This window comes from Magnolia sinica, chromosome 6 (genome assembly GCF_029962835.1).
Source record: "Magnolia sinica isolate HGM2019 chromosome 6, MsV1, whole genome shotgun sequence".
NCBI classification, from domain to species: Eukaryota; Viridiplantae; Streptophyta; class Magnoliopsida; order Magnoliales; family Magnoliaceae; genus Magnolia; species Magnolia sinica.
Genome location: NC_080578.1, coordinates 4,305,588 through 4,377,676, shown reverse-complemented (window position 1 = coordinate 4,377,676; position 72,089 = coordinate 4,305,588). Strand labels below are relative to the sequence as shown.

At 42.3% G+C, this 72,089-nt stretch overlaps 2 protein-coding genes across 3 annotated transcripts; both read right to left on the bottom strand.

The window, feature by feature from the left end:
- Positions 1-39,260: 39,260 nt before the first annotated feature.
- On the bottom strand, positions 39,261-49,855 carry LOC131248003 (benzyl alcohol O-benzoyltransferase-like). Its single transcript, XM_058248032.1, has 3 exons — positions 49,385-49,855; positions 47,114-47,739; positions 39,261-39,696 (listed from the first exon to the last, which is right to left on the bottom strand). Exons 1-3 carry the CDS (start codon positions 49,823-49,825, stop codon positions 39,390-39,392), a joined length of 1,374 nt encoding a protein of 457 aa, XP_058104015.1. The 5' UTR covers positions 49,826-49,855; the 3' UTR covers positions 39,261-39,389.
- A 15,321-nt stretch (positions 49,856-65,176) lies between these two features.
- Positions 65,177-67,048, bottom strand: LOC131248001 (uncharacterized). Of its 2 annotated transcripts, XR_009172115.1 has the most exons (4): positions 66,715-67,048; positions 66,582-66,626; positions 66,219-66,498; positions 65,177-65,563 (listed from the first exon to the last, which is right to left on the bottom strand). XR_009172115.1 is itself a non-coding variant. In XM_058248030.1 (3 exons), the coding sequence occupies exons 1-3, from the start codon at positions 66,947-66,949 to the stop codon at positions 66,347-66,349; spliced, it is 432 nt and encodes a 143-aa protein (XP_058104013.1). In that variant the 5' UTR covers positions 66,950-67,048; the 3' UTR covers positions 65,601-66,346. The 2 variants fall into 2 exon arrangements, 1 of the variants encoding a protein (XP_058104013.1); XM_058248030.1 differs by lacking the exon at positions 65,177-65,563 and having other exon boundaries at positions 65,601-66,498.
- Positions 67,049-72,089: the final 5,041 nt, after the last annotated feature.

The window sequence follows — 72,089 nt, the reverse complement described above, 5'->3', positions numbered from 1 at the left end:
CAGGAAGAGGTATTGATGGAAATAAAAAACGAAGGCTTTGTTAACTGGCCCAGTAAGCTCAGGAGTAATCCTAATCGGCGGGACAAGGATAAATACTGCCATTATCACCGTGATCACGGGCATAACACAAGTGATTGCCGTCACCTAAAAGAAGAGATCGAACGACTCATAAAAGACGGCCGACTCAGAGAACATATGGTAAGAGCTGGGGCAGCTGAGGCACGCCCGACCGAGAGTCAGCCTATGGAAGAAATCCGGACGATTATCGGCGGTCCACAAGGTGGGGGCGACTCAAACAATGCACGAAGGAATCATGCAAGAAAACTTAGTCAGCCTCAGTCCGAGCTCATGATTATAGATCGGCCACCAAAGGAAAAAAAAAGGAAAGATATTGCATATCGTTCACTGAGGAAGACGCCCGAGGTATCCATCACCCTCACGATGATGCGTTGATCGTCACCCTGGCGATCGCTAACCGAAAAGTGTTCCGAATACTCGTCGATACGGGATCATCTGCAGACGTGTTGTTTACTCGGGCGTTCGACAAAATGGGGATCGAACGATCCACGTTACGCCCAGTTCGGACCCCGTTGATCGGTTTTTCCGGAGGACAAGTACTGCCCGAAGGGACTGTCTCATTACCACTCACCGCTGGTAGTGCCCCACATCAGACGACGATGATGGTTGACTTCCTGGTCGTCGATCAACCCTCAGTATACAACGCAATACTCGGCCGACCTTCATTGAGTCTCCTCCAGGCCGTGGTATCCACATACCATCTTTCAATGAAATTCCCGACCGAGTCGGGAGTCGGAATTGTCAAAGGAGACCAGCAAGATGCGAGGCGATGTTACATGATAGCTGTAAAAGGAGCCGCCGACAAAAGTCCGACCAACATATTAACGATCGAATCATTGGACCCTCGGGGCGAGAATTATGAACGAGGACAGCCGGTCGAAGATCTTGTCTCGGTCCCCTTGGTCGAGACGGATGGATCCAAGACGGTACGAATTGGCTCGTCTCTGCAGTCCCCTTTGAAAGAAAAGCTGATAGCCCTGCTCCGTAGGTACGCCGACGTATTTGCCTGGAGTCATGAAGATATGCCCGGAATCGACCCCTCTGTGGTGACTCACCGACTCAACGTCGATCCGTCGTATCGACCGATCCGACAGAAGCGACGACCGCTCGGCCCTGAACGATACGCCATCATTGAAAAAGAAGTCAACAAACTCCTCCAGGCTAATTTCATAGAAGAAATACACTATCCAGAGTGGGTCGCGAATGTCGTGCTTGTAAAGAAATCCAACGGGAAGTGGCGAGTCTGTATTGACTATACCGACTTAAATAAAGCCTGCCCCAAGGATAGCTTTCCTCTACTTAGATAGTAGATAGTACAGCCGGACATGAGCTCCTTAGCTTCATGGATGCATATTCAGGGTATAATCAAATTGTAATGCATCAAACAGATAAATCAAAAACTACCTTTGTCACCGACAAAGGCCTTTATTGTTACCGAGTGATGCCATTTGGTTTGAAGAATGCCGGCGCAACTTATCAAAGGTTAGTTAACAAAATCTTTGCTCGGCTTATAGGCCAAACCATGGAAGTATACATCGACGACATGCTCGTCAAAAGCATACACGCGGCAGATCATGTGAATGATTTGGAAGAAATGTTTCTAATCCTACAGAGTTTCGGATGAAGCTAAATCCGAGTAAATGTGCTTTTGGGTTGCTCCGGAAGATTCCTCGGTTTCTTAGTCATCAATGAGGAATAGAGGCAAACCCCGAGAAGATAAAGGCTTTGATTGATATGGAATCCCCAAAACCATTAAGGACATCCAAAGGTTGGCCGGACGAGTCGCAGCACTTAAGTTCCTGTCCAGAGCCACGGATAAATGTCTCCCTTTCTTCAAACAATTGAAAGGAAGGCAAACGATGGGTTGGACGGAAGAATGTGAAGCGGCGTTCCAACAGTTAAAATCATATCTCGGTTCTCCACCTCTCTTAACAAAACCCGAGTCAGGGGAGTCCCTACTCCTTTACCTAGCAGTATCCGAGGCAGCAGTCAGCTCGGCTTTGATACGAGAATTCGGAGGAAAGCAACTGCCGGTGTATTACGTCAGCAAAGCGTTACTGCCAGCAGAAACGAGATACCCAAGCTTGGAAAAAGTCGCCTTGGCTTTAATAACTTCCTCTCGCCGACTCAGGCCGTATTTCCATGCCCATACCATCATCGTGATGACCGATCTTCCGCTTCGCCAGGTATTGCAGAAACCAGAGGCTTCTGGCCGACTCACTAAATGGGCTATCGAGCTGAGTGAGTTTGATATTCAATACAGACCAAAGGCAGCAATCAAAGGGCAAGCCGTAGCTGATTTTATCGCTGAGGGGACGCCTCCGACCGAACTCTCAATAAACGATACGCCGAAGGACGGTGCAGTTCCGACATCAACCGCTCCCCCTTGCCCTATTCCATGGAAACTGTATGTCGACGGTTCTTCCAACTCGAAGGCCAGTGGGGCTGGGGTTGTGCTGGAAACTCCCGATAATACCTATATACAGTATGCCTTACGACTTGGATTCCAAGCGTCGAACAATACGGCAGAATACGAAGCATTGTTACTCGGCCTCCGACTCGCCGCTAGTATGGGAGTTACGCACCTAAGCGTTTTCAGCGACTCTCAGTTGGTTGTTAATCAAGTTACCGGTGTATACCAAACACGGAAAGACCAATTAAGAGCATACATGGAGAAAGCGAAAGAACTTGTCAATGGATTTCAGCTCTGTCGTGTCACTCGGATCCCTCGTACAGAAAACAGCAAAGCCGATTTATTAGCAAAGCTCACCTCCGCCGATGAAGATGATATACCCAGGTCCGTCCCTATCGAATACGTCGACAAGCCGAGTGTAAATGAACCAATTGGCGAGGCCGTCAACACAATCGACTCGGGACCATCCTGGATCGATCCAATCCGCCACTACCTTGACAAGGGAGAGCTGCCTAAAGATCGTGCCGAGGCTCGACGAGTTAAGATCCGAGCCTCTCGTTACACCATACTCAACGGAACCCTTTATAAGAAAGGCTACTACGCTCCGTTGCTGCGGTGCCTCAAACCCAGTGAGGCGAACTATGTATTACGTGAAATCCATGAAGGAATCTGCGGAAACCACTCTGGAGGGCGATCTCTCGCCTACAAGGTCCTACGACAGGGATATTACTGGCCCACTATCCAACATGACGCTCGCAAGCTCGTTCAAAAATGCGACAAATGTCAACGGTTCGCGGCAATTCCGAGGCAAGCACCCGAGGCACTGACACCGATGACTGGTCCCTGGCCTTTCGCACAGTGGGGCGTCGACATTATAGGACCGCTCCCTATGGGAAAAGGTCAGACCAAGTTTGCTGTGGTAGCAGTGGACTATTTCACGAAGTGGGCCGAGGCAGAACCATTAGCTAAAATAACCGAGCGGAAGATCACCGAGTTTGTATGGAAAAACATTATCTGCCGATTCGGAGTACCCCGTACCATTGTTACAGACAATGGAAGGCAATTTGATAATAGGAGCTTTCGCGAGATGTGCGACAACCTCGGAATCAGAAACGTTTATTCTTCACCTCATCATCCTCAAACCAACGGACAAGTTGAGGCGGTTAACAAGATTATCAAGCAACATCTTCGGACCAAGCTTGGCCAGCCAAAGGAGCATGGGCCGAAGAGTTCCCGAAAATTCTTTGGGCTTACCGAACTACAACCCGAACGGCCACAGGAGACTAGCTTATGGCTCGGAAGCCGTCACTCCCATTGAAATCGGATTACCTTCGGCTCGAATCACCTCATTCAATGCAGAAGAGAATGAAGAACTCCTTGCACTCGGACTCGACCTTCTGGACGAACAAAGGGAAGTGGCGCGGCTGCGCACGGAGGCGCGGCAACGACAAGTGGCTCGGTTCTACAATACCCGAGTTAAGATTAGAAGGTTTCGAATGGGAGATATGGTTCTCCGGAAAGTATTTTCCAACACCAAGGAATTTGGGTCGGGTACGCTGGGACCCAATTGGGAAGGACCCTATATCGTCTCGGGCACCATCCGACCAGAAACATCGGCTAGAAGACCTAAACGGACAACCATTGCCTCACCCTTGGAACGCTGAACACCTCAAGGTCTACTATCCTTAGCTCGGTACTCAATGTTTAAAGACTCTGAACTAAGAAAGATTAAAGCCAAGTCAAATGAATAAAGCTAAGCATTTTTCTTTCATTCATCAAAACACATACAAATACAATGTGTGAATACATCAAAGTGAATAGAAAGAAAAAATCAAAGGGCCCTGGTAACTGTCCTCATGCACCGGCCTCGTCCCCAGCAGCAGTGTCTTCAGCAGCGGCGTCCGGGTTCTCGGATTCCGAGGCTGCTCCACCCTCGATTTCTGAAAGGTCAAGGTCAGGAAAAGATTTCTTTATATCCTTGACGCATTCCAGATATCCGCTTTGGAACAAGCGGTCCCTCTCGTCCTCGAACTCCGCCGACTCAAGGAAAGCTTGGACGGCTTGGTCCCTGGCCTTCTCAGCCTCCCAAATCTTCTCGTCGGCCTCTGAATATGCTCCAGAGCCTCAAGCTTAGCCCGAGCTAAGTCATCTGCCACGAAGCATGAACCGCGAGAACTCGCCGGTTCTCTTCTTCAGCTTCGGAGAGCAGAGCTAGTACCCGAGCAACCTCTGCTTTCGCTTCATCCAAGGCTCTTACGGAGGAAGCCGCCTGCTCCCGCATCTTCGGCGGCCTTCCGGCAAGGGCCGCCCGCCCTGTCGGGGACGCCGACCCGGATTTCGGCCTCCTCGCGTCCCCCTTCGGCCTCCGTGTAGCCGATGAGTCGAGGATAGCTCCTTGCCGGCCTTAATAGCAAGGAGCGAGTTCAAAAAGCACCCTTTCTGCATGGCCGACGGTTTGCGATGACGGAGCGTTGTAGAGCCTCACGAACTCTCTTTCGCCCCGTGGGCTAAGGCCCAAGGAACCATCCCCGATACCACTGGCTGCACGGCCCTTTCTGGTTCGTCTCCTCCCCTCGGAGGATGCGGTCCTCGTCTCACCTTCCCCTATGGAAGACGCGGCTAGTCTCTTCCTTCTGTCTCGGAACATCCGTCTCAACGTGTACCGAGTCGGGTGCCGCCGGAGGTTCCGACCGCGTCCGCCTCTTCCGCCCTTTCTTCCGGGTCGGGGAATTACAACGACGGAAGGGGCAGAAGAGCTCACTGGCTCTTTCTCCTTCCGCACCACCCTTTGTCTCTTCGGCGGCAGCTCCGACAGAAGAACCGATCGCGGAGGAGCCTTCAACTTCGTGAACCGCCCTAAGGGGAGGACGAGCTCCGGTCATCTGAAGGAGCCGGTTCGTGAACAATCCTGAGATTGGGACGGGCCTTGGGCAGATCTATATAAAAAAAAACGAAGTAAGTTAGGGAAAATTCGGAAAATCAGGAAGATACATTTTCAATTACCTGTGACTTCCAAGTCTAGACCTGCAAGATGAAGGCGTTATGTAAAAGCACCTTCCAAGACCTATCTCCGGATCCAACGTCCTCAACTCTTTGATCCGAGCCGAGGCAGGGGTGCCGAGCTTCGGCCGCTTCTTCATATCTACCAGACACAAGCCCGTCAGACTCGGAATATTACAAAAAATGAAAAAGGGCGAGAGAGAGAAGACCCAAGTCACCTCTCTGGAATGTCCGAGGAACACGAGCCTCGCAAGACCCGGACTCATCCGTCTCCCCGCGACCACATGCCCAAAACCAACGCCTCTCCAATGTTTGTTGGAAGTGGGAGGGTCGGTTATAGGGAACCGCCTCCGCCCCGCCAAGCGCAAGACGTAGAAGCCGGGTAGTTGGATTCACTCGCACTTGCAGTGTGGAGAAATTGTCCGACGATGGCGGTGGCTGTTCCATCTCAGCCCACAACACCGCACACCCGAATAAGTTCCTCCACCCATTTGGGACTATCTGCCCCGGGGCAATCTGAATGCGAGACAAAACTCCCCGGACGATGGCCTGAAGGGGCAGACGCAAGCCGCATTGCATTGACACTTGGTAAATCGCGACCGCCCCAGCAGGAGGGTGATCCGGCAAGTCATTCGGACGGGGGAGATAGGTGATGACCGACTCGGGGATGTGATACCCGATTCGGATTCTGTCTAAGTCCGCCTCAGTTAAAACTGAGGGAACCGGACCGCTTAAATCTTCCCCCGATCCTTCTCCTTCGGACTCGGCGTGCGCCGATTCATCGACAGGAACTGGATCAGAGGTTCCCTCGGCAATCAACATTTCATCCTCTTCCTCCTCATCTTCCTCCATGCCCCTTGGAAAGTTAGGCCTTCCCGGGCGGGTTAATAAAGACGACCCACCACGAGAAGGAACAACGGAAGCAGGGCGCTCCGCCGGAGCTTCAGTGACTCTCTCAGATAGAAAAGCAGCGTTGGCATCCACTGCTATCTCCGTCAGTAAGGAAGGCGATTCCGCAACATTCCAAAAACGTTGCGCTTCGCCTTCGTCTCCGGAAGCTCCCCCCTGGGGACTTCGAGAACCCCTATCCGCCATTATTATCTAATAAAGAGGAAGGAGAAACTCACCGGAGGGAGTAAGGAAAACGGAAATGGCGGAAGGAAGCGCTGATGGTTAAGAGAGAGGAAAGGAAGAAGATGAAAGATTGAGAAGGCTCCAAAGGGAATGAAAAGTAGGAATGGCAATAGAAGTTCAAAATGCGGGACCCCCACAAATTTATAAGATTGCCATACGGCGAAAGTAATTAATGGGGAAATGATTCGACGCCTGCATCGATTCCCCCACTCGACACGTGGCGCTCGTCGACTGACGACAATAATGCCCTTGCTACGTGTCCAACCCTCATTGGCGGGATGAGCGATTTGACGGCTGACGGCGCATGCGATGTCAGGAACCGAACTGCCTCCCGTCAAAGGCGACACGGAACGCATTAAATGACTACTTACTGTCTCGGACTGGGTTGTGAACCGACTCAAAACGCGCTACTCCTAAGTGTCACATGAAACACACGGAGTAGGGGGGCTTACTGTTGGGGACAAAAAATACAAGTCCGCAGACTCGGACTTAATGCCTCGGGTCACCAAAGGATGTGTCAAATCCGAGGCATGATTCGCTAAACCGAGACAAAGGTTGAGTCGGTTCGGACGACTCATCAGCATTCCGGGCATGCGTCGGGCGGACCACCTTACCAGATCGACCATCGCAAGATCAAGCCTCATCCCGGATATCTTGGGATAAGATCTCCGACCCCGAAGCTCACGGGATCGGATGAAGGCTCCAGATGGGCACGATCCAATCTCCGTGATACTTGGAGAAGATCCCGCGCACAATATCAGGAAGAGAATCCTCGTGCGATTAAATGCCCCAGCAGCTATAAAAGAGGGACCCCTGTCACCTTGAGAGGTACGAAAAGAATTCTCTCTAAAAACTCCTCAATACACTTAGACCCAGAATCCAGGCCTGACTTTGGCATCGGAGGGTCCCCTGCTCAAGCCAGGGTCTCCTTTGTCCTCTCTCTGTGGCACACAAGAAACACATATCAATATTATTTTTTGTCTTTATGCCCAATATGAGACTTAATAACAAATGGTCATAGTGGATCTTATAAAAACATTATGGTGGGCCTTAGTTCAATCAGTCAATTCCTTTCAAGCCTATTGTTGGAGCTCCTAGTTCGAACCTAGACTCATAAATATCCCGCTGAGCTAAATCCCAACTAGGTTACAAGATAAAACGATAAAGTTTCACTAGACAAAGTGACAGGGTTACTGGACAAGGTGATAAGATTCCATTAGACAAAGTGACAGGATTCTGCAAGACAAACTGACGAGGTTGCTGGATAAAATGATGGGGTTTCATTAAATAAAGTGATGATGTTACACTAGACGAAGTGATAGGATTATGGGATATAGTGATAGAGTTCTACTAGACAAAGGGACGGAGTTTCCAGATAAAATAATGTGGTTCCATTAGACAAAATGATGGAGTCTTACTTGACAAAGTGACATGATTTATTTGACAAAGCGACATGATTCATTAGACAAAGTAATGGAGTTGTTGGACAGTTACAAGATTATACTAGACAAAGTGATGAAATTGTGAGATAAAGTGGCGTGGTTGTGTTAAACAAAGTGATGGGGGAGGTTGTAGAAAATGGTGGGCCCCATGGTGATCAGTAGACCCATCCGATCCATCCAGAAGCATTAGATCTAAAGATGGGACCATACTGTTGTCAGACTTTTAAAGTCTTCAATCGTTTGGGGCTGCTTAACCGGTCGAGAGGCTGGCTCGACTAGTCGAGGGTCCACTCGACCGGTCGAGCACCACTCGACTCAAAGTCCAGCGTGCTATTTATTTGGGTGTCCGGGGCACTTAACCGGTCGAGGGGATGGCTTGACCGGTCGAGGGAGTACCCAGATTCTTGCACGGATTTAGTGCGGACTGCGTAAAATTAAAGCAGTTTTGCAAGGGTGCGTGTAACGCCCTAGAAATCGGGGGCTGTGCATACACTTGGCTCCCGAGTTCCCGGAGTCACTTATAACCGATTTTCATTACTATGCATTTAATTCAATTTAAATGCGTAGCCTGAAATTTCTTGGAACATGAAGCACAACCACACAAATCTACTGAAATGAAAAGATCAAATATATACAGGTCCAAAAGAATGTAAATGGGTCGCACAAGGCGTCGCCCAACAAAATCAGAAGAAAAGAATGCCATGTCCCAAAGAATATAAAGCTGAGCCCACGACTCAGCGATCTAAGCTCCACCCGTTAAGCCGATGGAGAGCCGCCCATCAACGGAAAGTAGGACGGCTCATCCTCTTCGTCTAAGCTCGCGTCGACAGGCTCTTCGAACTCATCGTCACGTGCAGTTATGGAAGAGTCTGGTTGGTGTTTTAAAACACCGTCCCAGAGTGGGAGTGAGTGATCAACTCGGTGGGTGCTATTAGTCTTAAGTTGCAACAAGCATCAGTTCTAGTAAGAATTTAATGAAAAACAATCATTCACAAATACCTAACTAATCTTATTAATGCACATGCATAGTAGATGATATGATGTATGCCCTCACCACAACTCTCCCTCGAGCGACTCCGTCTAACGATCGCATATGTCAACACTCCCTCAGAGCGACCTCGACTGCCGAGTCGCCAACCTAGCTAATGCCGTGCAATGATGATGTTAACCGGGTTCTTAGTTAAGTCCATTCATCCAGCAGATTTGGGAATCTGATACACCCCACGTATCAAATGCCCTGAACTAGTTGCGAGGCCAAGACCCCCCAACGTGTGAGGCCAAGACCCCGCGATCCTTGATCCCGTCGGGTTCCCCGTCCCCGACTTCAAGCACACGGGGAGTGCTGAGAGAAAGGGATCGCTCGCGGTCACTACGGGGAGGCGCGTCACCCCAGCGTAGGCCGACAGCTCGGACACAGTGTCCCATTCCACCATGCCCGGCTCACGAGACTGTGGATCAATATTCCATCCGGTATCGATGGGCTACAACGGTGGTAGGGTGTTCCAGATTCCATACATAAGTGATCAAACATGGTTAACAAACAGGGTTGGACAGTAAATAGGCCAAACCGCACGAGTCAGGCGAGCATGCGATGAACGACATCGGGTACAAGGGACCCATGTAGTCGAACTACTGCCGCCCGTACACATTCGACCAAATCCTTGGGTTTAGCCTCAAGGCGGTTCTACCAACGGAACCACCTTCGTTCTCCTCATGTTCCCGACCAACCAAGGGTCCAATGTTAATTCATAATATACTAACCATCAATATTACCAACTAGCACAATAGTATCATGTTTGCATACATCACAACATACGGTTCAATTATTCCTAACAAGCATGCTACAACAATATGAACAAGGTGCATGTGAGTGGTGTAGGTTAGGGAGGAAGTTAAGCACTTCCTACACCTCAAGGGATCAAATACACAAGAGTAGTGAATCATGCACACCATGAAGCAACACATGTGAGAAAAAAAAATCAAACAAACATGAGCATGTAATCATCCATATACTAGATTATGAGAGGTAAGATTTAACATCAAGGTGAACTAAACATGTTATTCCATACAATCTCAACAACATACCATTCCTAAGTTCCTTTAGATTCTTTCATACAACATATCAAGCAAACAAAAATCATTAAACTCCTACTAAAATTGATGCTAGGCTACCTAAGGATAATAGTTCGCACCTATGGTTCGTTGGAGACTTGGAAAACGACCTAGGAATGATGGTTTTTGGGGTCGGACAGCCGGATTCCCTAAAACAATCATTTACAAGTTAGAAAGCCATGAAATCCCTTCTCATCACAAGGGTTTTAAGGAAAAAGAGATAAGGGGTCTTACCTAGACGATCAACGGAACGATTCTTGTGGTTGGGGTGTAGGGATTTCCTTGGAGAAGGGGTAGAGAGTTGCAAGGTTGAGCTTCCTTAGGCCCCACCACCAACAATACCCTCCTTCACTCTCTTCTTCCTCTCTCATTCTCTTCCTTCTCTTCTCCCCTTACTCTCTTCTCTCTCTTTTAGGGCAAAATCGTATGGGGAGAGGGGGTGCCTAAATGAGGCCCTTTTATAATGCCAGATTTAGTGAAAATGGCCCCAAGTGTTGGGTTTTTACTACACTAGACCTATGGGAGGGTCTTTCTAAGCTCTAGGGCCCACTGTGGGGTGTACAAGTCAATATACACCGAGGATAGTTAGCCCTAATGATGATCTACGCATAGATATGATCGGCTTGACATTTGGATGCACCGATCGACAGATATGATGAGAAGTCTATTCAACGGTCGCTGATGGTCGATCGAGGCCACGACTATACGGATACGAGTAGGAAAATATCCTCACTCCATGTGTGAAGTTTGGTCGTAAACCAACGGTCTGAAATTCTCAACTTTACATAAGAGTGGATGACCCAATTCACTTAAGTTCCAGCTCCTTTCTTTGGGGTATTTGCGCTTCTCATGTACTCGTCCTTTAGCTCAAGTTGAGCGGTTCTGTGCAGTACCCAGGTCCGGCTCTCGCGATAGACGTCAAGCCCAGTAAGACGGACATTACTCTATAATTTTGTAACTAGTGGCCCACCAACGAGCGGTCTAGAACTTATTCGAAAAATTGGGACATTTTTTGAATGAATTAGGTATTGAGATTTCTCGTGGGCGATAATTAGGGTTTGGATTAACTATGTTGATAGTGTGACCTATTTATAATTAGTTATGATAACTCTAAGCCGTCGGTTTTAGGCTAAAAGAGTAACGGGGTTGATTTGATCTATTATTCAAGATCCGGGCCTTATCTGACTCTTCCCTAGGTAGATCTTTAATTTAGTCATGCTTTCCTTAATTAATTAGCGAAAGATCGGTTAGATTGGGCCCTCTGGCCTTAAGTTTCAATGAATTCCCACAATGGCCCTCTAAGACTCCTCATTGTCTTTGGGGCGGACCCAACACCCCCCTGGCTACCAACTTTGGTGTGTAGGTACCTTATGGCCCAATGAGGGACCACATAAAATTTGAAAACAAATGGATGAACGGATATGGGGTCTGAGTAAACGATTCCAAGCTTTAAATGGCCCTGTGAGGTCCATTTTGGTGATGAGAGCGGTTCTGGTGGCCCTCTGGCCATGAAAATTATAGGATAAATGCTCCATGGCCCGATGAAGGGCCATGCAAAATTTGGAGACGATCGAATATGGGGTTTGGTCGTACGGGTCCGATTTGTGATCAACGGTCATCGTGCCACGATCGGGTCCCAGATTTTGTGGACGGGCGTAAAAAAATATATTAGACCCTCATCATAAATTATGAAGAAATCCGATAGCTGAAATGTCTTACATTTCGATTTTATTTACAAGTGCCAGATTCCAATTCTGCATTGGTGGGACGCATTTGACAAGTGCTATATTGCACTCCTGGGTGTCCACTGGGTCCGTGGTCCGCGATGGACCACAAGCCCAGTAAGATCTTCAGTTTTCTAAATTTTTAGATTTTTCTGACCCTCATCGGTCGCTGGGTGGCCCACACGGGTTGTCGTTAAGTGTAAACGGGTCATCTGACTTGACTTCAGTTAGATCTTTGGGTCCAATGTGAGTGAATCATGGGGCTAAACTTGATGTTCAAATGATCGGGCAGATTCGTTGGCTTCTCACGGTTGATTAAACGGACTTGTGTGGTTCTTTACTGGTTCCACCCGTGTTTAAACTATCATTGAGTGCTAATGGTCATTAAGTGATGTTATAAGTTAATTAATAAAAAAAATTCAAGGATTTTTGGAAATCCAAAACAGTGAAAATCCAGGATGTTACAGTGCGAAAGGATAGTTGCTTAAACTATAAATAGGGGTCCCTATGGCTTTTCTAGATAATTCTAAGGCTTCCTAAAGGTATTTTAAAGGGTTCTATGGTTATCAAAGGGTGTAGCAAGGGTGAGATTCAAGGTTGTTCGAATCGGGTAAGTCCTCTCTCTTTGTAATTGATGCTTTCATAGTGAAATTCTGTCGCTTTGTGCTGTGGTTTTTTCCCGTAAGGGTTTTCCACGTTAAATCTGTGTGTTCTCTTGTGTTTGCTTGGTGCCATTGTATTGCTATCCTAGATCTAGATCTGTGTGATTCCGCAGGCCAAAATCCCAACAAGTGGTATCAGAGAAATCGTTGGGGCACAGATCCGAATCTGAAGGATTAGTAATAATGGCAAGTACTAGGTATGATATTGAGAAATACTCAGGAAAAAATAATTTTGAGTTATGGAAGATCAAGATGATGAGTTCCTTAATCAAGCAAGGCAAAGATGGTGCTCTTGAGGAGTGAAAGTCTACTATGATTGATGATGAATGAAATAGTCTTGATAAGAAGGCTTTATCATCGATTCATTTATGTCTCACGGATGAGGTTCTCTACAATGTCATGAGGGAGAAAACTACGGCTAAGTTATGAGCGAAGTTAGAAGATGTCTATGCGAAAAAATTCTCTAAAAATCGCCTACACTTGAAGCGGCAGTGGTATAACTTCAAGATGGCAGAGGGTGGAGATCTGGAGGCTCACATCAGCAACTTTAATAAATTGGTTTGTAAATTGCTGGATATGGAGAAAGTGATGAAAGATGAGGAACAAGCATGTATGTTGCTGAATTCTCTTCCGGCATCTTATGAGTCATTCAAGAACACAATGTGCTCCACGAATAAAACCCTGAGTATCGACACCGTTATCTTAGCCCTTCAAAGGAAGGCTATGAGAAAGCTTAATGTCGACACGTGGATATCTCCTAATGCACTAGTTATAAGGGGTAGGAATTCTGAATAAGGTACAGGTCCTTCAGGTTCTAGATCCAAATCCAAGGGTAAGGGCAAAGAAAAGGTAAAGTACTGGAACTGTAAGAAGGACATGTGAAGAAAGATTGTGAAAATTCTAAATCAAAGAGAGAAGATTTTGAGGCTTCGTATAGGGAGGCCAATGCTGTCACATCAAATGGATCGAGTAGATGTGATGGTGATGTTTTGTCTGTGTCTTCGCTCAGACAGCCATACGATGATCGTAAGGACGAGTGGATGTTAGACACAGGGGCATCTTTTCACATGACTCCTCATCCGAGTTAGTTTACCAGCTACAGTGAGTGCGATGGTGGACAGGTATTTATGGGCAATGACCTTGCCTGTAATGTTGTGGCTATTGGGGTGAAGCGTACCCTGACTGATGTGAGGCACGTTCCTGATTTGAAGCAAAATCTGATTTCTTTTGATATACTTGAGGTAAAAAGATGCAAGTACATAGGTATTAATGGTGTTCTTAAAGTATCTGAGGGGCACGGGTAATCATGAAAGCGCAAAGACTCGGTAACATGTATAGGTTAATCGGGAGCACTTCAAAAGGTGGAGCTGCACTGGATGTAGCGGATTCCACCTTTACACGTGTGTGGTATGCTGGGCATGGTCACATGAGCGAAAATGGCAAGAAGGCTGAGACGCGCGGACAGGGATACGGAGCAGGTGGAGCAACCACCTGTGTGAAGAATCACGGGGCATAATCGTAGGGTACCGGTGAGGTACATGGATGACTCCAATATCGCAGGGGATTCATTTTCTATTCAGATGGCTCTAGGTGAGCCTAGTGCTGAAAAATGAAAGGTGACTATGGGCGATGTGATGGATTCGTTGTACCAGACCGACATATGGGAGCTGGTGGAGTTTTCAGTGAGCTGTAAAGCGGTTGGATGCAGGTGGATCTTCAAGAGGATGCATCATAGATATAGGGTGAGGTTGGTAGCAAAGGGTTATGCTCAGAGAGAAGTGGTTGGCTTCTCAGAGATATTCGCGCCAACGGTATAGCAGGTGTCTATTAGATCCGTGATTGGTGTTGGTTGGCCACTTTGATCTTGAGCTGGAAGGATGGATGTAGAGTCTACACTTCTGTACGGGAAATTAAAAGAGCAGATCTACATGAAGCAACTAGAGCGGTTCAAAGTTAAAGGGGCTGAGAAAAGACTTTGTAGGAGGTCGTGGTATGACTTATTGCCTAGGCAGTGATTTGATTCATTCATGGTGAGTTAGGAATTGATGGCATGTAGATCGCCAATTATGACATGTCTGAAATCAACGTACTGAAGAATTGGTTAAGTGGGACATTCAGGATGAAGGATCGGATGGCCTGCAAAGATGGTTCTTGGCATTAAGACTGGAAAAGGAGTAGGCTTTGGTTATGTAACGTCTCGAAAAAGTCCGTACAAAGACCTGAGTATCACTTTAAGCAAAAATCGCTAACGATCAAATTATGTAAAAATTAAACGAGAATTAACTAAGTACTAAACTAAATTAATTAGTAGATTAGCTTAAACTGATTTCTATACGAACTGCAAGACCCAAACCCAGTAAAATCACTAACTCTACATTACCTAGAAACGTAGGCTCAATCCCAAAACCCAGTTGCTCTCAGGAGCACACTGAAACTCCATATCGGACCAGGACCGCGCGTCGAAAGTCTGATTACCGCGAAACTATACAATTATGACTGCCTTACTGGGCTTGACAACCATCGTAGGAATCAAGTCTAAATAGTATCAAGAAATGCATAATTTGAGCCCGGAGTGAAGTGTGTGGGAAACGTGAATATTTTTAGTAAGTGAACTTAAACTTAAGTGAATTGGGCCGTTCGCTTGCAGGCCGAATTTAAGGTTTCAGACCATCAAATTCTGACCCAACTACACCCTTGGATCAGAGAAATTTTTCAACACATGTTAGTGCACTTATAGCCCTGATTGAGTGACGATGGCTGTTGAATTAAAACTGGTCCTCCACGGTTAATATACAAATTCGATCGGACCGAAACTTTAACCTGGCATAGATCCATTGTCAGGAAACTTTCTCCAGGCGTATGTAGGAAAGGGACCTCCAAATGAGCTCCGTTGCCCCAAAACAGCTACTCTTTGGCTATAACCTAAGTATACCATGGCCTTGGGGCCATTTGGACCACTTCTAGGCCTATATAAGGGCCTTAACCCACCACTATCTCATTCCATACGAAATTCCTAAACCTAGGAGAGAGAAGAGAGAAAAGAGAAGGAAAGAGTGAGGAGAAGAGAGAGAGAGAGAGTGAGAGATAGTTGATGAGATTCGTTCCAACCGCTCCACATGCCGAATCATCCCTCCTGTATCGCTACACCGTCAAATTCAAATCCATTTTTGGGTAAGAAATCCTCACCCTAATCTGTTTTAGGAATCCGAATAGAGGAATCGGTGAAATAGTTAACCTATTTCATGATTTAAGTAGTCGTTGTGCCGTAGGCAAAGGCGTAGTGTACAAACCGGGTTCGTAATTGGCGTATCGGTGAAAGGTGCGGACTATAAACATTTAGGTTATGGTTTTCAAGGCTTTCAATGTTGGTAATGGTTTATGTCTGACTTGATTGTTGTATGATCGTAGTTACAGTGTATTCGATAAACTTTACACGTGTGTGAATTATGTGAATATAAAATGCATTCCATGTGTTCGTTGAAATATTTGAATGAAGGTGAAATTGTGATTTATGTTTACCATGATTATTAACCTAGAATACATGTGTGTTATGTGTATGACAGCTCCTTGGTGAAAGGATTTACCAAAATATGTACTATAACTAATTTAATTTGTGTATATAGTATTATGTATTCTAAGTGTTTGATAAAATATATGAATGAGATTGGGTGGATGGAATGTACCTATTAAGTGTACTAAGACTGGATTCTTAGTCTCCTTAGTCATATGAGTAGTTTTCTCATATAATATAAATTGCTACTATGCGATTTATGGCTGAAATGCACATGTATAACTATATGTTTGATATGTTCGATAAAATGCTTAATGGGAATCATGCTTGAATTGTTCGTCAAATGCTGTTATGATTAACATATGTGACTGCCTATTACATCTGAGTATGATTGGGACTACACGTGGTCTAGGCAATCGGTAATGGTTCTCGATAAAGTGGCAGAACCAGTCTCGCCACATTGAATATGTTCGATGAATTCGGGTCGCACGACGATTGTCGACAGTGGTTAGGCCACGTGGAGTGCTTATGCGCTCCATGTCAACTATTTTAACGTGCACTCGTACCATTCGAGCTTGTCAAGTAACTTGATTGACTTAATGTATGTTCCCCATGTATGGACGCAACTGCTTGAATCTAAGGTACCACTTACCACTGAAAAGCCCATTTAACCTTGGTACCACGATCCGCTAAGACTCATGAGCTAGGCATGGTGGTATGGGACATCATAGTCAAGCTGTCGACCTATGCTGGGGTGACGAGCCTCCCCGTAGTGTCCATTGAGCAACCCAAACTCGTGAGCCGAATACGGTGGTATGAGACACTATATTCGAGTTGTCGGCCTATGCTAAGGTGACAAGCCTTTCCCGTAATGACCTCGAGTATAAACTAGGCCTACGCCGAGGTGACGAGCCTCCCGTAGCGACTTGAACTTGCTTGTCTACTATTTTTTTAAATCAGGGGTGACGTTGCCCTATAACTTGCCTATCATATGCGATTAATTAGGATTGACGACCCTAAATGGATCATTGTTTGGGTAAATGATATAAAAAGAGGTACCTTAGCTTTCCGAATTAGATGTATAAATAAACCAAATTAAGTATTGGCTAACACGATCATGCACCGCATTGCATGTGCTTTGGTAAGGAAGTGCACATGTCCAGAGTGGTGCATGCCACGATCGTGAGATGATGTCGCTGAGGGAGTGTAGGCGAGGGCATGCATCATTACCGTATATCATTCCTGCATTAACAAGAGTATTTAGGACATGATTGTTGTACTGTTTTATCATTGCTGCTTGATTGAATTGATAACATGTTAACCTTTGCCTTATAGCTCCACTGAGTTGATCACTCACTCCTACTCTAGAATGGTGTTTTAGAACACAAACTAGACTCTGTTGTAGCTTCAGGTGATGGCGATGCTTACAAGGAGGAGCCTAACTTTTATGATGACGAAGAGGAGTTCTTGTATATGGAACTCTCGGGCGGGTCTATGTAGACCTGGAGTTGCACCGACGGGGTTACAGGGATACAAACTAGATGTCATTACATTGTATCATTTTGTAAATTTTGGAACTACACATGTAATTATTTAACCTGGTGACATGTTCATACTCTGAGAACTTACAATCACTTACATGCTTTATATATCTATCACAGTCTTTCACTTGCGTAATCAACTTGTTTCTGGAGTATGATATGCTACTTTAGGGTAATCTCATTCATGTTTAATGCACTAATACGGACAACATTCAATCATCACTATCTATGTTGCATAAGTGATGCATCGGAACTCGGGAGTTAAGCCTGCACTCGACCCTCGATTTTCGGGGTGTTACAGGTTATCTCAGGCATAATACCTTAGGTAGGTATTGATCAAAGAGGTGACAGACCATGTAAAGCCGAAGAGCATTTCCTACGCCTCTCCTCAAGTTTTCCTTAAGATGTGTCCCAAAACAGATGAGGAAAAGCAGGATATCTCATGAGCCTTATTCGAATGCGATTGGCAGTGTATGCCATGGTCTAGATTAGACCGGTTATTTCACAGGCTATCAATGTTGTGAGCAAATACCCCAGTAAATAATATTGGGTAGCGGTGAGATGGTAAGAAGACTACATCTTTCCTTTTGAGAAGACAGGAGCAAATGTGGTTGGGCACGTGGATTCTGATCTGGTAGACATGCTCACCTAGAACGTTCCTGAAGAGAAGTTCAAGTTCTATGCAACTTCTCCGGGCTTGGCGATGGCGGAAAAGAAGGACAGAGTATGCACAAGAAGTTATGATACAGAGATAAGAGAAGAGGGCAACAAGATACACGATTGAAGATTAAAGGCTTGGTGGAGATTGTTGTCAGACTTTTAAAGTCTTTAATGGTTTGGGGCTACTCGACCGGTCGAGGGTCTACTCAACCGATCGAGCACCACTCGACTCAAAGTCCAGCGTGCTACTTATTTGGGTGTCTGGGGCACTCGACCGGTCGAGGGGGTCCCTCAATCGGTCCTCGGCTGGACTAGTCGAAGTTAAGCAGATTCTTGCACGGATTTGGTGCGGACTGCGTAAATTTGAGGCGGTTTTGTAAGGGTGCAAAAGGGAAGTTGTCTAAACTATAAATAGGGGTCCCTTGGGCTTTTCTAGGTAATTCTAAGGCTTCCTAAAGGTATTCTAAAGGGTTTTAAGGTTATCAAAGGGTGTAGCAAGGGTGAGATTCAAGGTTGTTCGAATCGAGTAAGTCCTCTCTCTTTGTAATTGATGCTTTCATATGGAATTTTGTTGCTTTGTGCCGTGGTTTTTTCCGAAAGGGTTTTTCACATTAAATCTTGTTCTCTTGTGTATGCTTGGTGCTATCGGATTGCTATCCTAGATCTAGATCTGTGTGATTACGCAGCACAAATCCCCAACACATATATAAAAAGTCATCATAGTTGGCGATTTCATTTTCTTCATTCGAGCGAAAGACCCATCATGATGAATTGGGCCCCATTGCTCAACTTGAAGCATTCATCTGGTAAACCCCACTACAAGGAGTCTATCCCAAACACTGGATTAACCCCATGCAGGTGGAATATTAGCTTACTCCCCCTAACGCAAGACATAAGAAACTCAAGACCATTAAACTAATCCCCTAATTAGTTACAATTATAGCTTTGAGAAGGAGTCTGAGAGCTATCAAAACTCTTTTTTCTATTTTTTCCATTTTAGGAAATCATCTCCTCCTCTACGCAAGTTAGGTTAGTATGATTGTGAGCTTTGATTTGGAATCAGTGTCCTAACGTTTGAATCGACTCAAATTCAAGCATTGCTTGGGTCGAGTTAACTCATTCCCAACAACTGTATAAGTTGTCTGAGTAACCTCCAATTTCCTATTGGATAGGAGAGCTGAATTCAACTTATGAATTATTAACAATCATCGATCCAAGCCCTATTTGCTAATTGTGCTCCATTTCGCCAAGAAACGATCGCAATCAATGCTGGTATTTTTTTTTATAAAGATTTTCAAAAGGATCCAATCCATCGAATCATAAATCGAAGGTCGTGATCGATGTTGGTTTTTATTGAAAGATCCAGTCCATGGGATTGAGAGTTGACGGTCGCAATCGATGTTGATGTTTTTTGAGATTTTGGAAAAGATTCAGTCCATCGGATCGTAATAATTGGTTAGTGGCAACTCTGGTTAAATATAACATCTTTTTTACTCATAAACAAAAGCCCTTAAGTGAGGCAACTAGTGGAAAGAAGAGAGTCGCTCTCCCATCCCCTCAGGAATTCCGCCCTCCAGTGTACACAGTATTGGTACAATTTTTTGGCGACATGCCTTTTAAAAAAAAAAAAAAATCCAAGTGGTTGGAGTGGATTTCATATATAGAAGTTTCATAGAACCTCATCACTTTACTTAGGAGAACCCCATCACTTTATCTAATAGAACTTCGTCAATTTGTTTAATGGAACTATATCACTTTTTCCAGTAATCTCATACTTTGTGTAATGGAATCCCATTACTTCGTCTAATAACCCTGTCATTTTGTCCGGCAACTCTGCCACTTTATCTTGTGGAACTCTGTCAGTTTATTCCATAACCCCATCACTTTACCCAATAAAACTCCGTCAAATTGTTTGGTAAAACCTCATCATTTTATCTAATAAAACCCCATCTCCTTGGTTAGTGTAACCACACCACTTTGTCTACAATTCCATCACATTGTCCAGTGAAACCCGTCACTATATCTAGTAATCCTGTCATTTTGTCTAGTTGAATCCCGTCACTTTGTCTGATAATCTCGTCACTTTGTCTGATAACCCTGTCACATTGTCCAGTGAAACCCGTCACTATGTCTGTTAACCCTGTCATTTTGCTGCTAACCTTGTCACTTTGTCAAATAATACCCCATCACTTTGTTTGGTGGAACCACATTACTTTGTCTGGAAACCCTACCCCCTTGTCTAGTAGAACTCCATCACTTTGACCCATAATCCTGTCACTTTGTCTAGTGGAACATTGTCACTTTGTCTAATGAGACCTTGTTACTTTGTCCAACAATCTCACCAGTTTGTCTTGCAGAATTTCATCACTTTGTTTGGTGAAATCTTGTCACTTTATCCAGTAAGCCTATCACTTTATCCGATAATCATGTTACTTTGTTTAATGGAACTTCTCTATCTAACAATCCAGTCACTTTGTCCAATGGAACCCATCAATTTGTTTAGTAGAACCTATTTAACTGTATAACAAGTTTACTTGGAAAAAAAAAATATTTGTATGAGACATAGCTATTGACTTAGATAGGGCCTACCGTGATGTTTTTGTAAGATCCACTATGACCATTTGTTATTAAGTCTTATATTGGGTATAAAGACAAAAAATCAGATCAAATTATGATTCTCGTGGGCCGTGCTAAAAGAAATAGTTGGGAGAAATGTATACCCTTGATTTTTAAAGGCTCCACCATGATACTTGTATGAAATCCACTTCAACCACTAAATTGCACTAAAAAAAAAAAAAAAAAAAACAAAACAAAACAAAATAAAAAACAAAAAACAAAAAACTTAGGCATGTGCCCTAAAATTGTAACTGGACATGAATCACTTTGGCCACACCAATGGAAATAGTTTGGCAGAGCCCTTTACATTATGTCCAAGTCAACATGAATTATAATGGAATTGATTTTTGGGCCCATGGCCTAACATGGGTGAAAAACCTAGTGGTTGGGGTTTATTTTACATAAATATCACAGTAAGCCCCTCCTAATCCACCAATTAACCATTTTGTCTTGCAGGTGGCTGTAAGGGATGGTACGCAAATTGCCTAGGGTAGCATGCACTGTGGACAGTTGTGTGTTACTGGAAAAGCTTTGTTGGCCCTACCATGATGTATGTGTATTATTCATACTATCCATCCATTTTTATAGATCATTTTAGTGCATGAGCACGAACTCGAGGTTGATCTAGATCTAGGTAGACCACACCACAAGAAATTGGTGATTGGATGCCCACCATAAAACACTTGGTGGCTACAAAAGTTTTGGATCAAGCTCATGTTTGTATTTTCTCTTCATTCATGACCTTGTGACTTTATCCAGAGGTTGGATGGCAAATACACGTTTCAATGGGGCCGTAGGAAGTTTTTAATGGTGAGCTTTTAATTACTTAACGGTGTGATCCACTTGTGATTTGGATCTACCTTATTTTTGTGCTCATGCCCTGATATGATACGAAAAATGGAAGGACAACATGGATAAGATACATCTGTCATGGTGGACCCAAGGAGATGGTTTAGTAGCACACAATACCGACATGGGTGCTGCTTGCTACACCATGCAATCTGGTTTTGAAAAAGCAATGTAACTTTGTTGGCAATCTGGATGAGCACGCTTTGATGTATGTATTATATATTTATGCCGTTGATTTGTTTTGCTACTTCATTTTAAGAAATGTAAAAAAAATAAAAACCAAAATTGATGCAAATCTTAGGTTGACCACACCGCAATAGTCACTTACTGTTAAAATTCTTCCTCGGCTACGGAGGCTCTGGATCTAGCTGATATATGTATTTTCCCTTCAAGTGCTCTGTGTGATCTCCTCAACAACAAGTTGGATGACAAATAAACTTAGCCGTGGACACTAGGAAGTTTTCAATGGTGGCAGTTCGGTGACCAATGTTTCCTGTGATGTGGTCCACCTAAGATTTGTATCTTCTTCAAAATTTGGACAATGAATGTTAAAAATAAAAAAAAATTAAAAATTAAAAAAAAAAAAAAAAAAAAAAAAACCGGATGGAGGGCGTAGATATATAAAGCATACATCCAGGTGGGCCCCGGCCAGGTCCCACCAACTTCACCTATCCTGGGTGGCAGCTACACGCCCTTGAATCCGCGGATTAGCTACTGACAGGTTGGAGTAGCGAGAGACTACCTACTGAAGTGACATCACCAAGTTATGTGGGCCCCACCATGATATATGTTTTGTATCCACACTGTCCATATATTTTGAGAGATCATTTTAGAGCATGATACAAAGAATGAGGCAGATCCAATGCTGGAGTAGACCCCATCATAGAAAACAATGGAGAGAGTGACACCCACGGTTGAAACCTTCCGAAGGTCCACCATGATGTTTATTTAAGATCCAACTTGTTCATGTTTTAAAGCAGACATGAAAGAAAAAGAGAAAATAAAAATATCAGCTTGATCGAAAACTTTTGTTGCCCTTAGAACTTTTTAATGGTGGGCATCACTGTCCCCACTGTTTTCTGTGGTGGGGTCCACTGGAACTTTGGATCTGACTCATTCGTTGGATTATGCCCTAATATGAACTCTTCAAATGGAAGGACGGTGTGGATACAAAACATACATGATGGTGGGGCCCAAAGAAATTGGTGACGTCATTTCAGTAGCGAGTCTCGCTGCTTAAGCCGTCCGTATCTAATCCACGTCCCCCTTGAATCAGCTGCTGGAAGTCGTAACCTTTCTTCCTTGCCAAGCAGTATTTTGTAAACTGTTTTTATTTTATTTAGGTGCTGTGTTCAGCATAAATGACGTAGACCAATTAAATTCCAGAATACGGGGAGCCAGGGCCGGACGCGGATTGGATACTGACAAGGTCAGTAGTCAAATTGCTACTGAAATGACGTCACCAAGCTCTGTAAACCCAACCGTGATGCACCTGTTGTATCCATGTCCAACCACTCGTAGATATCATTTTATAGCATTATAAAGAGGATAAGATAGATCTAAATTTCAAGTGGACCCACCACAGAAAACCTGTGGGAGCCGTCACACCCACGGTTGAAACATTTATACGACCCATAGTGATGTATTTTTGAGATCCATTTTATTCATAAGTTAACATAGAGATAGATGAAGTGAAAATAAAAATATCAGCTTCATTGGAAACTATTGTGGCCCTTAAGAAATTTTGAACGGTGGATGTCACTGTCCCCACTATTTTCTATGGTGGGGTCCACTTGAACTTTAGATCTATCTAATTCTCTTTGTAATGCCATAAAGCGATCTCTAAAAATGGTTGGACAGTATGGATAAAACACATGCATCATTGTGGGGTCCACAGAGCTTGGTGACATCACTTCAATAGTGATTTGGCTACTGACCTTGTCAGTATCCAATCCGTGCCCGGGCCGGACGCGGATCTCCTGCGAATGCGCAAGGATTCTAGATGGGGCCCATTGTGATGTTTGTTAGAAATCTAACCCGTCCATCCATTTTTTGAGCTCATTTTAGGACATGAGATCGAAAATGATTAGGATCCAATACTCAAGTGGGCCATACCAGATGAAACAGTGGGGAAAGGAATTCCGACCGTTGAAACCTTCTCAGGATCCACCTTGATGTTTATATTCAATCCAAACCGTTTATAAGGTCATTTTCACTGAGATGAAGTGAAAAAGCCAAGAAATTAAACCAATACAAAACTTTTTTAGCCATTTAAATGTTTCAACGGTGGTCACTAAATCCTCATTATTTCCTCTCGTGTAGCTCACTTGAGTTTTTTATCATCTTCATTTTTGGTCGCATGTCCTGAAGTGAACTCGAAAAACGGATGGATTGAGTGGCTTTCTCACAAACATCGTAGTAGGCCCCACACAGAATCTTGCGCAGGAACTTCTTGCGAAAGGCTTTCGCAGAAAATCCACGTCCGAGCCAGGGTGCGCTGGAAACAAAGGATCCGCACTCATTGTTTTAGGACTTGTTTGGGAGCTTGGAAAGTGTTGATGCAAAAATTTGGTCGTCCCTCTTTCTGGCCGTCGAGTACCTGCACAGGAAGAAGACAAAGGGACCCTGGCTAGAGCAGGGGACCCTCCGATGCCAAAGTCAGGCCAGGAATCTGGGTCTTATTGTATTGAGGGAGTTTGGAAGAGATTTTTTTGCGTACCTTTCATCCTTGGAGTCTCTCCTATTTATAGGAGAAGGAGGATCCCGCCGTATGGGGATTCTTTCACGATATTTTGGAGATTTGACTGAAATAGTGTTTTGCTTACGGATACTTCCTGATCCTGAGATTTTCGAGACCGGGGATCCTTTTATAAGATTCTCGGGACAGTGTTTAAGATTACACCGTCTCTCCTTTGCTTGGCTCAGCCTCAATAGATTTGTAATCTCGTCTGGCTTACATAGGAGACTTTTTGCCTACTATCAGACGAAACTGAGTCGGTTCAGGACCGATGTTTTTCTTTTGTCCGATAGCCAATACTACAACCAACCATACATGGGTCGTTTTCATAATCAGTCAGGTGGCTTTCTGATTTAGGACCTTTAATAGGTTTCTTTAGACATTGCTGCCTCGTTAACAGAGTCAAGTTGATGTGTCCTATACCTGCCTAAGGCTCCCGACTCTCAACTTCGGTCGAGATTCATTTCCTACAAATCCTAACAAGTCTCTCCTTTAGCTTTATCTTGCTTGATCTGAACTATTGGATTGGATCATTCAGTCGGTTTTAATATAGTTGGTCCATTCAATAATCGAGTCTCCGGACTTGACATATTTTTTTTTCCCAATAGAAAATATTTTGGTCGAAAATACTTTTTGAGAAAATTGCATTTTTTTTTTTCTAATTAAGAGGTTACTCTTTGGTGAAAAACATTTCTTAAGAATGTGTTTTCTTTAAAAAGTTCTAAAAATGATCCCGGTTCTCCTCTCTTTATTTATTTATTTTTATTTCACTCCAAATGCTTTTCTAGAATACAACTTTAGAAGGAAATGCCAATTTCTTCTCCTTTTATTTTCCGAGCTCCGTAGGGCATGATTGGATTCGTGGAAAAGAAAAAAGGAAAATGAAAATGATATTTTCTAAAAAACAGTGAGAAATTAAAAGACTATTTCCTTGATTGTTTTTCAACAAGATTTTCAAGAAAACAATTTCTTCATATATGCATAGGTTGTTTAGAAAAAGAGAAAATTTTAATAAAATGAGGTTGATCCAAATCTCAAGTGGACCGCACATTGATTGATCGCCCACCATTAGAAACATCTTGGGGGCCACAACAGTTTTGGATCAAGCTGATATATATTTTTGCCCTTCATCCAAATCTTTATGACCTAATCAACAGTTTAAATGTTAAATAACCATTACAGTAGGGCCCAGGAGGTTTTGAATGGTAGAAATTCAATCACAACTTTTTCCCCATGGTGTGGTCCACCTGATATTTAGATCTACTTCACTTTTTGGAACAAGCCGTAAAATTATCTTTCAAAATGGATGGAAGGCATGGATAAAACATATATACCATGGTGGGGCCACGTAGCACCGACCACTAGGCGTCACTAGCCAAACCGTGTCCATTGATGTGTACGTTACTTTCATATGAACTGTGACACATGTTACACACTTGCAGGTGATTGGTGTGGCATACATTGCATGTGACTAGTACACGTCGTGTATGTGAAATACATTGGTCACATCGCAAATGGCACATGGAGAGTTTTTCAAGATGAGGGTAAGTCATGGCACATTGAAATGTGAGTCACTGAAATGGACGCGGATTGCGTCCTACCCCGCCGGGACAGTAATCCATTCAGGCTGGGCTCTATGGGGCCCACTGTGATGTAAGTGTTTTATCCACGCCTTTCATCGCTATTCTCAGATCATTTTAAGATATAATTATAAAAATGAAGTATATCCAAAGCTCCAGTGGACTACACCAAAGGAAGCTGCATTGATAATGACAACCACCGTCTAAGGTTCACCTTGATGTTTTTTTTACCATCCAACCTATTCATAACGTCAAAAATAAATAAATATCAACTTGATCCGAAACTAATCCAGCTCCCAAGAAGTTTTTAATGGTGAACGTTCAATCCCCACTTTGTGGCCCACTTAAGCTCTGGACCGGACTCATTGTTTTTAGTTCATACCTTAAAATGATCTTAAAAAACGATTAACGGCGTAGATAAAACACTTACATCAGTCTGAGCACCACAGAGCCCTGCCCAGACGGATTACCGTCGTGGCGGGGGTAGGACACAATCCGCGTCCCACTGAAATATAAACAATGGCACATGAAGCATACGATGCTTTAAGATACTATATGTTGCACGTAATCTTTGAAGATGGACCATTGCACTTGTGGGGCACTTTTAAGACCAGCAGTGGTACATGTAACTGCCATTTGGAGTATTTTATTTTATTTTCGAGAGAGAGAGAGAGAGAGAGAGAGAGAGAGCTCATTTATGTTAGTTTTCAAGAAATGATATCGGTGTTTTTAAATTTTCATCAAAAATAAAGAAAGAATGCCATTTTATCATGTCTCAATTTATATTTCAAAGAATTGAAACGAGCCCTTACTGAATTTGAGACCGTTCAATGTTAGCCGAATATTTGCTATTAGTGAGATCATTGCCGGCCATGGATGAGTGGTTCAATCACTTGCATTCAGTGAATCTGTGTGTGGTGCCTCACCGACAGTATACGGTCGATGCATGTCCTGTGCTAGCGTCGTCCTTTGTTATCATTGATCTTGGGCTATTACTCAACCTGAGTTTCCATTTAACTTTCAATAGTCCCACTGATATACGGTTGTTCATTTTCCATCCAACCTGAAAGGACCACACAAATATCAGCTTGATCCAAAACCTTTTGAAAATGAAATCGGAATGTAAATTTCATACCAAGTAGGTAGTTTTGAAAGTTTTCTTAATTAATAAATAGATATTAAGTTGCAGTGGTGGTTGGACCCGCATTGAATATGGTTCATAGTACATGTACATCAAATGTGTCCATGTGCATCCTCACTTGCGAAGAATATAAATTTGAAATGACATTTAAAGATGCCGAGGAAAAGTCTTATGACAGTGGGGCCCATCAATGGATGTAGTGGCCCACTCTAAATAATTTGGTATTTCACCGAATGGTTTCAACCTGACCTCACCAATTTGCATGCTCAACTACAATTGATAACTCCATGAAAGCTTTTTCTTTTCTTTTTATCCGTTGATAGTGATATGCATTGCATGCTTGATACGTACGTATTGTGACATTTTAAAAGGAAATAGATACTTACCACAATTATGACTCCAACCAATTCAGTATGGGTTCGTTTGGATAGTAAGTTCATATAAAATTACTTATACCTCCAGTGACTTATCTTGGTTTCTACTTATTCAATGAGTATGTTTGGTAAACAACATACTTATTAACAATAAGTAGAAGAGTATGTTTCATTTCTAACATCGTATATATATACTTATCCATCAAATTTTGTTTGGTTCACACTCTTAATGTCCACAGTCCATATGGGGTTAACCTTTGAGGTTGACTGTTTGTTATGTTGTGCACACCTTAGCCCTATTTTTATTGTGAATTGTCCATTATGTGGAGCCTATCTTCAATGTGGACCATCCACCTTACAAGGCCTACCTTCGATGTAGGTTATTGGTCATGCGAGGCCCACGTTAGATGTGGGTTGTCTATCATGATAGGCATTGGATGTGGGCTATATCCATCATACTCGGTTACCATTAATGTGAACCATCCATCATAATGGGCTCAACTTCAAAGTTAGTCATCCATTATGCATGGCCCTCGTTGATGTGAGTCACTCATCATTAGGGGTTAACCCTTCAAGGTGAGCCATTCTTGTGTGCTGCCCCCTTGATATGGATGATCCATCATATGAGGCCCACCATCAATTTTATCGTTTATCCTATGGGGCCCACCTTTTATGTGGATTGTTCATTGTGTAGGCACACGTTTGATGTCGGTTGTCCATCATGCGGACCCCCTTGGATGTCAACCATTCATTAATAGGACCAACCTTTGATGTGGATTGTCTATTACATGGGGCCCACCTTGACGTGTGTCATCCATCATGTAGGGCCCATCTTCAATGTTCACTGTGGAGTGAGTAACTCACTACGCTTTGGGTATACTGAGTAAACTCTGTGAGGTCCACCATGATTCATGTATTTTATCTGCTCCATCCATCCATTTTCCTAGATAATTTTAGGGATTGAGCTGAAAAATAAAGCATATACAATGTTCAAATGGGCCACACCATAGGAAACAATTGAATTGAACGTCTTCCATTGAAATTTTCTCAGGGGCCACAAAAGTTTTGGATCAAGCTTATATTTGTCTTTTACATTCATCCATGCCTGTATGATCTTATGTAGGATGACAAATAAACATCACTGTGGGGCCTAGCAAGGTTTCAACGGTGGAAATCATTATCCCGACTATTTCCTGTGGTATGATCCACTTGATCTTTGGATATGCCTCAATTTTGGTCTCAATCCCTTAAATTACATGGAAAAATGGATGGACGGCGTGGATAGGCCACATACATTCAAGGTGGGGCCAACTGAGTGTACCAAGTATAACTCGGTACACAATCCAATTTCATCCACTGCACATCGTTTGGGCCCCACCTTCAATGTGGGTTGTCCATCATGTGGGGTTCACCTTCAATGTCTAGTGCACATTGTTTAGGCTCACCTTCTATGTGGGTTGTCCATCATGCGGGGCTAACCTTGGATGTGGGTCATTCATCATTGTGAGCCGACTGTTGATATGGGCCACCCATTATGTGAGGCCCACCTTTATGTTGATTATCCAACATGTGGATCTACCATCGATGTGAGTTATCATATGGGGCTCACCATCAATGTCCACTGCCTATATATCAAGTGGAGCTTATATTTGACGTGGATCGTCCATAATATATGGATCTTACTTTTAACGGGGTCTGTATCCCGCAGGCACCTTTGACATGGACTATTCGTTATGTGAGGATATGAAGCGGAGTGAGTAGAAAAGAAAAAAAAAAGTTGAGAAGCGAGATTTTCTTCTTCTTCTTCTTCTTCTTCTTTTTATTTATTATTATTATTTTTAACGAAGTAGGATCAAAAGAAGCTGTAGCTTTTCACTTCTTAAAAAAAAAAATAAATTACACACGCACACACACCCCACACACGCACGCCGTGGGATTTCACCACTGTGGGTACTCAACCCTTGACCCGGTTTTGAAACTCCTGAGTCTACCACCCGGGTAAGAGTAAGGACCCTGGTTTTCACTTAATAAAGACAAAACACCCTAAACTGATGAGGCCTCTTTTGTATTAGAAAATGCTTGCATGCATTGCATGGCTACCGCAGGAGGTCTTTTCTTTAATGTGGGGAGACTACTTCCAAGTACATTAGATGTGTCACAGCTTCTGTAACTTCGAGCTTTATGAGGTCACTTTCTCTCATGCTAGAGACTACTTTAAAGTACATCAATGCATCACCCCTCGTTTAGCTTAATTTGAACCCAACAATTATATTGATTCAATACTTAAGTACGACACTTATAAAAGTACACCTAAAAACCTGTAATATATTCACATGGTACAGCTCACCTTATGTCTAAAATGCTGTGATTTTTGTGTAATCTTCTATTATTCTAATGAGGCATATCATATGAATAGATTGTAGGCCCTAGAGTGAGCATCCCCTCCTAGCCTTTTTCAAGGGTATGTCCTATATGAGTTCTGAAGGTCATAATTTTTAGATTCCATGCATGACGAACATAAGTGTACTTGATGGACAAGTCTTGATTGTGTTATTGTTGATTAACTACTGCTATCACGGTGTAAAACATCCTATCCATTGAAAGGCAGAGAGGGACTAACCCTCCATCTCCTAATCAAGATTTATCTCATCGCTTGGAGTTAATGGTGTTCGATTTGAATCGAGCTGCATCCAATTTCATAGCTAAGATGGACCAGAAAAGGCCCAATCAGAGGCGGAAGTGATTCGAACCATCAGGACCTTAAAATGGGCATATCCGGCCAACCGTAATGAGTTATCCAATGTATCATATATATATATATATATATATAGTAGAACAAGCTACTTTAGCCACCAAACCCCGCTATGCCGGGTTGCGCACACGAAACTTGTGAGATTCCATTGGATTGATGGTCGAATTTATGTTTTATATTCGTTTTTACTATTTATAGTAAGTTTTAGTTTGATTATAACTTTTCATCCGTTAGGCTTTAGGAGTCGCATCCAACATGAAAAGTGCTTACAATAATTAGGAGAATAGCATGGTTAAGCCAAATAGGACACTTACTAGTTTTGACCGAAAACCATCAGGACCAGTAGAAATCACGATCGTATATATATAATAAGTTTACTATTTATATATAGCAAGTCACGGTTTATAGGTGTTTTGGTTATGGTTTAATTCTGAAACTTCTTCTAAGGTTTAGTATCCCTAATTAAAGGGTTGTAAGCTTGTTTATTTCATTCATCAATCAAATTATAAAACTTTTATAATTTATTTCAATTTATGTGGATTTTAGGAATCTCTGTGAATGATTTGGTCTGTCGCAAATCCGTGATTTTGGCGTAGTGCTTATTTTTCCCGTGGATTTGAGGAATCTCTGTGAATAGTCTAGAAAAGCTCCATGAATTTGGAGTAGTTATCTTTAAGGAAGACAGTGATCGATCTTATCACTTCATCCTTGAGTGGCACACCCAACACAACGCATACATGTGATACCACTAAAGTCTGGCCAAACAAAATAGACAAACCCCTTAATTGGTGCATGAAGATGTAAAGGCAGCAACCACTCATATTTAGTGACCAAAGGCCCATTTCTTCGGTGGCTAGGGATGCGGATTTCTGTGAAAGACTTTTGCAGGAAGTTTCTGTGCTGGAAACCTAGGTGGGGACCACCATAATGTTTGTTAGAAATTCACCCATCCATCCATTTTGTAAGATCATTTTAGGAAATGGGGCCAAAAAATGAGCCGGATCTAATACTAAGGTGGGCCAAAAACGTGAGGAATGGACGTCCATGGTTAAAATATTCATGGGGCCACAGAAGTTTTGAATCAAGCTAATAATTGTGTTTTCAGTTCATCTCAATAGAAATGACGTTGTGAATAGTATGGATGGACATTATGAATGGTATGGATGGCATGTAAACATCACTGTTAACCCTAAGGCAGATTTCAACGATAGGAAGGATCTGATTCGAGCTCACAAAATAGATGGGCGGAATAGATTTCTAAAAAACATCACAATGAGCCCACCTATGTCACGGCGCAAGAACTTCTCAGGAAAGCCTTTAGTAGGAAATCCGCGTCCCCAAGATAGTCGGATCAAAGCATTTCTCGTAAGGGACAAACCAATGGTGGATCCTGCAGGATTCCTTGGCTATTACAGACATGCCATGTGCTTCCTACACATTCTGTTGGACACGGATTCCCTGCGAAAGCCCTCCGCAGGAAGTTCCTACACTGGGCGCTTAGGTGGGGCCCACTGTGATGTTTGTGAGAAATCCTCCCCGTCCATCCGTTTTGTGAGTTCATTTTAGGACATGTTGTCAAAAATGAACGGTATCCAAAGCTTGAGTGAGCCGTACTATAGGAAAATGTGGTTAGGAAAATTTCTACCGTTGAAACCTTCCTGGGTTCAACAGTGATGTTTAGATTCCATCAATACCGTTAATAATGTCATTCCTGTTGGGATGAACTGAAAACAAAAATATTAGCATGAATCAAAACTTCTGTGGCCCCACAAATATTTCAATTGTGGACGTTTAATTATCACGTTTTCGGCTCACTCGAGCTTTAGATACAATTCATTTTTGATAAGATGTCCTAAAATGAACTCACAAAATGGATGAACGGGAAAGGTTTCTCACAAACATCACAGTGGGCCCCACCTAATTTCCGAGCGCAGGAACTTCCTGCGAAAGGCTTTCTCAGGAAATCCCCGTCCCATTCTGTTCGCGAGGCTATGAATCAACTCCCTCGTTATTGGACGCGGATTTCCTACGAAAGCCTCTTGCAGGAAGGTCCTGCGCTGGGAATTCAGGTGGGGCCCATTGTGATGATTTTGAGAAATCCTCTTCGTTCATCCGTTTTGTGAGTTCATTTTAAGACATAAGGACAAAAATGAACCGTACCTAATTCTCAAGTGGGTGGAAAATGTGAGAATTGAATTTCGACAGTTGAAATATTCGTGGGCCAATGAAGTTTTGAATCATTCTAATATTTATTTTTTCAGTTCATCCCAGTATGAATGACGTTATTAACGGTATGGATGGCATGTAAACATCACTGTAGAACCCAGGGAGGTTTCAACGGTATAAATTTCCCTAACCACCTTTTCCTTTAGTACGGCCCACTTGAGTCGTGGATCCTGTTCAATTTTACTTCCATAGCCTAAGATGAGCTCACAAAACCGATGGACAGGGTGGATTCCATACAAACATCACGGTGGGCTCCACATGGGTTCCCAGCGCAGGAACTTCCTGCGAAAGGCTTTCGCAGGAAATCCGCGTCCGAAACTGCCTTCCTGAGCAGGCTATGGCCAAATACAAAAAGCAACATGGATCTTTTGTACAAATCGGGATGTGCCATGTGGCAGCAACCACATCGGCCAGAATACCCACATCCATGTAAAGGCTTACGATGGTAGGCCGACAGAAACCATGTGATCTGAAGTACAGTTAAAATCTCACTGATTTAGAGAGATTCACATTCCATTCAGAAGGTGCATGAACGGTCTAGATGATACGAGGTAACTCGGGAAAACCTTATCTTATCATCGATGATCATTTCCAAAAATGCCTCTGCTCCTTTACAATTCTAAAATTCGCATTAGCTTCCCTAAACAACCCTTCTTCTGCAACTCATCATTTTTATTCCTGAAATGCCCCTGCCATTATTCATGGAATCCTAATAATATTTTAGGATATATGGGGAAATGGTTATACGCAGTCGAGCTCATGGGAACTTCCCATGAGGTCGAGCTGTGTGGGCCCATTGTGATGCGTGTCCAACATCAACACCATGCATTTGATGGGTACCCATTAAATTATTGGAAATCCCAAAAATCAGCCGTATGCGGAGCTCAGGTGGGCCATACTTTCTAAAATCATGTGAAGACATGCTTAAAACATATAAAAGCACTTGGTGGGGCCCACCTGAAATTTGGATGCGTCTGAAACTTGGTCTTGCCCCTCATCCAATTGGTACACACGTAATGGATGAGCTGAATTTATGAACCACATCTCGGTGGACCCAAAAAACGATTATGAATGTTTTAATGGGAGAATAACCCCTCTCAACTTTTGTATGTGGTGCGGCCCACAAAAGTAATGGATTGACTTGATTTTTAATCCAGAGGCACACTATGGAATGGTGCAACTGACTGATGGAGTAGATGTTCAACACGCATGGACTATCTCGTTCTTGAACTTTAGATCTATGTCGTTCTTTTTCTCATGCCATAAAACGATCTCTAAAAATGGTTGGATGGTATGGATACAACACATGCATCATGGGGGGGTCCACAGAGCTTGGTGACGTCACTTCAGTGGCGATTTGGCTACTGACCTTGTTAGTATCTAATTTGCGTCCCTTGTGTACGGAGTAGGGGTGCACATTTAACCGGTAGAACCATGGAACCAGACCGGAACCATTGGATCGGTCCGATTCTAGACAACACCGGTTCCGATTTTGGTTCCGGTTCCAAAATTGCAAGAACCATTGGATACGGTTCAGTTCCAATTTAGGGGCATGTAGAACCAAACCGAATCGTCAACCGAACCATGGACCCGAACCATGGAACCGATCCGTTGAACCGTGCCCCAGAACCGTGGATCTGAACCTTAGATCCGAACCGTTGATCCCAACTTAAAGATTAAAACCAAAAAAACCCTATCTCTTTCTCATTCTCTCACCGTCTCCCTCTCTCTCACCATCTCTCACCCTGCAACTCGCGTGCGGCTCTCTCTCTAGTCGTTCCTCTCTCTCACTCGTCGCCTCTTCACTCGCCCTTGCCCAATCTCTTCTCTCTCTCTCTCTCTCTCTCTCTCTCTCTCTCTCTCTCTCTCTCTCTCTCTCTCTCTCTCTCTCTCTCTCTCGTCGAAAATCTTGAAGCTCCCCATACCCGCTCAGCTCGCCGAAAATCTCCCTGTGCAGCTCCGAATACTTGGTAGAGAATTAAGTTGCATTATTCTTTTACATTTTTAATTGACAGCTGATAGAGAAAAATATTAGGAAGAATGTTTTTTTTTTTTTTAAATGCACCCAAATCTATAGAATAGTAGATTTGTTGTTTTAGGATGTAATTTGGTGAATTGCAGTTTTTTCTTAGTAGAAAATGGAGTTGTATTTTGTGTCTTCCATTATGTTTTTAATTGATAGCTTATAGAAAAGGAGATCAGGAAGAATTTTCTAAAAATATTCAAATCAATATAATAGTAGAGTTTCTGTTTTAAGATGTAATTTGATGATTTGAAGAGTTTTTGGCTGTTGGATTTTTTTTTCACTTTTTTTTCTTTTGTTGAATTTTCTAAACACCCAGAACCGTGGAACCGATCCGGAACCGAACCGGTTTTCATGGTCCGGTTCTGGTTCGGTTCTAGTGTATTAACGGTCCGGTTCTGGTTCGGTTCTAGTGTGCTAACGGTCCGGTTCTGGTTCCAAAAATCCCAGAACTGTTATGAACGGTTCGGTTCCGGTTTTTCCTCATAACTGGACCAAACCGACCCGTGTGCACCCCTAGTACGGAGGTCGGGGTACTGGTTGGTGCAGTGGGCCCCACCATAATGTATATACCTTACATTCACTCCGTCAATCTGTTTTGAAACCTCATTTTAGGATATTATGTTAAAAGTGAAGCAGACTTAAATCTTAGATGGACCACACCACAGAGACAACGAATATAAAATATTCACCATCAAAAACTTTTAGGGGGCCATCGGAATGTTTATTTATCATGCATCCAAACTGTTACTTTGGGTAAGGTCAAAAAGATCTGGATGAAGGGACCACACAAATATCAGCTTGATTCGATACTTTGTGGCCCACAAAATGTTTTTAATGGTAATCACCATTGTTTCCTGTGGTATGGTCCACCTTAGATCTGCTTCATTTTTTCAATCGTGCTACAATGAGATGTCAAAACGGATGGACGGCATGGATGTAAGTTAAATGCATCATGTGGACCCACAGGGATCCACCGAGACTGGCTGTACAACCTGGCAATTGGAAGGGTCACTACCGCATCCAAGTTCCAATTTCCATGCCCTGTACCTTTCTATGTTATCAATGTAAGTGATATTAAATTGTTGGACACGTCTCCGTCTACAATGTAACATAATAAAAAAGAACTCTTTATTAATTATCTCACCGTGAAGTTGAGAGACATTTATTGAACAGTTAAAAGTGAAGGGCATCCAATGATCTTATCTCTAGAAACAAGTGTTCATGAATCAGATGGTAGGATCACTCAACGAGAGTCTAATCTTGGAACCGTGATTTTATTTTTTTATTTTTTACATACGCAGTCCCCACGCCTACCAACACACTCACACCACAGTGGGATTTCACCTATCATTAGTTGAACAAATGACTTCGTGTTAAAACTCTTATGAGTCTACCATGAGTAAGCTACCTTGGGCTACAATGAGTGTGTGAGTATACCAGTGGTTGGTATTGAGTCGGACCAAGTTAGGGTTGACCCGACTCAATCCGATTTTGAAATAGGCCTTATCTGAATTTGACTTGACTTGGTACCGAGTCCAGCATGCCTGACCCGATCTGAGTTCGAGTTTGGCCTAGACTAATCTGGACCGAGTCCTACCTTTATTTATTTATTTATTATTATTTTTTTTATACATGCACCCACCACACACCCACACACACCATATACGTAGTGAGATTTCACCACCTAGGGGTTTCGATCCCAAGACCTCGTGTTGAAACTCCTCAGAGTCTACCACTCGAGCAAGGACTGGAATAAGAACAAGTCCAACCTGATCACAAGCACCGAGTCGGGTCGAGTCGACACAAAGTCAGGTCAGGTGCAGCAGGCATCCACGGGCTGAATCACAACTCAAAACCTAGATTCACTTGTCAGAATTGCAACCTCTCCATCAACTACACAACATCTCATATCTAAAACATCATATGTGAGGTTTTTTTTTTTAATGTATATGTACGAATCGAGTTTCAGATCGAGTCGAGTCAGTACCAAGTTGGATTTTGGGTCGAGTCGAGTAACTGGGCTACTCAAACTCGACTCGAAATTCGGATTGGACGAAATGAATTCGATTCGGATTGACTCACCCACTCAGTTCGGATCGAGTCGGATCTAAATGAGTCGGACGAGTCAAGTTTGCGGAGCCAAGTCATCCCATGCTCAGCTCTACCCATGACCTTATTTTGAAACTCCTATGAGGCCCCACTTAGCTACAATGAGTTCCATTAATTATCTATTCAGTTTCATTTGAGCTTATGCATGTCACCTGTTAGATTTCTGAGTGCTATAATTTCAAGCATGGTAAGCTACCTTAAGTATTACAAACTCGATGTCACCCGATTCGTGGGACCAACAAGGCTACTCGGGTTCCAAAACATGGGGAGTTATTTGGGACATGGATGGCCTGTGACCCTAGCTATCTTAGGCCAAGTTAGGCGGGGCCACTATAATGTTTGTGAGAAACCTTATCATCTCTTTTTAATTATCGGCTCATGTTAGAGCATGAGCTAAAAAATTAAGATAGATCCAAGATTCAAGTGGGCCATAGGACAGTCAAAATTGAGGGCGGAAACCTTCCCAAAAATTAATCCACCGTGATGTTTATGTGCCATCCAAACATAATAATATTAGCCTGATCCAAAATTTTATGTATACAAATGTTTCAATGGTGGACATTCATGTTGAGGATTTGTGCTGCAGAATCACACAGATCTAGATCTAGGATAGCAATTCAATAGTAACAAGCAATCACAGAAGAATACAAAGTTTTAATGTGGAAAACCCTTACGGGAAAAAATTACGGCACAAAGCGACAGAAATCCACTATGAAAAGAAACTTATAAGAGAGAGGACTTACCCGATTTGAACAACCTCGAATCTCACCCTTGCTACACCCTTTAAATTCCCTAGAACCCCTTTAGAAAGCTTTAGAAATATTTCTCATTCTATTAGAAAAGCCCTAGGGACACCTATTTATAGTTTAGGCAACTTCCCTTTCGCACCCTTGCGAAAGGCGACTCAAATTTTCGCAATCCGCATCAGATTCAGAAACGAATCTGCGTAACTACGACTGGTCGAGCCGAGGCTACGACTAGTCGTGGGACCCCCTCGACCGGTCGTGACATCCCCTCGACCAGTCGAGCATCCCGGACATCAAAAGACCCAAGTCACTGGACTTTGAGTCGAGCAGGATACGACTGGTCGTGTAACTACCACGACCGGTCGTAGCAGTCTCACGACCGGTCTTGCACGGTAATTTTCAGATTTAAGACATCTGACAACAATTCAATCCCCTCTTTTTCCTATCATGTGGCCCATTTGACTTTTAGATCTGTCTCATTTTTAGGCTCTTGACCTAACATAGAGCTGGCAAAACAGATGGACAGATGGACGTGATGTATCACAAACATCACGGTAGCCCCATGTGGCAGGCAATCCTGTTCAGTTATTTGATAGTCTGGCTGTGTAGGGTGCTTAAAAAGACTCCAGTTGTTGGCATAAGAAATGGGCTGTGTACAGTGCTTAAACGGACTTGAGTGGTTGACAGTAGAACTCTCAGTTACAGAAACAATCCTGGCCTTTGATAGGTAGACACTTGTTTGTTGGAATAAGACCACTACATAATCTTCATTTATAAAAAACGAGGACCCACAATTTGAACAGTTTAATAAGAATGAATTTTATACCAAGTAGGCAATGTATACGTGAAGTTTGAGTGCCTGTGAATCATCCATCACACTCTGCCAAAGCATCAAAAGCTTTTGTCTTAGAACATGGGTAAATTGGACGTTGCTCCCACTACATGGTAATTAAAGCCAGGACCAGTATGTTGTAGAGTGCAGCTCATCCAACATACGCTGTGGCATGCGCGTACGCTGATTTGGACAGTTGAATCATAGGTGCTAATGTAAACTCATTAAAGCTTGTTTGGCATTATGATGGTAGATTAAAGGAATGAGGAAAACTTCAATAGACAAATAATGGAAGGAAAAAATGCTACGAGGTGAATCCATATATGGTGAAGTATTCTTGTCGAAATCTCCGGTAGTTGTACTCTGGTTGCTTAGGTAGTCGTTTCCATCTGCACTCTATTCGAGATTGATTTTTCTAGTAAGTCACCCCCCTTCCTCCTCAAATATAGGAAAACGTGGTGTTGGCTGACATTAAAAGCTGGGCTTGATGAAAAGTATAAAATTAGGTTATTAAACCCTTGGCATCATAATATAAAGCATCTCTACTTTTTTTAAGGTGTTGGCTCACACTGAAAGCCTTAGGATTGGTGGAAAGTGTAAAATTAGATTATTAAGCTTTATTGAAATATTTGGTTGAATCAAATAAACTATTTAAAATCGAGAATAAAAAAGAAAATAAATTTTGAGATAAAAAACTTATAAGAGTTAAGTCAAGGAGTGACATGAGTCATTTTGCTTGAAATCGAATTTGCTTTCCTTGAACAGTGTTCCAGAGGCAACAATTTCTAAAACAATCAACTTCTAGAATACAGTGATTATAACCTAGTCCTAATGGCGCACTCACTGTACGCGGGCTCAAACCACTTGCAGTTTAACCCGAAAGTATTGAGTTAACTTAGCAATCAAGAACTCGTAAACCAAAATATTTAAAATTTTATTTTTTAATATTAATTTGGAAACAAAATACAACAAACTTTATATATACCCATAATGACTAACATAAAGCATCTGAACTTGTTTTGAAATTTATCAGATGTTACATAAAACAAACTTTATACATACCCATAATGACTAACATCTCTTATAAAATTTATGCGAAATCAGGTTTATTATTCCTTAATTCTCTACAGGGGCGATTTAGTGAATTTGTAGGTGCTACTGACGATGGGCTCCTTCATCATGCTTTCAAACTCAGCCACAAATCTCTCCATGGCAGGCTGAGGCAAGCAAATAGACACCATAATTCTATCCTCCCCTTCTGCATTCCTAAACCGTAAATGAAAGCTAGAAATGTCAGGGATGTTGTCATACACAATCCCCCTGGCTAGCCCACCGTAAACAGCTTTTCCCCACCCAAAATCAACGTCCATAAACGCAACACGTGTCACATTTGACACAATGTAGGTGCCTGGTAACGTGAAGTAGGGCCGCCTTTTGATCACCATCAGGTCAGCCATAGACTGTATGGACTCTTGCGTGACGTCAGATTTGGCATTCTTCACTAGTTCCACTGCATATCCCAATGGATTCTGACACAACTTACTGGCTGGTGAGGTCGCCGCTGCCAATACGACGCCGTTCCCGTAGTAGCCTGCCGGCAAGGGCGGCTGGCACTTGTCTCGCACGTTAAAGAAGAAGATGTACCTCATTTAGTGGGCCTCACTGATCAACGGTCTGGATTGTTATCAGTTGGACTGAATGATTGAGTAGACCAGTGGGCCCCACTTCAGGTGATGTGCTGCGCAGTCTACCTGCGCAGCTCTGCGTATTAGGGCTGGAATGCTATAACTGTCTCACGCAGACAACAGTTTGAGTTGAACTAGGATGCCACAACGTGGAGCATGGGAGAGAGAGTTGTGATGGGTTTCAAACTCTCTCTCCATAGACTCTATAAAAGAGAGCTGGGTCCCCAATCCTACACCATAGCATAAATTCGAGTCCCATCTACTGATTTGCAGAAAGGGTGTGAAGGAGAGGAAGATCTTAAGTTCTACAGGTATTCTGGTATTCTTATCCGGCTTCCATGACGGCGTCTCAGTTAGGTAAGCTATCCGACCTCTGATCACCATGTCCCATGCACAGACAGATCCGTGGGCCTATTCCGCATATAGATCAGATCCCACATTTGGTATCAGAGCTATCTGTGCATAGGCATAGATGATCACATCCAGCCACATCTGATCACATCAGGAATTTACGAATTCCTGAAACAGTTGTGATCAGGGATTTTCGAATCCCTGAATCCTGAAATGTTCAGATTAGGGATTTGAATTTCGAAAACCCTGAAACCAGTTTTTTCAAATTGGAATTTCGATTTTCAATTAGGGTTTTTCAGATTTGAATTCCCAAATTATAAAATATTAGGGATTTCGAATTCAAATCCTCAGATCCAGAATTTAATTAGGGATTTTCGAATCCCTAAAATTAGAAATCAGTTAGATTAGGGATTTCAGATCTACAACCCTAAATCCAGTTTCTATTAGGGATTTAGATTCGAATCCCCAAATCCAAATTCTGCAATTAGGGTTTTCCATTAAAACCCCTAAATACAGTCATCGCATATTAGGGATTTCGTTCTCAAATCCCCATATACCGCAATTGGGGATTTCAGATTACTGATTCCAAATTCTGATTCGAAACCGAAAAACCCAAAATTGGGGATTTTATACCCACCTGTGTCTTCAATGGAGGCAGACGTGGATTTCCATTCCACCTCCGACAGCTTTCGCATACAGAAACACCGTCGGCCGCGATAACCTTCATCGGAGATGGAAGTGCCATCATGATCGGCACTGTGGAAGATGTCAGCGGCTCGGCTTTCGTCTGACTGTGAATGTATCTACTGCGGCTGGGGATTTCATCCCAATCTCTTCAGTCGCTGCATGCAGTAAGTCGAAAACGGCTGGCGATTAGAGAGGAGCTACGTCTCCATCTCCGTTCGTTGGACGGACAGCGAGGGCAACTCGCTCTCTCTCTCTCTCTGTCTGTCGATGCTCGAAATAGGGCATTCTACCCTTTTTAGTCGAAGACAGCAGGTCTCTTGCCCAAAATTCCATCGGGTTAGTGGACCCGATTGTAGCTGATTCGGATCCGCTTGTGAACCCGCAAACGGGAATCACCTATATCCAAATCTTGGGCTTGACAATGATACGGGCCCATTAAGTATATCCCGCTACACAACCGTGTTTCCCATGCCGCTAGTGGGCCTCATGCATATGGACCCATCGTTTCAAACCATCCAGTTGTTTAAAGGTTAATGTTTCCTATCTATCATGTAAATGTAATGTACTAGATTTGCTTTACTCATTCAGTGTGAACTGACGATAGGTAGTCCTGATTCGGCCCTATAGTTGGCCCATCACCCATCTTTAAGTATTGATATGGACCGTTGGAATATAAGGTGTGAAACCTATTTATATATTTCACTTTGAAGAATTCCAAAAGGTCAGTATCAACTAACTTATGGACCGCATCGGACTAATTAAGAAATAATCCATAGAGAGGCAGGATTATAATAGCAATCCTAAAGTCTATATTTGTAGATTTGGATTTGGTTGTGTTAGCCACCATAGTGACCTCAATCGATGAAAACTTTACAAGTACAGACTTGTAACATTGGATTAGAATGATTGCATACAGTTGCGTTCACGTCTTTCATGCGTACGGTAACGAAAACATAGACGATTACCGTTTGGCAGTCAAGTGAACGGGTGAAGTAAATGGTGCTGGTAATGTAAAACTGAAAGACTCATCTCACCCATAGGTGTTGAGTGTCTCAAATTTACATGACTTACATCACTCAGCTTCATGTTCAGGAGGATCACTAACATATTATTATTACCTCCCACAGGAGGAATGATGATGATGTGACAGATTCTCACTAAGATGTGATGTTTGGGCCCATCTTCATCTTAGAAGATTCAGTTGATGCCTCCCTTAGCAACTGAATTGATTAACTTTGCCTGATATCTGTTTACATTCACAACATTACTTTTGTGAAGCTATGAACTAATGTGAGTATATGTATATCTCTTATATTTCAGTCTCAATTCCAACTAATACGCATCAAGTCCCTGCCTTAAATGGGTCTAATTATACTCAATGGAAGAACGCCATTGAAGTTGTACTGGGCTGTCTTCAATTAGATCTTGCCCTGATAACACCAGAACCGCCAAAGCCATCTGATAATGCTACTGAAGCTGAATATAATAGATGGGTTGCATGGTTTAGATCAAATGATACATGCCTGAAAGTCATTAAATATTCAATTTCTGAATCGATGAAGGGTGCCATGCCTGAAACAGATAAGGCTAAAGTTTTCCTAACTGAAATGGGAAAACGATTCAAGAAATCTGATAAATCTGAAGTGGGCATTCTTCTGAATAAATTGACTCGCTCGTCCTACGATGGAAAAGGCAACATCCGTGAATACATTGTAGAGCAGATCGAAGTTGTTTCTAAGATCCGTGCTCTAGGGCTTGTACTCACTGATGATCAACTGGTTCATTTGATCATGAACAACCTACCTCCCCAATTCGGCACGTTCCTGGTAAACTATAACACTCTGAAGGACATGTGGACATTGGATGAACTCATCACTCAGTGCGTCCAAGAAGAAGACAGGATCAGACAGATGATAAAAGTTCAAAATGTTAATATGGTGACTTCAGGACAAGGGCAAGGGAATAAAGGTAAAAGGAAGAAGAAACAAGGTTCTAATAATGAATTCTCTGGTCCTCCATCTGGAAACCATAAGAATCAATCTGGAAATGGATCTAGACGTAAACAAGTTAAAGGCAAACCGTGCTTCTTTTGCAAAAAGACGGGTCATCTAAAGAAAGACTGCGAAGGTTTTAAGGATTGGCTTATAAAGAAAGGTAATTATTCTGTTCTTCTCTGTTTTGAATCTAATCTGACCGATGTGTCAGTAGATTCCTGGTGGATAGATTCAGGAACTACTATTCACATATGCACTTCTATGCAGGAATTACTACAGGCCAGGCCACCAACTGATGCGGAGTGCTCAGTATACATAGGCAATGGTGTCAAAGTTGACGTGGAGGCAATAGGAGTCTATAGGCTTAAGTTGAAGTCTGGTTATTTTTTGAATTTAGTTAATACATTCCGTGTGCCGTCTATAAGGCGCAATTTAGTTTCAATTTCCTGTTTAGATAAGTTGGGATATTCGTTTCACTTTGGAAATAAAAGTTTTAGTATTTACTTCAATTCAATTAAAGTTGGAACCGGCTCTTTAGTAAACAACTTATACCAGTTAGACTTGATTGCCTCTCACGTCTATAATATTAATACCTTGCATGGAAATGTAGTGGGATCTAAGCGAAGACTAGACTATGAGAATTCCTCCATGTTGTGGCACAGGCGGCTATGCCATATATCTCGTGAGAGATTAGACAGGCTTGTGCGAGAAGGAATTTTGCATTCTCTAGACTTCTCTGACTATAAAGTATGCATTGATTGCATAAAAGGAAAACAGACTAGAACAAGAAAGAAAGGTGCAACCAGGAGTGTAGATCTATTAGAGGTTATACATACAGATATCTGTGGACCATTCCCTACAGCCTCATGGAGTGGCCACAAATATTTCATTACCTTTATAGATGATTACTCTCGCTTTGGGTACCTATACCTTATCAGTGAGAAATCGGATACCCTGGATGCTTTTAAAATCTATAAAGCCGAGGTTGAAAATCAACTCGATAAGAGAATTAAAGTTGTCAGATCTGACCGTGGTGGTGAATACTATGGCAGATATGACGAATCAGGTCGCAATCCAGGGCCATTCGCTAAATACCTACAGGATTGTGGCATTGTTGCTCAGTACACTATGCCTGGTACTCCAGAGCAGAATGGAGTTGCTGAGAGACGTAATCGCACCCTTATGGATATGGTGCGAAGTATGGTCAGCAATTCAACATTACCAGAATCTCTGTGGGGTGATGCGATCAAAACCGCAGTTCATATATTAAACAGGGTTCCCAGCAAAGCAGTAAGCAAAACTCCTTTTGAGTTGTGGAATGGGAGAAAACCAAGTCTCCGATATCTACATGTTTGGGGTTGTTCTGCTGAGGCCAAAATTTATAACCCGCATGAAAAGAAGCTTGATCCTAGAACCATAAGTTGTTTCTTCATTGGATACCCAGAAAGATCAAAAGGCTATCGATTCTACTGTCCTTCCCACTCCATCAGGATTGTTAAGACTGGGAATGCCAGATTCATTGAGGACACTGAAAACAGTGGGAGCACGAACATAAGAAATTTTGTATTTGAGGAACAAAGGACTGTGACTCCTGTCATAGTCAATCCAGATCACGTGGACATTAATGATGCAGTCGATTCTGCAGTCACTGCAGAGCACCACGTAGAACCTCATATACAAACCACTGATGAGGAAAATCAAGATCAGACCCAACAAGCTGAACCATTAAGAAGATCTGAAAGAGAGAGAAGGCCTGTAAATCGAGACGATTACATCGTATACTTACAGGAACACGACTTTGACATAGGGGTGGAAAAGGATCCTGAATCCTTTACACAAGTCAAACAAAGTGTTGATCCTTCTCGTTGGTTTAATGCCATGAAAGATGAGTTGAAATCCATGCAGGACAATAAAGTATGGGATCTTGTAGAGTTACCCACTGGAATAAGGCCGATTGGTTGTAAATGGATATTTAAAACCAAACGGGACTCCAAAGGTAATGTCGAACGATATAAAGCCAGACTTATTGTCAAGGGTTTTAACCAACGTGAGGGCATTGACTTTAAGGAGACTTTCTCACCAGTATCCAAGAAAGACTCATTCAGGATCATAATGGCTCTTGTAGCTCATATGGATTTAGAGTTACATCAGATGGATGTAAAGACTGCATTTCTCAATGGGGATCTGAATGAGAATGTGTACATGTTGCAGCCCGAAGGTTTTGTAGCTACTGGCTCAGAACATTTGGTTTGCAAACTTAAGAAGTCCATCTATGGGTTGAAACAGGCATCGCGGCAGTGGTACCTTAAGTTTCATGAAGTAATTTCTTCATATGGCTTTGTAGAAAACACTGCAGATGAATGCATCTACATTAAAACCAGTGGGAGTAAGTTCGTTATGATGATTTTGTATGTTGATGACATTCTGTTAGCTAGCAGTGATACCAGGATGTTGAGCGACACCAAGAAATTTTTATCTCAAAAGTTTGAAATGAAAGACCTTGGTGAAGCTTCTTACGTCATCGGCATTGAGATTCGCCGTGACAGAACACTTGGACTGCTCAGCTTGTCACAGAGGACCTATATTGCTAGGGTACTCGAAAGGTATGGCATGCAAAATTGTGCTTCAGGAAAGTCGCCCATTGTGAAGGGCGACAAATTTGGTTTATTTCAGTGCCCAAAGAATGATTTAGAAAAGAATCGAATGAAAGAATTTCCGTACGCATCAGTAGTAGGGAGCATCATGTATGCTCAAGTCTGTACGCGACCGGACATTGCCTTTGTCACTGGAATGTTGGGAAGATATCTATCTAATCCAGGAATGCAACATTGGATAGCTGCAAAGAAAGTATTGCGGTATCTTCAGAGAACAAAAGACTTCGGACTCACATACAGAAGATCTGATCAGTTGGAGTTGATCGGATATTCAGATGCAGACTTCGCAGGCTGCGTCGATACTAAGAAGTCTACTTCAGGATACATCTTCATGATGGTGGGAGGAGCTGTGTCGTGGAAAAGCGTGAAACAATCTACCACAGCCTCATCTACTATGGAAGCTGAATTTATTGCTTGCCATGAGGCATCTAATCAGGCACTATGGTTACAGAGTTTCTTCTCAGGTTTGCGGGTACTGGAGCATATCCCGAAACCATTGAGAATATTTTACGATAATTCGGCTGCTATTTCCTTCTCTAGTAACAACAAGCATTCGTCAAGGTCGAGGCATATCGACATCAAGTATCTTGTTGTAAAGGAAAGGGTTCAGAATCATCAAGTGTCCGTGGAATTCATCGGCACTAAGCAGATGATTGCAGATCCGCTCACTAAAGGGCTCCCTATCACGCCATTTCAAGAGCATGTAACATCCATGGGAGTCATTGATCCCACAGATGTTTTCAGTTAGTGGGAGTTGAGCGTACTTTGATTTTCACAGACACTTAGAGATCTCGTTTTATACAGTTTGTTTGGATGATTTTGATATAAAGATTTATTTCTGCTTATTTATATATATGCGCAAATTTTGAATAAGTGGAAATAAGTGGAACTACAGTTGTGTCTCGTTGGAGACATGAAAAAGCTTCAGGACCTCTTAAGGATAGGCACATATTATCACACTAAAGTGTGTAATCCTTATACCACATTTCCTAGTTCGTGATCTATGTCGTTAAGATTGAAAGTATTTGTGATCGCGCTTAGACTCACTTCGCCTAAATTAAATGTTGTGATGACTACCGTGTTTCGATACTGACTGTTTTGATGGACCAGATTGAATAGCATTACTCATATTGTCCAACTGTTTTCATTGGTTGACTATTTAGATATTTTCTTAAAATTATCAAAACTTGTTTACAAAATTATTATATATATGGCTATCATTGACGTTGCTCAATGAGGCCCAAGTGGGAGAATGTAAGAACTCTATTTAGTGGGCCTCACTGATCAACGGTCTGGATTGTTAGACTGAATGATTGAGTAGACCAGTGGGCCCCACTTCGGGTGATGCGCTGCGCAGTCTACCAGTGCGTATTAGGGATGGAATGCTATAGCTTTTCCCCACCCAAAATCAACGTCCATAAACGCAACACGTGTCACATTTGACACAATGTAGGTGCCTGGTAACGTGAAGTAGGGCCGCCTTTTGATCACCATCAGGTCAGCCATAGACTGTATGGACTCTTGCGTGACGTCAGATTTGGCATTCTTCACTAGTTCCACTGCATATCCCAATGGATTCTGACACAACTTACTGGCTGGTGAGGTCGCCGCTGCCAATACGACGCCGTTCCCGTAGTAGCCTGCCGGCAAGGGCGGCTGGCACTTGTCTCGCACGTTAAAGAAGAAGATGTACCTCATTTCCTCGTCTGGGGCGGGCCGCACGGCGATCGTGCGGCAGCGCCAGAAGCACCCGCTCAGCAGTTCGAACGAGGAGCACGTGCGGAGGTGGTGCGGCACTTGCTTCCTGAGGATAGATAACTCGCGAGGACCGAAGGAAAAGGAACGGTAGGCCATGTCATTGAGGGGTGTTACGTTGCTTTTTGTGTCGGTCACTTGGTCGTATTGCCGGTGCACGTGCGTCACACGTGGTGGATCCCGTGCGCTGAGCCGCTCCCTCCCCCACGAGGGCAGAACGGATGGGGCCCGTGCCCCTCGTGCAAGCTCACCCACCGCTGACATGAATTGTACAATCCCAGACCCGTCGCTCATGGTGTGGTTGAGCCTGAGGGCAAAGATGAAACCCCCACACGTGAGACGAGTCACCTGAGTGTGTTTCCCATGCGTTAGCAGCAGGAAATAACAACGTTAGATCACTTTGAATTAATAACGTTAACAACGATTTTTTGTATGGTACATGGCGCCTTTCCACCCTACATTGCAACTTAAAATAATGATCTGAACCGTTAATGTTCTTAACTCTATTTCACTAGGGCTTCTCCGAATAGATTGTTGACTATACATCCTCATTTTTAATGTATACAGCTTCTTTGGGCTTACCATGATTTTTGAGTTAGATCCAGACTTTTCATTAACTTTTAAAGATCATTCTAGATGAGGAGTCTAAAAATGAGGCATGAGGCACGTCAAAAGCTTAAATAGACCACATCATAGAAAGAAGCAGGGATTGGAAGACTACCGATGAAACCTTCTTAATAGGCCACTGTAAGATTTATTTTCTATCTAACCTTCGGTGGCCCCAAGAAGTTTTCAATGGTAGGCATCTAACTCTCACGGTTTCCTGTAGTGTGTCCCACTTGATACTTGGATCTTCCTTGTTTTTGATATTATGCCCTAAAATAGTACGGGAAAATGGATGGACAGTGTGGATTGGATACATACATCATGATTGATGCTGTCACAAAAGTTCTACATATCAAGGCTTTATGTGCTCCACACACTAAGCAACATAATTTATTATAATCATTTCACGTGTAAAATTTACCTAGCTCCAACATGATATATTTATTATATGCAAATTGTCCTTCCACTTTTCAAAACACAGTAGTATAGTGCTAAAAAAACAAGGCAGATACAAAGCTAACAGTGGAACGTGCACTGACAATGAGGTGTGTAATAATAACCTAACCCAAAAAAAAAAAAAAAAATGTGGACCACACCACACGAAACATTAGGAAGAGATGATATTGTTGAAAACTTCTCCGCCACAAAAGGTTCTGATCAATATATATTTATGTTTTACCTTCATCTAGGTACAGTACGCGTGAGAACAGGTTAGATGGAGAATACACCTCCTGGTTAGCCCTATGAAGGTTTCAACATTAGTTTGTTCAATCGTCATCGCTTTCCTTAGAGTGGTTCACTTGAGTTATAGATGTACTTAATTTTCGGGCTCATACTCTAGAATTATATGGAAAAGTTGATTGATGGTGTTGATCTAACAAAAAAGAAAAAATCATAATAGAACTCGGAAAATTTTCACAAGTTAAAAGTTGTGTTATGTAGTAGGCAATCTATTTGGTAGAGAGAAATTAGGAGTATTTCCTAAGATGAGTAATTGGAATAAGAAGCGATGACACTGGAATTTCCTTTGCCTTCACCCTTCAGCAAAGATGATCCACGTAGTTGTTTTTTTCTATTTTCATGTTCAATGAAACGTTCCTTGCATGATGAGTATCAAGATCTTTAACGTATGCCAGAAGAATTTTCGGCATCCTGATTCGTGATAGAAACGTCTTCCATGTGAAACGATTTCCAACCAGTACAAGTTGCATAGCTGGTTCAGTAATCCTGAACGTTGATCACTGAGATTCACCACGGATCATGGCTGGACCATGCCTCAAAGGTACAGGACAATCCTAATATTTCTATTGGTGAGTCGCCAATGTCCCAATGCAATTGAGAAAAAAGGCCACTGATTAGACAGCGAGGATTATATAACTCTAATAACCTGAATTAAAAGCAAAGGGCAGTTGATGATTTCTCCCATTCCAGGGACGTCGTAGAGAAGCTTCTCCAAGCATGGGAAGGGAGGATGGAGTTCATCCCCAAACTGCTTGAGGCTGACATCTGCATCAGCCTCGATGAACGCCAAGCCTTCACCGGTGCACTCCACCGTGAGCTTACGGCCAGGCCCTTCTCTAATTCTACCGGCAAACGGGTAGTAGAAAACAAGCGCCTTCGCTATAGCATCCCTGATCACCCCTACTGGGTCCCGCCCTCTCATTGAAGGATCGTTGCGGTAGAACTGCAAGATAGGCAGCTGGAAACGGAGGCATTCTTGGTCATCGATGTCGGAGAGGAGTTTGAATTCATGGGGTGTTGGCTTAGCAGGAGAAACTAACACAGGCTTGCCCCTTGTGACAGAGAAGACTAGATCAGAGGAGGCCATTGGAGGAAGGGAGAAAGTGATAGAAGAGGTTTGGGTGCAATGGGATGAAGTCTGACTGCATGGGCTTATATAGAAGCAGGCAGGTTAATTCTTCCTTGCACGTCTTTAACGTTGGCGAAGGTGCAAAAAGAGGTGCTCTCTCTCTCTCTCAGGCAGGTTAATTCTTCCTTGCACGTCTTTAACGTTGGTGAAGGTGCAAAAAGATGTGCTCTCTCTCTCTCTCTCTCTCTCTCTCTCTCTCTCTCTCTCTCTCTCTCTCTCTCTCTCTCTCTCTCTCTCTCTCTCTCTCTCTCTCTCTCTCTCTCTCTCTCTCTCTCTCTCTCTCTCGGTAATTGATATTTTTTATTTTGTGGCCAATAAGTCATGATATACGTCCATGAATAGAATTCTCTCTTTTCTTGGATCTATGAAGCAAGGGTATTGTTTTAGGACTTGTTTGGGAGCTTGGAAAGTATTTTGGTCGAAAATACTTTTTAAGAAAATTGCTTCTTTTTTTTTTTTTTTGGGTAATTAGGAGTTTACATTTTGGTGAAAAACATTTCTCAAGAATGTGTTTTCTTAGAAAAGTTCTAAAAATGATCCCGGTTCTCCTCTCTTTATTTATTTTTTTATTTCACTCCATATGCTTTCTTAGAAAATAACTTTAGAAGGAAATGTCAATTTCTTCTCCTTTTATTTTCCAAGCTCCATAGGGCCTGATTGGATTCGTGGAAAAGAAAAAAGGAAAATGAAAATGCTATTTTTTTAAAAAAAAAACAAAAACAGTGAGAAATGAAAAGGCTGTTTTCCATAATTGTTTTTCAATAAAATCTTCTTGAAAAAAATTTCTTCATTTTTGAACTGATTGTTTCGAAAAAAAAAAATCCTAACAATCATATATAAAAAGAAGATGACATGTGGCACGGATTCCACCGTCACACGTGGGACATAAGTACATGTGGGATGTTTGTAAATAGGCGATGGCATATGTCACACATGTGGCATGTTGACATGTGTGGCTTACATGGAATGCTACATGTGCACATATGGCATGTTGACACATGTGGCTTAAGTGGAATTCTTAAAGATGAATGGTGGCAAATGTGGCAAATTAAGGTATATATTTGACACATTGATATGCTGGATGATGCTTGGTTGTATATATCAAGTCCTAAAATTATCTTTCAAAATGGATAGAAGGCATGGATAAAACACATACATCATTGGTGGGGTCCACATAGCATCGACCACTAGCCACCGTCCATTGATATGTGTATGTTACTTTCACATGAATTCTGGCACATGTCGGACACTTGCAGGTGATGGGTGTGTGACGCAGGAATGATCAACACGATGAGGTCGAGCACGTCTTCCTCAAGAGGATAATTGTTCCAAGTCCACGGAACTTCTCTGGACGAATCCACGATGAGGAGAGCAAGTAAAATAGAAAATAAATTCTATAAAATTTGAAATTAATTGATTAATTTAAAAATTAAAATAAAATAAAATAAAATAAAGAGAGAGAGAGAGAGATAGAGAGAGAGAGAGAGAGAGTTCAGAACCCTTTAAATAAGGATATCAAACAATGGGAGAGAAATAAGAATCAAACTACAACTAAAACTCTTAGAATTCGTGACTTATTATAAATAGCAAACATATAATTTATAGACGGTCGTGATGTTTACTAGTGCGCAAGGTTTTCGGCCAAAAATAGTAAGTGTCCTATTAGGCTTGACCAAGTTGTTCTCCTAATTTTTCTAAGCTCTTTTCGTGTTAGGCGCAACTCCTAAAGCCCAATGGATGAAGAGTTATAATCAAACTAAAACTTACTATTTATAGTAAAAATAGAATTAAAATAGGGAAACGATCGTCGATCTAGTGTTATTCTAGCTTGTGCAACTGATAAGGGTCGAATATTGTATATCAGACCCTAATTAGTGCATGATTTTACGTACATGATAATGCTTAATGGAATATTTTAATTATATTTTTATTACAGGATGAAATCAGGAGCATTGATGGAAAAAGAGTACTACAAGCGTGGATTTGATGTTCCAAAGTCACCAGAGCAAGGGACGCACTCCAGAGAACTAAAACTGAAGAATTCACATGCCAGGGACCCGAGGAAATCAAGTCGTTCACGTTAAAAAGGCCCGAAAATGGTCCAGAATGCAAGATCACATGATTTCCGCCATCCGATTGACTCGAAACTTCATGCATAGCCTGGAGGCCATAAATAAACTGTACATATTAAATTTCAACCATTGGATATCTCGAGAAGTGGGCCAACGGACAGATCAGCCCATTAATATTCAATTTTAGGCCCACCTACAATCTGGATATACTTCAAAATTGACTCAGGCGGTTTAAATAAGGTGAGAAACAGGATGGATGGATTGGATTTCTCTAAAGAATCACAATGGACCCCATATGTATAACGTGTGTACATAGTGCACATGTGCACTGCCCGGGCACCGAACGGACCTAAGTCGGTCAGCGCTGCTGACCCGACTTCCTTTTTCAAAAACGGCAGTTGCCGTTTCTGGCGCGTGTAACGGACGAAAAGTCCGTTTTTATGGACCGCTATGGGCCCCACCGGTAGCACGTTCGTCTGATCCAAGCCGTTCATCGTGTAGACGGGTTCAAGAGCTACAAAACCATGTTTACAGTTTGTGCCCATACGTTCACACGTGTGAGATACAGAGGCCACAAGTGGACTGTCCTGTGACGTTCAAAATTGATTTTATTGTAATTTCTTCTATGGGTCTTGTCAATGGATGTTCAAAACCATTCATATCTGACCGAAATTTCGTTGTGCATCTAATGGACGGAGTGGATTTCCCCAAAAACGCTTATGTGGGGCCCACCGAGCATCACAGCGCCGGACGTGCGAAGGCTTACGCACGTCCGCGAAAAGCCGACTTCCGGGCGGTTGTAGCCCACCATCTTCGATCAGATGGAAGATCTGATCCGTCCATCATATAGAACAGCCAAAAATGTCCCAGGAGACGTTGATTTTATGGAAAAAATGTAAAGAATGAGGGGCTTATGCAGGTACAGAAGTTTGCTGCGAAAAGGGCTTTCGCTGCGCATACGACAGCTTTCCAAACCCGATTTTCTCCATTCCAGCCACTCCAGCAGCTATAAGAAAGGATGCAAAACGTAGAGAAGAAGGGAGGAGAGCCAGGGAACAGATCCAGAGAAGAGAAAGAGAAGAGAAAGAGAAGAGAAAGAGAAGAAAAGAGAAGAAGAGAGAGAGAGAGATGTTTTCCTTGTTTCAATTTTATTTTTTTTTCTTTTTATTTGAATTCATGAATTGCTAATCTTCTAGCTGGGGCTGAGATGAAGCCCCTAATTTGAATAACTCTTGTTATATGTTGATTTCATATGATTTGATTGGTTTCTTTCTCTAGTGTGCTTAACAGAAATCTCCGTACTTCTCCATTCTACGAGCTTAACCAAAGTCTAGTTATGGATGTTGTTTGGAATATTATTCTAGGCGCTTGTGTCTGACCATGAACAGGTTCCTATAGAGGAAGAAACAGGAATCTACATCTCTCCATGCCTGACCATGAATGGAAAGATGTGATCCATATGCTTTAAGGAATTATACATTCTGTGTGCCTGACCAAGGACATAGAGTGCGCTTTATTTATTTTTGATATCAATCTGAATTAGGGAGAATCAACAGGTAAAACAAGGTTTATGATAATTAGAGGTGGATTCGAAAGTCCTAGTCTTCTCTTTGATTGAATTTTCCTTATTGCTCTTGGTTATTTTTCCATTGATTTTTATTTAGTTTATTCAATTACTATCTCAAATATTTGTTGGATTAGTTAAGAAGAGTCTTTAATTTTGAATTGTGACAACCAATTCTCGTGGGAACGGTCTCGTAACACGTACCATATCTACATCTGATTCGTATACTTGCGAGTTTAAAATCATTTAAATCAGGTTGGTTTAAATAAAACATCAGCAACCCGGCATAGCAGGGTTGGTTGGCTAAAGTAGCTCATTCTACCCCAAAATCATATATTTTACATCCGATAACTCATTCCAGATTGCGAGACGCCTGATTTAAGTTCCGACGGTCCGGATCACTTATGTCGTCGACCGGGCCTTTTCTGAACCATCTACGACATGTAACTGTCTGCGACCCTCTCTAACGTAGGGGAGGACGTGAGGTTGAGCACCGTCTTCCTCAAGAGGATAACTATTCCGAATCCACGGAACTTCTCTGGACTCCTCACAGAGACTTCTCGAATTTACAAGGAAAGAAAGCAAAAAATAGAAATAAATTCTAATAAATTCTAAAATGATTAATGAATGAATAAAAACGAGTTCACTACCCTTTAAATAAGGGTACCAAGCAATGGGAAAGAAATCAGGATCAAACTACAACTAAAACTCCTAGAATTCGCGACTTACTATAAATAGTAAACTTACTATTTATAGACGGTCGTGATGTCTACTAGTGCACAAGGTTTTCGGCCAAAAATAGTAAGTGTCTTATTTGGCTTCACCAAACCGTTCTCCTAATTATTCTAAACTCTTTTCACGTTAGGCGCAACTCCAAAAGCCCGACTGATGAAGAGTTATAATCAAACTAAAACTTACTATTTATAGTTAAAACGAAATTAAAACAGGGAAATGATCGTCGATCCAGGGGTTTTTCGTAATTCCGAGCTGCGCAACCCGGCGTAGCAGGGTTAGTTAGCTAAAGTAGCTCGTTCTACCCCAAAATCATATATTTTACATCAGATAACTCATTCCGGATTACGAGATATGCCCGATCTAAAGTCCGACGGTCCGGATCACTTATGTCGTCGACCGGGCCTTTTCTGATCCATCTTGGCTATGAAACTATCCGCAACTCGCTCTACATAACTCTCTACATCAGAGTGTCACACATTGCATGTGACTAGCACATGTCGTGTATGTGAAATGCAGTGGTCATATATGAACAATGGCACAAGATGCACGTTAAACATAATCTTTGAAGATTGGCACATGTAGCACGTAATCTTTGAAGATCGGCACACGAGGTAATCTTTGAAGATGGACCATTGTACTTGTCGGACACTTTTAATTAAGACCAGCAGTAGCACATGTAACTATACCATTTGGAGTATTTATTTGAAGGGAAAAAAAAACACTCATTTATGTTAGTTTTCAGGAAATGACATCGGTGTTTTAAAATTTCATTAAAAATATAGAAAGAATGTCATTTTATCATGTCTCAATTTATATTTCAAAGAATTCAAATGGGTCCTTAATGAATTTGAGACCGTTCAATTAGCCAAATCTTTATTATTAGTTGACGGCCATGGATGAGTGGTTCCATCACTTGCATCCCTTAAATCTGTGTGTGGTGCCTCACCAACAGTATACGTGGATGCATGTACTGTGATATCCGCAGCGTCCTTTATGATCATTGATCTTGGACTATAGCTCAACCTGAATTTCCATGTAATTCCACTGATATCCGCCAATCAGTGTGCCTCTCGGTGGGCCATACTATCTAACCTGCTTATTCTAAAGTGGATGAGATAAGACAATTAAAAAACTAGCGGTTGTCTCTTCCAAGTTAGGACCGACGGTTGCAGAGGAATGGTTGGTTTTCAAATTCGCATGGACTGTGTTCGGCCTAAAATATAGCTGAGGATGAGGGGTTGTGAATTTTGACGGTAGATGGTTGTAGACAATTGTAGGAGCAGTGGGCTGTTTATTGGTGCTTGTTGTCTTCCAATGTATTTTGCTGCAACATCTTGGTCCTCTATCTTGCTAAGTGGAGCCCTATGTTAGATTATCTAGATGCGGAAATACCTAAGATCAAACTGTGCATAGGACAGGGAGATCAAGGGTTCAAATGGCTTACCTAACTAAGACACCATAGATAGATAATAAAAACACCAAAGAAAATAGAGCTAGAATCTTCCTCTCCTTTACACCCTTTCTGCAAAACAGTAGATAAGACTCGAATTTCTGTCGTGGTCGAGGATCGAGGACTCAGCTCTGTTATATAGTAGTTGTGATGAAAAGAGTTTGAAACCCATCACAACTCTCTTTACCCGACTCCAAACTTTCACAATCCTAGTACTACTCAAACAATTGTCTGCTTAACACAGATATAGCATTCCAACCCTAATACACACACCTGCGCAGATAGACTGCGCAGCAGATCACATTGAAGTGGGGCCCACTGGTTTACCCAATCACATAGTCCAACTGATAGGACAATCCAAACCGTTGATAAATAAGGCCTACCTTATAGAGTTCTTACACCCTATAGTTATATTGTTTGAGCATTAACAATATTGTCAAGGTTCGAGCTATTGATCCAACTATTCTACATATTAGGCTATTGGATGATGGTAGGCCTCTGTGGGAGTTTCAAATGCTTTTGACAATATTGCTTATGTTCTAGTTTTGTGGCATTTTATTTCTAGTGCTCTTGAGCAGCTAGAGGCACATCTCCTGCAAAAGGTTCAACATCCAATTGAGTCTAGTGCAGTGAACTAAGTTGTTGCCCTGTTATGGAAGTTGTAGTGTATTGTTGCTTGCGTGTTCTTCTTTTATAACAAATGTGATTTTTGTTCAAAGTGGCGTAAGAGTTTCAGATGTAGTTTTTGGAGTAACTATGCTTATGAAGCATTTTGTAGAGGGTAATGTTGATTGTTAATTGATGTCTTAAATTTGTAAATCAGCGGGTCTGTCGATGACAAGGTTGATGCCATCGAGCAGACTTCGATACCATCAAAGTCGGCTTAATGCTATCGGTGAAATCCAAAATTTATCGAGTTAGTTGCTGGACACTTTAGGTGTCATGTTCGATGCCATCGAAGGCATGCTCGATGACATCGGTAAATTCCAAAAAAATCATGTTTAGTCACTAGAATGTTTTGGTCGTTAATTCGATGCCATCGAAGTGGGTTCGATGTCATCAACAGTCTGTCAATGCTATCGAAGTCTCATCGAAGGTGTCATCGAATGAAAGCGCAGAGTTGTATATTTGCGAGATTTGTTTCCGATTTCATTGTGATTCTCCTTAAGGCTATATATAGGGGTGTAATGGGGATTGGAGTGTATCATAAAGCATTCTAATTTGTTCCTAAGGTTTTCAAGGGCTTGCAAGGGGAGAATCAAGGCTTGTTTAAATTGGTTATTCTCTCCATCTCTTGTAATTTCTTCTTTCATGGTGATATCTGTCGCTTTGTGCCATGATTTTTTTCCCGTAAGGGTTTTTCCACATTAAAATCAGAGTCTTTTTGATTGGGCTGATTGTGCGATTAGAATAATCTGCTTGATTAATCTCTATGTGCTTCCATGGCCCCCTTACACTGATCAAGTTAGAAGTCGGTTGTCCTCTGGTTGTTGGTTTGCATAGTTCCCATCAGGAGATGCTGTGTTGTGAGCCCGCATTCTATTCACGCTGTCTTTCTGGAATTCATGGTTAATTAGATAGGTTTGGTTGGCTTTTGTTCCTTGCAGCCATTGAGGATGTAGAGGTCTGTTGTAATTGTCATTGGGTTCTATGTTGGCTCTCTGCTTGTTTTACAGTGTAGTTAGGAAGCCCTTCATGTGTCTTTTTTGTTTCAATTTGTTTATTCATTTCTCTCATATGTTGTATATAAGAGCTGCATGATAGATAAGGGCCGGTTATTTTGTGGTGTCCGCATGAATTTTTTACAGCTAGCCCATTTACCATATCAATTAAGTAACAGATTGTGTGCTCCCACTTTTCTGGAAAAAAAACCAAAAAAAAAAAAAATTTACCGGGGGTGAACTGTACGTCTGGACATACCATAGCATACCTCGGCCCCTGTGGTGAAATTTTAATTATATGTCCCTGACTGTGGGGCACACCTTGATGTATATGACTTATATCTACACCGTCCATCCATTTTACCATATAATTTAAGCATGCACCCAAAAATGCAGCAGATCTAAAGCTCAAGTGGACCACACCTCATGAAACAATGGTAATTGAACGCTCACCATTAAAAATTTATTGGGGGCCACCGGTTGTTTATTTTCCATCCAACCTGAAAGGACCACACAAATATCAGCTTGATCCAAAACTTTCGTGGGCTCAATCATCACTGTTTCATGTCGTGTGGTCCATCAGATTTAGTTATTTTCATTTTACAGTTGTTATTTTCAGGTAAGAAAACGTGTCACCATGGTGTACATTGACAAATCTACATTTTCTATAAGGTGGGCCAGACAATTTAAATCTGGCCTGTGGCCAGCCATTAGGGACCATTGAGCCCACAACCTTACGGCGTACATTCACATTGTGGCCTACCCGTTGAACGATCTGATTTTTGGGGCAGAGGATCTATTGATTGTGGACCACATGATGAAACTCGACGGTCGAGAATATTTCATATTAGCTCCTGCCTCGGGTGGTGGATGGGCAAGAGGCCTACTCAAAGTGGTCCCATGAGCTGTATGGACAAGATGGGCTCACCTACTTCGTCTAATCTCGATCAGGCCGTGAACGGGGTATTAAGTATTGTGCACGCACCCCATCCGCAATCCCTGGAAGATTTGGACCCCAAAACTCTTGGATTTGGCATGTGGGCCTCGACTTTAAAGTTGGGCCAGACCCAATTTATTGCCATTGGACGGTATGGTCATTGATCATCGCTGTCCATTGGTCGTCCAATATGGGGTCTCTTACGGAGATGGAGGTCGCATAACGCAGGGAAGGACATGTTGAGGTCGAGCACCGTCTTCCTCAAGGGGGATAAGTAGTGCTCCAAATCCGCGGAGCTAGATACCTTGAATCCACAAAGGAAAAGAAGAAAATAAAAATAATTTCTAGATATTCCAAAATAATTGATTGATGCTCAAAAAAGAGTTTAAATCCTCTTAAATAGTTATATGAACTCTAGTAAGAAGTTTCAGAATCAAACTACAACTAAAACTCCCTATATCGTGACTTACAATAAATAGTAAATTTAATATTTATAAATGGTCATGATTTCTACCGGACCTCATGGTTTTTGGCCAAAAATAGTAAGTGTACTATTTGGCTCAACTATGTTATTCTCCTGAAGGCCAACGGATGAAGAGTTACATTTAAACTAAAACTTATTATAAATAGTAAAAATGAAAATAAAATGGGATTTTGACAATCAATTTGATGAAATCTCACAAATTCGGCATGGGTAACCAAGCATAGTGGGGTTAGGTGGCTATAGTATCTTCTCCTACCTCAGAATCATATATGGCACGTCGGATAACTCATTTCAATTTGTGAGATATGCCGGTTTTAAGTTTCTGACGGTCCGGATCACTTCTACCTCTGATCGAGCCTTCTCTGGTCCATCTTACGTGTGAAACTATCCGCAACCTGCTCTACATCACTGCATCATCATCTGGCCTTGAAAACAATTGAGGCCCATAAAATGGTATTCTTCATTTGAATGGCTGGCTAAGCTTTAATAGGTCTATGTTTGAGAGCCCATCAGACCAGCCTCAGCTGGTTGAAGGTTTCAAATGCCTTTTTTGTCAATATCATGCATGTCGGGCCCACCTAACGAACGACCCAGATCTTGCATAAAGAAGTCATGTTTTTGACTAATCGAAGCCCTTACATGGCATGTGGATACTATCCAGATCCTGGGCTTCACAATGGATGGTCCACAACCTTCAAGGAAGAATGCAGAGGCATTGAGGAAGCAAAGTGAAAAGCATCATGTGGGCATGCGTGATGTTATCTGTGCATCTGAGGCCCACCTAATCAAGGGATGGATTAAAACATATACAGCGACAGATGGAGGAGATTGCTGTGGGCAAGATAAATACGAGTGAAGAAGATTGGACTAACAACCATATGGCCCAATCACACTTAAAACCAGAGGCTCATATAACCCAGTTTCTTCCCGAAACAGACTCCAACACAAACACCACCTCTCCTTCTTTCCGGCTCTTCATCATCACCGCCACCACGCTCAACAGACTCCCATTCCGGCTATGATGCGCTGGAATCCCGTCTTATACCGGATATGCTATGAAAAGAGGGCTTTTTCTTCTTTTTTTCAAAAACCCATCAAGTGACCTGCCGCCGTACGGAATCGCCGGTGCTCGAAGTCGGAATCCGAAACTGCATTTATGCGGCGGTGGCAAGAATCATATGCAAGAGCGCTGCCGTGGGTGGCGGTGATAGTTGTAGGTGGGCCATTGCCACAAAATAGCATGGGATATTCTATAACAAATGTTAATTAGTTAATGGGAAACTTTACAAAAACTTACCCATTTAATATAAGATTTACATTCCGGTACCTTTTTAAAAAGGTTTTCAATAACCCACTGATTAATTTAAGTAACCATCATTGAAGTACCCTTTGCTATATGTTGGATAGGCGGTGCTAGGTAATTGGGTTCAGGTAGGCCCCACCATGATGTTTATGAGAAATCCACCCGGCTATTAGAATTGTCACCCAATATTAGGCCCATGGTAAAATTAACCCCATTCATGGTTTTGATGGATCATACAAGTAGAAACAGCGTACATGGCAGCCCTTGCTCTCCAAATTTTTCCCTTTGGTATGGCCCACCTGAATCATGGATAGACATTATGTTTGCCCGTTGATGTGGCATCTAATAATTGGAGTGAATTTCATACAATCATCACGGTGTGTCCTAAAAAAATCAAAGGTAAGCTACAACAATTTCCTTTTATTTGGCCCAACTAAATCAAAGGTTAGTCTGATTTTTTGGCCCACAGCCTAACATGGGATTCATATCTAAGTAGTTAGAGTGGATTTCACATGCACATCATGGTGGGCCACAAAAAATATCAAGGGTGGCATCCCTCTTGCAACCATTCAAAAAATAGATATTTAAGAGAATTTTAGGACATGCCCACCCTTAGTTTTTTACAAGTCTACCATGATGTATATGTGAGATCCACCCTGATAGTTAGATGTGTAATCCCACTTTAGACTTGCGGCCAAAAAGTCATGCCACCAAAAGAATAAGATGGGAGAGAAACATCAACCCTTGATTTTTGTAGGGCCCACAGTGATGATTATATAAAATCCACTCCAACCATTAGATGCCACACCAAAATATACACTTGGGATACAGACATCAGGCTCATCTCTAACTCATTTGGACCACGCCAAGGGGATAGTTTGGAGGGTAAGTGTTGCATTGTACAGTATTTCTAATATAATGATCCATTTAATCACCAGCGGGGCAGTTTTTTTAATTGAGCTCTGGTACTAACATGGGGGAAGATCCTGGTGGTCAGGTGAATTTCACATAAAAATCACGGTGGGGACCACCTGAACCCCGCTTCCTTTGCTCACATGGCTGACTCCAATTTCTATACTTAAGAAATCTAACCCCATTTTCATTTAAAGAAATTTATCTGCAAGCTACTCCAATGATAATTATTTAAATTAATATAATAACATATTTAAAACCTTTTTGAAAAAAGATCCTGAAATGTTAATTATATATCAAGTAGTTTTTTTAAATAAAATTTCTTAACTAATAACTAGCTGTCGGCAGTTGGACCGCATTGAATGGTTCATATTGGACCTATTCAAAGTGTCCAAAGAACCACATTTCATCTGACATTTAAAGAGGTGGAGGAAAAGGCTTTTGACAGTGGGGCCCACCAAGGTGCCCCACTTTGTATAATTTGCTCTTTTTTCCAAATGATCATTCAGCTCGGCCTCATCTATTCACGGACTCAATTATACTTGACAGCTCTATGAAAACTTTCCCTTTCCTGTCTGTCCACCGATGGTGATGCCCAGCACATGCTTGACACGTGTACTGTTTACCTAATAAAAGGAAATGGACGGTTACCACAATTCCGATTCCAATCAATTCCTCGGAACCGAGTAATCGGGTCGGAAGATAACCCAGTGCGGTCTTTGCCTGAATAAAGACAAACACCCGTGACTAGTGAGGCTTCTTTTAAATAAGAAAACGCTTGCGTACGTGGCTCAGGTATCCTACAGTATCACTTTCTCTGACATGAGCAAACTACTTTAGGTACATGAAATCCACTCCGTTCATCTGGTGCATCAACCCTCGTGTAGCTTAGACCCCAAAAATAAGGTTCATTCAACACTTAGGTGGGCCACCCAGAAATTTATAAATAAAATCCTCTAATTAATGTAGTATGGCCCACTTGAATTTTGGAATGCTGTGATTTTATAAAATTCTATCACCCTAGTCAAGCATATCAGATGGATAGATTCGATGGAATATAAACAACACGGTAGGCCCCGCACAAAAGTAATGATGGTGTCTATCTTATAATTTTTCCATAGATAGGGACTGTGGCCTGCATGAGTTCAAACGGATTGAGTCGATAATCCGTCCAGGCCCCTGTGAGGCCCCCATGATGTATGGGTTTTATCCACGCCGTCCATCCATTTTGCAAGATCATTTTATATGATGAACTCAAAAGTAGGTAGTTCCAAGGCTAAGTGGACCACACAGTGAGGATTGGACTTTGAGAGCCGCAGAAGTTTTAGATCAAGCTTGTGTGTTTTTCCCTTAATCCGGGTCTATATGACCTTATGAACAGGTATGAACAGGTTGGATGGCAAATAAAAATCACGGTGTCCCTTAGGAAGGTTTCAACGGTTGGTGTCCTTATCACTGCTGCTTCCTATGGTGTGGCTCACTTGAGCTTTGGATCTGCTTCATTTTGGGGTTTATATCCTAGAATGATATGAAAAAATAGCTGGACGGTGTGGATAAAACCCATACATCACGGTGGGCCCAACAGAGCACCTAATGGGACGTATTATCTTCCAGGCGGGACACAATCCGCTTCCGAGTTCAAAGGTTATGATTTTTCGGCTCCAAGGTCAACATGAAGCAGTGTACCTGATGGACGGGTGGGATCTGATGAAATTTCCACCCACGTGGCTTTCGGTGGCGAGTTACCTAGAGCGAAGTACGCTGGTGGGGTTCTCGAGCATGTGCTTGTTTGATATTCCTATCAGTATTTTAACGGTCAAAGACGCTTAATTGGTGACACAAAGATATAAAGGCAGCAACACGAACCAACACCTGCCGTTCAGTGAGAAAAGACCCATTTCTTCAACGGCCAAAACAATCCTATCAAAGCATTTCTGATAAGGGGCCAACCAATGGCGGACGCTGCAGGATACCTTGCCTGACCATCACGCACATGTGCCACGTGGGCAGTGAATAACATCCTTCTGGATTATATGTCTGAAATTGCATTTCTGTGAAGGCCATGACCAAGTACCAAAAAGCAACATGGACCGTCCATACTTAATACAAATCGGGATGGGCTATCTGGCAGCAATCACAACGGCTGGAATATCCGCATCCATGCACAGGCTTACGATAGCAGGCAGGCAGAAACCATGTGAACTGAATACGGTTAAAATCTCACTGACTTGGAGAGAATCACATTCCATGTAGAAGGTGCATGAACAGTCTAGATAATACGAAGTAGCTCGGGGAAGCCTCATATCTAATCATTTTGATCATTTCCCAAAATGCCCCTTCCCGAAACAACCCTCCATTCACGGCTCATCTTTTTTATTCCAAAAGGAGAACGTTCACACACAGTTTGATTCCGTCCGTGAAGTGTACGTGTGTGTGATAACAACACCTTTGGTCGGATTCGGATACAATTCAATGCACGAACGTGATGATCATTTTGTATGGCTCACCACCCTTCGCATGGATTGAATAACATGCGATGCATTTACTTGAGGAAGATCTCAACAAGAGAAACGAAAGATTGTCTAACTATCAAATATTATCAGAATTTGAAAAGTCAAGAGTCGTCCAAAAAAATTAAGTCTAGCTACATACTGCCATAAAATCACATGTAGCGTATTTCACAAAAATAAGTATCAACTGAAACATGATCGCAGCAAGTAACGAATTTGGAAGATCCACTATAACATTAGCAGAAGAAGTCTTTCCAACCAAAACTACTTAAGAAGTGAAGTAATAACATTGCAAAGTAAGTCGAGTTTCACATTGCACAACACACGTTCGTGTAGAGAAAGAGATAACGATCAACAACACGTAGTGTCATGAGAAAGTCTCTTTTACGTAATAGGAGCAGGACGTCTGCACAACCAATGGCCAATCTCATAATAAATGACTAATACATATGGCATCATGTGATAAGCCATAATTGTCTATGAGCCTATACGGTTAATTTTATATCAACAAACGTGAAGAGTGACAACGAATATCTATTCAACTGCTACTTCAGATCTCTATAAATAAGAGAAACATTGAGAAGTTTTGGGTCCTCACCAACTCAACACAAATCAACTCTATAGTGTAAGGATGCGTGTCTCATCCTAATTTATCCTACGAGTAAGGTAATCCAACACATCTATACTGGTACAATGAATCAGCTTTAGTTTAAGAGTAATTTAATCATGTCCATTTATGCTGAAACGCTAGACTGAGTTAACTTGAGAGTAATGTTATTTCCTTCCATCTAGTTGACTGTTGGATCATAAGAATGGTCCTTTTCGTTTTCTTTTTTACCTATTGGTGATCTAATTCCCTTTAAGATCTTGCCATCTATGCTACAAAAGTTAGATTGCCAAGGATTATCTTTATAAGTTTTTTTTATTAATTCTCATTTCATTAACATAATTGAATTTCTTTTACTTACATCATGGAGATCAATTTATTTCTACTATGATGATAAGAAAAAAATTTGACTGAAAGATTTAAAAAACTCATTAGAAAAATGAATCCTCACCTTCGCAAGTCACCTAATTTAATTCACAGGTAGCTAAATAAACAGCCAAATTAATTCAATTCCTGATCATATACAATCATATACGACCGTTCATGATCTCTCTATCCATCTCAACGCATATTAGCATATGAGTTTGGCTCAGATTAAGCCCTAATAGGTACTAGCACACCCAACATCGACATCATGCACACATGCCAACAAATAAATTTCAAGCCAAATGGTTTTTTTAATAAAAACTTGGAATAGCAAGGGTATTTTAGGGTATTCACTATGCCTTGTAGACTACTTAGGTTATATGCTCACAAAATATTTTGCAGTCCAATGTTTTGGACCGTCCAATAATCATATGTGAAAGGCACAGCTTGATGTGTATGACATCCATATAATCCATAAGGTAACACCATTCTTAGCACACACCCACATCAAGTGGTCCACACATGAATTCAAAGGTTTCAGGCCTGATTTTACATTGTTTCCTATAGTGTGGCCCACCTGATTTTCTCTTGGATCTCTTTCACATGTCATAATTCAACGGTCCAAAACATACGATTGCAAATCCTCAGTGCAAGGACCTAACCAATGTCCTAACGAATCACAAGGACGAGATGGTCGACACCTCAAAATGCCGCTATAGCATGGACAATTTTTTTTATTGAAAAAAGCCTCAAATTAAAGATGGTTAAAAAATAGAATTAATTATCACATTTCACATACAGCTATTTCTTCACCGCCACGTGTCACATGTTTCGAAGATCCGATCCGTGCAAAGAGTGGGCCACACCAACTGATCTCCTGATATGAATCTCACGCAGGGCGTGGCATAAAATCGATACCAACGGACATCCGATGGTATGATTCAGCATCCGTGTGGCTGAATGGATGGCCTGATTTTTATGTGAGGTGACCATCATCGTGTGGCCCTGGGTATTTTCATACACGTGGCATGTACCTCTAATCTGAAGCGCCCAAATGACGGGACCCACTGTAAATGGATGACCAAAAAAACTACACTGAAACATAAAACTGTGAGCGCGTCAGACAACAAACTGTAAGAAAATGACAAGTACTAAACGGTCGAGATTAGATACAGAAATGTTCATTTATCGGAGGCCGGATTGGTGATTTCGAAAACACGAACGATCTACAGTGGAGGATCCAAGTATTTTGGGCGGCTCGGATTGAACGCACATGCCACGTGTAGGGGTAGAAAATGTCGACTCTATGGGCTGTGTCCTAGAAACAGCGCATACGCAGCTCTGTGCTAAACCCCAGTTTTGGATATCGTCGAACCCTGTCCCAACAAGCAAACCTGATCGCCGAGGATTCGCCGATCTCAGTAATTGCCCAGTTGCCACAAGAGCATAAGACCAAATCCAGCGTACATCCGTACGCACTCTTTCACTAAACTGCGCCGTGTTCTACCGTGCACCGGGCTCTTGTCAGTAGTGCTTGCAAGCTGTCAATCAACGCAGCTTGAGAGCTGTAACGGTCCGGACACAGCTGGCGCTAGTACGAATAGCGCCGGTTTGAAAGCAGCGCCCATGCGGCGCAGGTTAGCGAAACCCAGAAAAGCACAAAAATTACTCTTCTAGCCTCGACATTCGAAAAAATTAAGAAAAAATATATAAAATCTTAAATGAGGCCAGCAAGTGACAACAGCAGTACCAGGAACAAACCGACACGTGCCGTCTGCTGGTACAGGAGAAGTGCCCACGTGTGGCACAGGATGAAGTGTGCATGTACACGTGCGAAGCACGACAGAGCGTGCCGGCGGCGTAATCAGATAGTGTGGGCTAAAAATCACCAAATTTCCTATGGAGTTTCAACGGACGAGATTTTCCGGACCCCTTCCTCACCTCCTGCAAGCTCCGGTGGCCGTGAATCGGCAAAAGCTCGCTTTTTTCCAGTTCGTATAATCTCCCAATATCCTCGACCTCAGTTGAATCTGCGAGAAAAGCCAAGCAGCAAAAATCAGACAAAAAAATCAAAATCAAAATCAAAATCTCAACCTCTCAAACCGCATTTTACCTTTTCGACTAAATGTCCGATTGTGAGCTCCGATACTTATCAAATCTGCAAGGAAAAGAGGAGAAACCGGTGAGAAAGAGGAATTCATGGAGAAAGAAAGCGAGAATCGATCTCAGCCGTCGATTTCGCTCACCTTTTTGAGAGGGATCGTGGGAGACAAGGTAGAGAACGAGGAAGCAGAAGATCATCAGAATCGGTATGAGATGTACGGATTTCTCGGTTCGAGAGCTCGATCTAATGAGCTTCTCCGCCTTCTTCTCTTCTTCCTCTTCCACTCCCTTCCTCTTCTCTTCCCCTTCGAGCTTCTCCTCTTTTCCTCCATGGATTTGGAGCTTCGAACCGGGCGACCCGAGCGATTGCCGCTGCATGGCTCTGAAAGAGAGAGGGAGAACGAGGCTCCTCTGGAAGACGATGGAATGGAAAGGGAAAGATGAGAAATGGCCTTCTTCTTTTTTGTGGAGATTTGTGAGCTTTAATAGCCACCGTCCGTTTTAAAAAAGCGATATTTTCTTTGTAGAGGGATACTCCAGTGCTTTCAGAGCACTCCAAGTTGTAGTGCTTTCAGATCATTGGGACACTTCGACAAATCAAGTAGTTGATCTAGACCATCCAGTAGGTCTGAAATTGTTTTTTTATATTACCAGACAAAAATTAAATTAATCTGACAATTTCCACCCTACTATCATTTGCCTTTAATATGGACGGTCAAGATCATTTACACAAATAGGTATAATCAACAATTTGTTAATCTATTTGTTGGGGTTCACTATAGATTGGTTATGATTATAAAGAGTCACTTTTATTAGGCCATCCTAAACTGTCCATCCATGGCTCGGAAAAATAACGGTCAGATAACTAACGACAGATCAGAGATGGATTGGATCATCCAATCAGTGTGATGTTTTCGTGGTGGCCAAGAATATACGTTGTGGATGTAATAGACAGTTCAGATCGATTGATATGACTGTCCAAGTGACTGAAATGCAAGTAGGAGCACTATAAGTCACAGTGCTCGGAGAGCACTGCAGCACTCTCTTTTCGTAAGTTTATAAAAAAGTAAGAGACGTACGCTTAGCTGGATTTATGGTTATTTTAGGATAATTGTCTCGGGCATGCAACTCCCTCGACCAAACCAATTTGTATCATTGTATGGAACTGGACCCCCCTGCCATACCTCTTTAATGCCCTGCGTAAAACACCCCAATTCAGTGGGGCCCACTATGATGTATTTTTAAAATCCACTCCGTCCATCCGGTTCTATGATCGATGATAGGCACTATAGACAAAAATTAGATGTATATACAAATCCTATGTGCAACACCACTTGGAATAATGAGAATGGGATGCCAACCTTGGGTTTATGTGTGGGTCACCATGGAGGTGTTATCTTTCATCAAATCCGTTAATCAGTGTAAATCACAAGGACGAATGGACGGTAAAAATCAACCTGATGAGAGCCCCACCGTGTGAACTTAAGAGGTTTTTAGGCAAAATTTTAATTTTTACCATTGGTGTGGCCCATATGAATTTTTAATCGGGCTTATCTAAAGCGTGTACAGTTCAAATAATGTTTCTTACCTGATGGACGTAGTGGATTTCACATGTCCAAGATGGTGGACCCCAAAGAGCTTCTGTTTTTGCACCCTGTGTAAAACAAAGGTTGTAAACGATTCTGGTCCGTTTCTATGTGCCAGCACATCATCCGGTGAGCCCCACTGCGGGACCACTCACTCCACGGTCCTAATCGACCAAGGCGGCTATACTGGGGCGGTTGATGGCAGACCTACGGTTTGAGGAGATCCCGCGAGTTATATAAAGCCCTCTTTTTTGGTGGAAGGGAGTCAACACAGGGTCACGCTCTCAAATGGTACCGGTACCCCACCACAACTTGCGGTGCTATTGGGATTCTGTGGACCTGAATTAGATTTTTCACCTGATCCACTCCGTTCATCGTGTTTAGACCGTCGTTGATACCGAAATAGCTAAAAATAAGGCTGATTAAAATCTAATTTAGTACACAAGTGAGGGAAAATGTAAAATCATTACAAATACATCTAAATGCACGTGAGCTAGCCCACATAAGCTTTGAAATAGTCTGATTTTCGGTATGTCCATTCATCCTCATGGGATGTATCAAATGAATGGATTAGATGGAATATGGAAAACAGGGTGGCCACAAAAAATTTGTGTAAGCTTTTATTGGTTAGGCGTCTCCTCTCAACTGTTCCTTGTAGTATGGCCCACCTAAATTTCGGATCGGACTCATTTTCCTATCCGAGCTTAGAATCTAAGGAAGCGTCTAATGAACGTGATGGATCTGATACACAGTCGACGTGGGCCCCACAGAAGCCGGGTACCACCGCAAGTTGAGGTGGTACTGGTACCTCATAAGTGCAACTTGTCAGGATAATCAATTGCTGACTTTCTAACTGCGATTTCAAGAAATTATAAGCTGTCTTCATACCCGGAAACGGCATATTTATGGAGTCTGCAAGCCACACCTAAATTTGTTCTGCGCCAGCAATCTCGTACCCCGCGAGGATCCAAACCGTTCATCTTGTGGGGTTCACCATTTGCTAAGGGTCCGTTTGGCCGGGTGGATTGGGAGGGATTGAATGGCATTAGGGTGGATGGCATGGATTTCTAGGTAATGATGATGTTGTCAGTGGATTGTCTGGTGATTCATGGGATTGCTATATCCCTGGATTGCTATATCCAATCTGTTTGGCACGCCCGGCCAATCCTGGGATTAAACCTTCTCATCCCTTCCAATCCCTCAAACCAAACACATCCCAGTCAAATTTGAAAGGATTAAGTTGGAATGGATGGGATTTAAAGGTAATGACGGTGTTGTCAGTGGATTGTCTTAAGATCCATGGGATTGGGATCATATCACCGACTCTGTTTGGCACGCCAGGTCAATCCTAGGATTTGACTTTCAATCCCTTCCAATACCATCCAAGCCCTTCCAATCCGACCGGCCAAACAGGCCCTAAGAGTGACAAAAATCGCGTGGATGGATTTATCCTAACCATCTGATCATTGAACTAGCTCATGATTCTAAATTTCCAAATTTCAGTGCTTTCACTTGTATTCCAAAGACGATTAGGATTGTAGGATTAATATAATTTTAGGTATATGAGTCAGGCCACCTTATCGGATGGTCCACAGCCTAACCCGTCGGGAGTTATTTGATACTCTGTTAGAGCATGTGACTGGTACAAACGGACCAGATATGATTAATTTAAGGTCCTGATTTTCTGGATTGTCCTGGCCTCCTGTAAGACTTTCTCTAGTCTATCTTTGCTATGAAAGTGTCTGCGACCCACTGTGCATCAAGTTCTAAGTATTTAGTTGGGGGTGTTGATGCAGAAATTTGGTTACCCAAGTTAGAAAAGGAATATGAGTCTGGTTGAATATTGAAAGTTTAGGGTTAGAGTGTACCTTTCACCATTAAGGATATGGTTATTTATAGGCAGGGAGAGGCGGTCACGTAGAGGCCTATTCCTGCTTGGCAAGGACGAGTTATGGTAGGAGTCGGATTCCTTGTTAAGCGGAAAGATCTCTCTAAATCTCTCGCTAAAATTCCAGACGGGCTTAAATTGGGATTCGCCTCTAGATCTTCAGTTGGGATCACGGAGTAATGTGGCCGAGGTCAAGTCAAATCCAGTGGAGGGTAGGTTCCCCTCAACCTGGGGTGATCCAAACTAACTCGCAGGGTTGAGGTCAGGTTGGATCTAGTGGAGAGCGGGTTTCCCCGACCTGGGGTCGTGTCAACCTAGGGTGATCCGAACTGACTCGCAGGGCTGGGGTCAGGTTAGACTAAGTGAGGTACAGGTCTTGCTGCCTTGTATCATGCCGACCTAAGGAGGGTAGTTGTTCCATGTGAAGGGTAGTAAATTGATGATCCGTTGCCATCTCGTGTTGGGTAACCGGGCTCAACCTCTCCGACCTTGGTCGAGGGGTGAAGGTCGGATTATGGGTTCCCCCCGCTGTCTGAAGGGCTGGGCTGGCTTGTATAAGTTAGTCAGTATATTTTTCCCAGAACAAGTAGAGGTGTACACAAATCGAGCTAGCTTGGTTAGCTCACTCGACTCAACTCGAAAAAGCTCGATTTGACTCGGTTCGAAGCTAAGTTCGAGTCGGGTCGAGCTGATTTTTTGAGCTTGAAAATGAGTTTGAGCCGAGTTCAAGCTCACCCCAACTCGACTCGACTTGGATCGAATCCAGCTTGGATCGAACCAATTCGATGACTCAGTTACTTTGCTATTGATGTTGCTCACCAAGTGTTTAATGAAATGACTCAACGAAGTGTGGCTGGTGGCAAGGAAGGTATGTACATGAAACAAATGCCCTTTTTTCTTGGTTTTTATGTTGCTTAGTAGGTGTTTGATAAAATTCTTATAAAACCATTGCTTCTATTTTACAGATAGTAGAATTTTGAAGGTGTGGTCTAGGTGTTTGTGGGAATGCTGCACAAGCAAACTCGACTCGATCTTAGCTTGAACTCGACTCGAACTAGCCTGAGCTGCTGATCGAATCGAGCCAAGCTGGCCAGTCAGGCTCGAGGACCGAGCCGAGCCAAGTTCAAGTTGAGGTTAGCTAGTGGCCGAGCCGAGTCCAGCTAAGGTCAACTCGAGTTGGTTTGACTCGATGTACACCCCTAATAACAAGTGGCATACAAATGATACTATTTAAAAAACAAAAAAACAAAAAAAACAAAAAACAAACCAGCAATGGCTTCTGCTAAGTGATAAAATGCTACTTTATTAAATGGTTAAGATATGAAAATTTTTATTTAAAGATGATAAATTTTATGTTTATATCATTATAAACATGTGCTAAATGTGGGGTATTACAATCTCACGACGCAAAAATGTGTTGCATTTTCTCAAACTTGGGACCCATAATTTAACATTTTAATTTGAATTAATTATGTGTACCATATGCAAGTTATGAATCTAAACCCATGTGTACCATCATCACTCTCCACAAGCTATTTAAGTTTTTCTTCATAAGAATCAAAACTTCCAGCTTTGCATAATTTACTCTGGATTTCAACTATAGATAGTGTTGTTGATTGATTTTCAATAGTTAGAATGCGGGCATACCAAAATTAAATTTGTGGCTCAATTCAAATAATACAACTATGATATCAAGTATTGAGATAGGCAGACATATATAGTATAATCGATATCTGATGAGATCGGTTGCATATTCAACCACTCGCTCAATGTGTAAATATATATAAGATCAGTCAAGGCTAGAGTTCATTCTCTGATGATGGCTACACATTTGTCTTTCATACGAAAAGATTTTTCGATACAGATAAAGCGAAACGTGAAAGAAATTCTTACCGTCAATTGTAAAGAACAGCTGTAAAACACTTCTCCTAATGTAGAACCGAATCCAACGTGTGAGCATAGATTCAAATTACAATTAAGATTATCAGTTATTTGATTAACACTATAGATTACACTACGAAATGTAAACAACAAGTTAAAAGTA

Excerpts from the sequence above, each read along its gene's own strand:
- LOC131248003 (XM_058248032.1), bottom strand. The coding sequence starts at position 49,825 with ATGGCCTCCTCTGATCTAGTCTTCTCTGTCACAAGGGGCAAGCCTGTG. Across the intron at positions 47,740-49,384 it reads GCCCTTTGCTTTTAATTCAG|GTGACTCGTCTCACGTGTGG; the intron begins GTTATTAGAGTT and ends AAACACACTCAG. Across the intron at positions 39,697-47,113 it reads CTGATGGTGATCAAAAGGCG|GCGGCCCTACTTCACGTTAC; the intron begins GCCCTACTTCAC and ends GGTGATCAAAAG.
- LOC131248001 (XM_058248030.1), bottom strand. The coding sequence starts at position 66,949 with ATGCAGCGGCAATCGCTCGGGTCGCCCGGTTCGAAGCTCCAAATCCAT. Across the intron at positions 66,627-66,714 it reads CCACGATCCCTCTCAAAAAG|ATTTGATAAGTATCGGAGCT; the intron begins GTGAGCGAAATC and ends TTTTCCTTGCAG. Across the intron at positions 66,499-66,581 it reads TCGGACATTTAGTCGAAAAG|ATTCAACTGAGGTCGAGGAT; the intron begins GTAAAATGCGGT and ends CTTTTCTCGCAG.